Below are 72,089 nucleotides of genomic sequence, written 5' to 3' on the forward strand. Positions count from 1 at the left end.
CATTGGTTGCTGATCCTTTGAAGCACTCATAGGATCAATTAAATCTGACTAGGGGAATGGGATCAGTAACAGTGCTGGTGGGGAGGAGGGTCGAGATCAGTCGCAGAGCTAGTGGGGAGGAGGGATGGGATCAATGGCAGTGCTGGTAGGGAGGAATGCAGTATCACAGTATCTAATACAGCGTGTACACCAACACTTCAGTTGGTGTACACTGTATATAATACAGTGCAGCTGGTGTACAATTTCTAATACTGTCAGGTGCGTGTATGGAGATCGAGATGCTAAGAGGGCTCCCCTTGCGGCTAAGTGCAGCGCGTTCCTGAAGTTGGGAACTGGAAGCACGGTGCCCAAAGAAGCACGGATGGCCGGGTGCTTGCTTGCAGTTCGATGAGCTTTGCCACTAAGGGATGGCTGGAGCAGAACTTGCTGTGTTCAGGTGAATGGAGAAACCAGGAGCCAGGCCAGGGGTCATACACAGATAGATCAGTCCAGAGAATACACAGGGGTGAGCCAAGGTCAAACACAAGAAGGATCCACATACAAGCTGAAGGTCAAGCCAGGAGATCAGGAAGCATAAGCAGAGTCCAGGAGCAGGCCGAGGGTCAGGCTAGGAGATCAGGAAGCAAGGTCAAGGCAAGCCGGGTCACAACAGGTATCTCAGATCAGGAAGCAAGGTGAAGGTGCACAAGGGAGCTGAGGAGATAATCCAGCAATGTCCTGTGGTTACAGGCCGGCTTAAATACGGCCACTGGCACCAGCGTCAGTCGCAGTATTGCATGTGCGCGATGTGCACCGGAATGCGCCAATGCGCGCTGATGCGCACCTGTATGCACCAATGTGCACTGATGCGCACCGGCATGCGCCAATGTGCGCTGATGCATGGCGCCTGCTCGTGCACGTCTTGGAACCATCCGTGGGCATCCATGAGTGTTCTGGGCGGCATTGCCAGCAACGTGACAGCCATGTCCCTGACAAATACAGTGCAGGCGGTGTACACAGTATATAATAGAGTGTGTACAGTTTCTACTACACTTCAGGTGATGTACACAGTATATAACACAGTGCAGCCGGTATACAGTTTCTAATACAGTGCAGGCCGTGTACACAGTATATAATACAGTGTGTAAAGTAATACACTTCAGGTGGTGTACACAGTATATAATACAGTGTAGTGCGGTGTTAAAAGAAAAAATCCCATCATGTCCGGAAGGCCACCAAGGAGAGGCAAATGTTCATAGGCAGCCTCTGTGTCTACAGTGAACAGTGGTGGTCATATTATTGGGCCACAACATGCAGAAGAGTTGGTGGCGTGGATAACGAAGCCGTCCTCATCTTCTGTCACCCAGGCTAATACTAGTTTGCCTTCCAACACAGCTGCCAAAGCAGCCTATTCCATTGGTTCCTTGTCCACAGTTACTCCTTCCGTAGCCCCACCATCATGCACAGAGGAGTCACCATAATTATTCGACCATAGTGTCGGTTATATGCTGCTGGAGGATGCGCAGCAATTTGAAGGCTCTAATGTTGGTTCCCAGGTTGAGGAAGGGAGTAACGTAAGCCTAAAAAGAGGGAGTGCCCAAGAAGGACAAGAAATTGGCAGTCATCTTCCCCCAACTGCAGCATACTGCCAAGTTTGCTCCAGTGATGAGGAGGGAGAGAGTGATGAGGTCACTGACTGTACCTGGGTGCCTGAGAGAAGGGTAACCCTATGACATAATTAGGAAAAAAAAGGGCATGAGTCCCCCCTCAGTCCATAAAAGGCCATTTGGGTCTGGTTTTAAGGGGAATTCAACGTCAAAAAAAAAATGGCATCTGCCCCCCCCCAAAATCCATACCAGGCCCTTAGCCGAGCAAGCAGGGATAGGGAGGGGAAAAGAAAAAAGAAAAGTGTCCAGCAATGTCCATCCATCTTCAATTACGACGCTGACGAACCCTAAAAATACAAAAGCAAAACCCCCTCCGTCTCGATGGGAGGCGTCCTGCCGACTGCTGTCTTTTCCCTGTGGCAGCTGTTATATATGTGAGGGCGAGGCCACCCGGTGATGTAACCGAGTGACCCCGCCCCTTCTGACATCATGTGCCGTCATACATTGTATACCTATCCATTCACCCAAAAAAGTGGCAAAAAGTAAATACCAAAAAAGACAGTATTTGAGAAGTCCTTTATTAATAAAAAAAAAGTCCCTCGATGTCCATCCACCATCAATCACGGCACCGTCAGACCCAAAAAAAAAAAATACTTCGCCTCCATGGGAGGCGTTCCCGCCGGCTGCTGTCTTTTCACTGTGACAGCTCTTATATAGGCAAGCGTGGGGCCACCCGCTGACATAACCGTATTCTGTGTTTTTCTGTCGATATGGGGTGTTAATGAGGAAAAAAACGTACTTAAATGATTTTAGCAAATGGCTGCAATATAACAAACAGTGAAAAATGTAAGGAGGTCTGAATACTTTCTGTCCCCACTGTGTGTGTATGTGTATATATATATATATATATAGATAGATAGATAGATAGATATAGATATATGTAGATACATAGATAGATACACAAACACATATACACACACACACACACACACAGTACCTTGAAAGAGTGTTCATACCCCTTGAAATTTTCCACATTTTGTCATGTTACAACCCAATAAAAAAACATTTATGTTCTTGGATTGGACAAAGTGACACATATCTGTGAAGTGGAAAGAGAATGATAAATGTTTTTGCAATTTTTTTACAAATAAATCATAATAAATAATAAAAAGTGTGTTGTGCATTTGTATTCAGCCCCCTGTACTCTGATACCCCTAACTAAAATCTAGTGGAACCATTTGCCTTGAGAAGACACCTAATTAGTAAATAGAGTCCACCTGTGTGTAATTTAATCTCAGTATAAATATAATTGTTCTGTGAAGCCCTCGGAGGTTTGTTAGAGAATATTTGTGAATAAACAGCATCATGAAGGCCAAGAAAGATAGCACAGGTCAGGGAGAAGTTTAAAACAGGGTTAGGTTATAAAAAAAATATCCCAAGCTTTGAACATCAGCTGGAAACCTACCAAGGCATGGCCGTCCACCTAAATTGACAGGCTGGGCAAGGAGAGCATTAATCAGAGAAGCAGCCAAGCGGTCCATGTTAACTCTGGAGGAGCTGCAGAGATCCACAGCTGAGGTGGGAGAATCTGTCCACAGGACAACTATTAGTCGTACACTCCACAAATCTGTCCTATATGGACGAGTGGCAAGAAGAAAGCCATTGTTGAAAAAAAGCCATAAGAAGTTCTGTTTGCAGGTTGCGAGAAGCCATGTAGGGGACACAGCAAACATGTGGAAGAAGGTTCTCTGGTCAGATGAGACCAAAATGGTGGAAAACTAACACTGCATATCACCCTGACCACACCATCCCCACCGTGAAACATGGCGGTGGTAGCATCATGTTGTGGGGATGCTTTTCTTCAGCAGGGACAGGGAAGCTAGTCAGAGTTGATGGGAAGATGAATGGAGCCAAATACAGGGCAATCTTAAAGAAAATCTGTTAGAGTCTACAAAAGACTTGAGACTGGAGTGGAGGTTCACCTTCCAGCAAGGCAACAAACCTAATCATACAGCCAGAGCTACAATGGATTGGTTTAGATCAAATCATATTCATGTGTTGGCCCAGTCAAAGACCAGACCTAAATCCAATTGAGAATTTGTTGTAAGACTTAAAAATTGTTTTTCACAGACGCTCCCCATCCAATCTGACAGAACTTGAGCTATTTTGCAAAGAAGAATGGGCAAAAATGTCACTCTCTGGATGTGCAAAGCTGGTAGAGACGTCCCCAAAAAGAATTTGCAGCTGTAATTGCAGTGAAAGGTTCTACAAAGTATTGACTCGTATTGAATACAAATGCATGCCGCAATTTTCAGATATTTATTTGTAAAAAAAAATTGAAAAGCATTTATCATTTTCCTTCCACTTCACAATTAAGTGCCACTTTGTGTTGGTCTATCACATAAAAATCCCAATAAAATACATTTACCTTTTTGGTTGTAATATGACAAAATGTGAAAAATTTCAAGGTGTATGAATGCTTTTTCAAGGCACTGTGTGTGTATATATATCTATATAATATATACACATACACAGTATCTCACAAAAGTGAGTACACCCCTGACATTTTTGTAAATATTTTATTATATCTTTTCATGTGACAACACTGAAGAAATGACACTTTGCTGTAAAGTAAAGTAACTTTACTGTAAAGTAGAGAGTGTACAGCTTGTATAACAGTATAAATTTGCTGTCCCATCAAAATAACTCAACACACAGCCAATAATGTCTAAACCGCTGGCAACAAAAGTGAGTACACCCCTAAGTGAAAATGTCCAAATTGGTCCCAATTAGCCATTTTCCCTCCCCAGTGTCATGTGATTCGTTAGTGTTACAAGGTCTCAGGTGTGAATTTGGTGTTATCGCTCTCACTCTCACTGGAAGTACAACATGGCACCTCAAGTCAAAGAATTCTGAGGATCTGAAAAAAAGAATTGCTGCTCTACAAAAAGATGGCCTAGGCTATAAGAAGATTGCCAAGACCCTAAAACTGAGCTGCAGAACAGTGGCCAAGACCATACAGCGGTTTAACAGGACAGGTTCCACTCAGTACAGGCCTCACCATGGTCGACCAAAGAAGTTGAGTGCATGTGCTCAGCGTCATATACAGAGGTTGTCTTTGGGAAATAGACGTATGGGTGCTGCTAGCATTGCTGCAGAGATTGAAGGGGTGGGGGTCAGCCTGTCAGTGCTCAGACATACGCCGCACACTGCGTCACATTGGTCTACACAGCTGTCGTCTCAGAAGGAAGCCTCTTCTAAAGACAATGCACAAGAAAGCCCGCAGTTTGCTGAAGACAAGAAGTCTAAAGACATGGATTACTGGAACCATGTCCTGTGGTCTGATGATACCAAAATAAACGTATTTGGTTCAGATGGAGCCAAGCGTGTGTGGTGGCAACTGGGTGAAAAGTACAAAGACAAGTGTGTCTTGCCTACAGTCAAGCATGGTGGTGGGAGTGTCATGGTCTGGGGCTGCATGAGTGCTGCTGGCACTGAGGAGCTACAGTTCATTGAGGGAACCACGAATGCCAACATGTACTGTGACATACTGAAGCAGAGCATGATCTCCTCCCTTCAGAGCCTGGGCCGTAGGGCAGTATTCCAACATGATAATGACCCCAAACACACCTCCAAAAGGATCACTGCCCTGCTAAAGAAGCTGGTGGTAAAGGTGATGGACTGACCAAGCATGCCTCCAGACCTAAACCCTATTGAACATCTGTGGGGCAACAGAAGGTGGAGGAGTGCAAGGTCTCTGACAATCACCAGCTCCGTGATGTCATCATGGAGGAGTGGAAGATGATTCCAGTGGCAACCTGTGAAGCTCTGATGAACTCCATGCCCAAGAGGGTTAAGGCAGTGTTGGAAAATAATGGTGTCCACACAAAATATTGACACTTTGGGCCCAATTTGGACATTTTCACTTAGGGGTGTGCTCCCTTTTGTTGCCAGCGGTTTAGACATTAATGGCTGTGTGTTGAGTTATTTTGAGGGGTCAGCAAATTTACACTGTTATACAAGCTGTACACTCACTACTTTACATTGTAGCAAAGTGTAATTTCTTCAGTGTTGTCACATGACGAGATATAATAAAATATTTATTAAAAAAATGTGAGGGGTGTACTCATTATATATATATCTCACGCACACACACCAGGATATAAAATGCACCCTGTTAAAATGTCAGGTTTCTGTGATGTAAATAAAGGAGACAAAGATAAATGATTTCAGAACTTTTTCCACCTTTAATGTGACCTATAAATTGTACAACTCAGTTGAACAACAAACTGAAATCTTTTAGGTGGAGGGAGGTAAAAACTAAAATAATGTGGTTGCATAAGTGTGCACACCCTTAAACTAATACTTTTTTGAAGCACCTTTTGATTATTTTTTTTTACAGCACTCAGTCTTTTTGGGTATGAATCTATCAGTATGGCACATCTTGACTTGGCAATATTTGCCCACTCTTCTTTGCAAAAACATTCCAAATCTGTCAGATTGGGAGGTCATCTCCTGAGCACAGCCCTCTTCAGATCACCCCACAGATTTTCAATCGGATTCAGGTCTGGGTTCTGGCTGGGCCATTCCAAAACTTTAATCTTCTTCTGGTGAATCCATTCATTTGTTGATTTGGATGTAAGCTTTGGGTCGTTGTCATGCTAAAAGATAAAGTTCCTCTTCATGTTCAGCTTTCTAGCAAAAGCCTGAAGCTTTTTTACCAATATTGACTGGTATTTTGAACAGTTCATAATTCCTTCATCCTTGACTAAGGCCCCTGTTCCAGCTGAAGAAAAACAGCCCCAAAGCATGCTGTTCTTTAGGTGATGTGCAGTGTTGTTTTTGTGCCAAACATATTTTTTTGGAATTATGGCCAAAAAGTTCAACCTTGGTTTCATCATACCATAACACATTTTCCCACATGCTTTAGTGAGACTTCAGATTGTTTTTGCAAAATTTAGCCAGGCTTGGATGTTTTTCTTCATAGGAAAAGGCTTCCGTCTTGCCACTCTACCCCATAGCCCAGACATATGAAGAATACGGGAGATTGTTGTCACATGTACCACACAGCCAGTACTTGCCAGATATTCCTGCAGCTCCTTTAATGTTGCTGTAGGCCTCTTGGCAGCCTCCCGGACCAGTTTTCTTCTCGTCTTTTCATCAATTTTGGAGGGATGTCCAGTTCTTGGTAATGTCACTGTTGTGCCATATTTTCTCCACTTGATGATGACTGTCTTCTCTGTGTTCCATGCCATATCTAATGCCTTAGAAATTCTTTTGTACCCTTCTCCTGATACCTTTTAACAATGAGATCCCTCTGATGCTTTGGAAGCTCTCTGTGGACCGTGGCTTTTGCTGTAGGATGTGTCTAAGAAAATGCCAGGAAAGACCTACCATAACAGCGGAACTTTATTTGGGGTTAATCAGAGGCACTTTAAAATGATGACAGGTGTGTACTGAATCCTATTTAACATGAGTTTGAATGTGATTGCTTAGTTCTGAACACAGCTACATCCCCAGTTATAAAAGGGTGTGCACACTTATGCAACCACATTATTTATTTATTTTTGTTTTATTGTTACTTCCCCCCTAAAAGATAAAAAAAAATTTTTTCAATTGAGTTGTACAGTTTATAGGTCACATTAAGCCCAGGTTCACACCAGTGCGATCCCAGACATTGCATGTAATTCACACTTGCAGTGCCGATCACATGCGATGTCTGTGAGATGCGAGTTCAGCCATAGAGTTGTATGGCTGAATTCGCATATAAAAAAGTCCAGGAAAAAAGTCCAGGGGCTTGTTTTTCTCCACACTAGCATCGAATAGCATGGCTGTTCTCAACAATGAGATCCGATTCCTGCACGAAGTTCACCGTTCCCCCTTACAATCTGTGAACTGATCACCGGGTGTATTTAAAAATGTAATGACACCATCAGCGGTTAGCAGAAGGCAGTGTGAACTGCTTGCAGGAACCAGTGCTGTAATCGCACTGGTTCCCCCATCGTATCAATGTGAACCCAGGGTAAAAGGTGGAAAACGTTTGGAAATTATTTGCCTTTTTTTTTACATCACAGAAACCTGACATTTTAACAGGCGTGTGTATATATATTTATGATATATTAAAATGTATACATTTTTTTTTTTTTGGTAGAAATGATCACAATCTGTTCTTAACTGAATAAGAGGCTTAGAGAGGTGGGGGTGGAGAAAGAGCAGTTCAGCGATCTTCCCAGTGAATGGCTGTGCAGGGGGGCATTTCCAGACTAAATAATATACACCAATTAGTTGGGGGGGGGGTTCCACCAAAGAAGTGCAGCAGTATATATATTCTGGCCTAAATTTATGATGAAAGATTTAGTTGCAAAATTTTATAACAGAAAAGAAGAAAAACTTATTTTTTTTCAATATTTTCCATACTTTTTTGTTTATTAGCGCAAAAAAAATAAAAATAATAATAATAAGAAGAAACCCAGTAGTGATACCCACTTTAAGACTGGCCGCCGTCAAAACAGCAGCACAATGGCTCTACTGCGTAAATCCCCATAGGTTTACGGTGGCTCATGGATTGCGCACGCTCGCTCCCACTGCGGGAGCGTGCCTGCGGGTCGGGAGGACTCTGGCGGCCCGCAATTGCCTTGTACACAGGCAGAACGGGGAAATGTCTATGTAAATAAGGCATTTGCTTGTTCCGACAGGTGATATGACAGGGATCTACTGTTCCCAGTGGTCGGAAACCGTGATCTGTCATGTCTCAGTAAGCCCCCCACCCCTGTTAGAAACACAGTTAACTCCTTGATTGCCCCCTAGTATTAACCCCTTCCCTGCCAGCTACATTTACATGAGTGGCTCTTTTAGCTCTGATCGCTGTATAAATGTCAATGGTCCCAAAAAATTGGTCAGAAGTTTCTGATCTGTCCGCCACAATGTCACAATCCCGAAAAAAAAAAAAAAATAGAAAAATCATAGATCACCGCCATTACAAGTAAAATAAATAAAAAAGCCATAAATCTATCCCCTATTTTGTAGATGCTATAATTTTTGCACAAACCAATCAATATACGCTTATTGCGTTTTTTTTTTCTTTTACCAAAAGTATGTAGAAGAATACATATCGGCCTAAACTGATGAAAAAATTTGTTTTAAAAAAAATAAATGTGGGATATTTATTATAGCAAAAAATAAATAGTTGTTTTTTCAAAAAATAAAAACCGCAGAGGTGATTAAATACCCCCAAAAGAAAGTTCTATTTGTGGGAAGAAAAGAAAAGGACGTCAATTTTGTTTGGTAATTGCAAGGTCATGCAACGCTGTTCCTAGTTAAAACAACGCAGTGCCGAATCGCAAAAAATGCTCTGGTCATGGGGGGGGTAAAACCTTCCATGGCTGAAGTGGTTAAAGATCAACAAAAGAAAGCTCTAGTTGTGTGAAAAAAAAAAGATAAGAATTACAAAAAAAATGTTCATATGGGTACAGTGTTGCATGACCGTGCAATTGTCATTCAAAACGTGACAGCGCTGAAAGTTGAAAATTGGCCTGGGCAGGAAGGGGGTAAAAGTGCCGGGTATTGGCTTGCTTAAGTAAAGAATTAAAGTTCAGACGTAGACATCTGTTGCTGGGACATAGGTTGTCTGTTACACTGTTAACAGATAAAATGGAGCTTAGGAGTGTAAGATTTAAAAACAAAAATGATAGAACTGCTCCCATTTCCGATGTATGTGTTATTTTTGTGCAGAGCCCCATGACTGTATTTATAGGCAGCTATGCTATCAGTCCCTGCACACTGAAGCCAATGTCTATATAGTCAGTTCCCGGCTTCTCTTCCTACTTATGTTAAATGTCCCTGTGCATGAAATGACACAATGCCCATTTATTAGTTGTACACTGTACTCTACATTTGTTTCTATTGTAGTGCTAGAAAGCCCCTATGGCAAGCTCACTTTTTTTTAGTAAAGTTCTGCTTTTATGGAACCATAGCAGTAGTGGTCCTGGTATGCCAACAAACCCTTGACTGTTTTGTCGAGCATCTCACCCATACTTTGACTATTGGGATCTTTTGCGTTGTCAGTTTTGCCACGCCCATTCCAACGCTGGTGGTGGCTCAGAAGGCCTCCTAAGTAGGCATCCACACTTTCCTCAATCAAGGTGTTTACAGGAAAATAATTAGTGCTACATACAGAAATGCAGGAGGGGTGCAAAGTTCTACGCATTTCCAAATAATGTTCTACAAAGGATTCTGGGATCCATGATGTTTATTTGGCTCGACATCTTTTTTTCTATTAACCACTTGCTTACTGGGCACTTAAACCCCCCTCAGTCCCAGACCAATTTTCAGCTTTCAGCGCTGATGCACTTTGAATGACAATTGCGCGGGCATACAACACTGTACCCAAATGAAATTTTTATCATTTTTTCCCGCAAATAGAGCTTTATTTTGGTGGTATTTAATTACAGCTCGGAGTTTTATTTTTTGCTAAACAAACCAAAAAAGATGCAAAAAAAAAAAAAAAAAATCATGTTTTAATAGTTTGTTATAAAATTTTGCAAACGGATCATTTTTCTCCTTCATTGAAGTGCGCTGATTAGGCGGCACTGATGGGCTGCACTGGTGGGCACTGATAGGCATAGTTAAGGCGGCACCGATGGGCACAGATAAGGCGGCACTGATGGGCAAAGATGGGCACAGATAAGATGGCACGGATGGGCACTGATAGGTACCACTGATAGATGGGACTGATGGGCACTGATAGGTGGCACTGCTGGGCGGCACTGGGGTGCAGCACCTTTGAGGCAGATTGTGGGCAGTGCTGGGTGGCACTGTGGGCACTGCTGGGTGGCACTATGGGCACTGCTGGGTGGCACTGACGGGGGGCACTTTTAATAAGTGGGGCACTGCAGGGGGCAGGTGGTCGCTAGCAGGGCTGGCCGTGATCGGGACTGATGTCCCGATCACGGCCGCCGGTGATCGGCTTTTTTTTTTTTCTCCTCGCGCTGACAGCGCGAGGAGGAATAATAGCCGATTACCGGCTCCGTTATATCACATGATCAGCTGTCATTGGCTGACAGCTGATCACGTGATAAGGGGTCGTGATCGATCCCTTGCACGGATCGGTGATCAGGCGAGTCTCATGGACTCGCCGATCACAGAGCGCGCCGCGCGCACCCCTCGTACACGGGGACTACGTCAATAGACGTAGTCCCGGAAAAGGAGATCCGCGCTGTAGCCGTCAATTGACTATAGCGCGGATCTCAAGTGGTTAAAAGGGGTAGTAAACCTTTCAATATTTTTCACCTTAATGCATTCTATGCAGCAGCCCTCCTTTTACTTACCTGAGCCCGGTCTTCCCAGCAATGGAGATGAGCACACCAGCTCCAGCTGGAGTCTCGGATCCTCATTGGATAGATTGTTAACAGCAGGAAGCATTGGCTCCCGCTGCTGTCAATCAAATCCAGTGGCGCAGCAGCCATGGGGCAGAGGCCAGCTGTCTGTGTCAATGGACGCAGCAACAGGACACAAGAGCGCGCCTGCACGAGTGCCCACAGGGAAAGAGCTTCTCCGTGGGGGTTCTTGATGGGGGGGGGGGAGGGGTAGCCAGGAGTGCCACCTGGGCAGCCCAGAAGGTGGTGGGGGGGGGGGGGGTCAGGGCCACTCTGTGCAAAACCCTTGCTCAGAGGATGCAAGTATGACTATTTTTTTAAAATAACAAACACTCACTTTACTGCATATTTGCCCAATTAATTTGGATTATATGTTAATTAGGATTGCGCCGATGTTAGTCCCGGTACCAAGCATTTGCATGGGTATCAGTACTTGTGCAAATGCTCCGATACCTGTTGTACTGAACCAGGCATCCTCGGTGTAGCAGGAGGGGCAAGGCAGCTTCCCAAGTAACTGCCCCCACCGTTACCCCGATCACCCCCGAGTCCTCCTCCGGCTCCCCATCTGGCTTCAAATGTGATCCTCCTCTGGTCCCCATCCCCCTTCCCAACTCTGTCCACAGTCCACGCCCCATCAGTGCTGCATACTAGTGCCACTGTCACATGACATTAAAAAAAAGTGTTGGCGAGTACTTGGGGGGGGGGGGGGGGGTGGGGGTGTAGAGTATCGGTACTTGTACTCGGTCTTGAAAAAGTGATATCGGCGCAACCCTAATTTTAATGTTCCCAGGCGAGCAGCCTGGCTCCCCATTCAAACAGAGACAAAATATTCTTTATTGCATAGTTTTAGATCAGATTTTTTTTTCTTTATTATAAAAAAAAAAAAAAAAAGTCACATTCCAAAGCAGAGAATGATACACACAATGCAAATGTACAAATACTGTAAAAAGTACAAGTTTTGTTTCTGCAAACACTGATGTTATTAACACTTTATTCTAGGCAGTGAAATATTTCCAAGCAGTGAGTTCCAAAAAAGCACGATGGGTACACAAGCACGATGCCCTTTATTTCATTAAAGTGGTTCTAAAGGCTGAGGGTTTTTTTTTTTTACCTTAATGCATTCTCTGTATTAACCACTTCCGGACTGCCATCGTTTTACATCACTATTATGAAGAGGAATACAGTTGTTATGGTACCAGCTAGCTACCATAACACTGGTATCCTCTTCAAAAGCGGGCAGTCCGCTCAAGATAAAAGTGGTCTCTGTGGCGGATTCGCAGCAAGATTACTTTTATTGGTGGTGGGAGAGGAGCCCCCCTCTCACCGCTTTTCGGAGCCGCCGGTAGCGGCAGAGGCGATTGGATCCTCTCCTTAGCCTGACATGGAGACCAGTGAGGGGAAGATGGCCCCCATCCGTCTCCATATAATTGCAGGGGGGAAGTGACTTCCGCCCAATGCTCTTTAAAAAAAAAAAGGGACTTTTATTTTTTATTGCATTTTAGTGTAAATATGAGATCTGAGGTCTTTTTGACTCCAGATCTCATATTTAAGAGGTCCTGTCATGCTTTTTTTCCTATTACAAGGGATGTTTACATTCCTTGTAAACGAAGTGATTTTTTTTGAAAGAACAGTGTAAAAATAAAAAAAAACAGCAAATAAATAATAAATTATTATTTTTTTTTTTTTTTAAGCACGCCCCCGTCCCCGCCGAGCTTGCATGCAGAAGCGAACACATACGCAAGCAGCATCCGCATATGAAAACGGTGTTCAAACCACACATGTGAGGTATCACCATGATCGTTAGAGTGAGAGCAATAATTCTAGCCCTAGAACTCCTCTGTAACCTAAACATGCAACCTGTAGAAGTTTTTTAAACGCTGCATATGGAGATTTTTAAGGGTAAAAGTTTGTTGCCATTTCACAAGCGAGTGCAACTTTGAAGTGTGACAAATTGGGCTAACTGTACTGTTTATATATATATATATATACACACACATGCGATTCTCTCCCCCCCCCCCCCCCCCCCCCAAAAAAAAAGAAAAAAGTGCGCTTGTAAGACCACTGTGCAAATACGGTGTGACAAAAAGTATTGCAACGACTGCCATTTTATTCTCTAGGGTGTTTGAAAAATATATATATAATGTTTGGGGGTTCTAAGTAATTTTATAGCAAAAAAAATAAATTAAAAAAAATCATTTTTTTTAACTTGTAAATACCAAATCTCAGAAAGAGGCTTGGTCCTTAAGTGGTTAAGGTAAAAAAAATAAAAATAAAATCTGAGTGCAGAACCCCCCTTTATACTTACCCCGAGCCCAGTCTTGATTCAGTGGTGTGCATTTGATCAGCGGTTCTCCCTTGGCTCTCTTTGCTGTCAATCGCAGCCAGCGACAAGGGAATGTGGCAAAGCCATGCCAATATAATGCCATACACCCCAGGAGTCTTCATAGGAATTTTTTTCTTTCATCCAGAGGAGGGAATGATGTTTTTTCTCAGCTAAGAACACCCTTCTTCCTGCATGCCCGATCTAAGGGCAGATGGATTCCAGAAAGTAAATGCTAGAGAGAGTGTGGTTTCAAAGCGATATCTTAACAAATCACAGGGACAAGGGTGGATATGGGAGTTTGCTTTGGACTTGAAAATTTTATTAAAATTAAAACAGCAACATTTTCAATTTGTGGTGCTCAGGTACAGTTTAATTCCACTTTAAAAAGGATATTTGTAGATTTGACAAAGTAAAACGTTATGAGGTAGTTTAAATATTTATATTTAGCACAAATTAATTGTGAATTTATTGATTTACCTTTATTTCAGAGGTTTGATGGCCTAATTCTTGTAATTACATTATGTGAGTCACAAGTGCTGTCTATAACATTTCAGAGGTCATGTGGCACTTTGGGGAAAACAACCATGGACACCATTTCTTCTGGTTTCCATAAACCTGAATGTGTGCATTCTGTCCCTCGTGTTTATATCAACATTTACCCTTGGAAAAGATTACTTGCTTTATAGAACTCATTGAACAGAATAATATGGAGAAAAAAAAAAAACACACTCCATAAATGTGGTTTTCGATCTGGGGAGGTACTTTCCTCAACTGCTGTAATCCATCACATCTGCGGCATGCACAACAGTAGAGCTCACCACAGACTTGTTGGACCACTAAATGAATACTTACAATGCAGAGTGACAGTGAGCCACAGCTGGAAGCACGCTAGCAGTTTTTCAGTCGGAGGTATAATAAAAGCGATATTCTGACATTTACCCCCCAAGAGATCTATACATCAGATCGTCATGGAACTTTTTTTGGAAGTCCAACCATAGTCAAAACATTTTTTGAATACATTTATATAATGGGGGGGGGGGGTTTAGAATCTTTGTCAGGTTTTTAATGCCATGTCCCTGCTGGAGAGTTTCCACCTACATTCTTGTGCTGATGACCACATGGTGGGGACAAAAACTGCAAATACATTTTGGGTAACACATGACAATAAACACCGACGGGTTTTAACTCTTCACCACCGCTCTTTTGACTTGGAAAAAAGTTTTGGCTAAGGTCAGCTTTAAATACTTGTCTGCATGTGTAACAGTTTTAATAAGGTCGCTTAGACCCCTTTCACACCTAGGCATTTTCCACGTGCTACAGCGCTGAAAATAGCGCCTTAAAAAAGCCTCAGCTGCAAACGCAGTGTGAAAGCCCGAGTGTTTTCACACTGGGGCGCTGCGCTGGCAGGGCATCGCAAAAAGTCCTGCCAGCAGCTTCTTTGCAGCGGTGGGGGGGAGTGGTGAATACACTACTCCTCCACCGTTCCTGCCAGATTTAAGCCCTTTTCGGCCGCTAGCGTTTTTTTGGTGGTATGACAGCGCTGCCCTATTGTTTTCAACTGGCAGGAGCGGTGGAGGAGCAGTGTATTCACCGCTCCTCCACTGCTGCAAAGAAGCTGCTGGCAGGACTTTTTGCGAGGCCCTGCGAGCGCAGCGCCTCAGTGTGAAAGCACACTGGGTTTGCAGCTGAGGCTTTCTTAAGGCGCTATGCAGGCGCTATTTTTAGCGCCGCTAAAACTACGGTAAATCGGTGCTAAAAATAGCGCCACTTTACTGCTGATGCCCGGGGCGGCTCAGTGTGAAGGAGTCTTAAAATAAATATGGTATGAAAGCTTTCCTGTGAGCAGGAAAATTGTCAAACTTCTCATGATAGAATTCATGACATAAAATAGCAGCCAATGACTGGTTAAACAGCACAAACATAACCACCAGCCACCATGATGTATGACCCAATCCAAACAGAAGGGCGATAGATACATATATCAACAGCTCTGCAAAATAATGTGGACAGGACACCCTCTCAAACCAGTCTCCATTGGGCATAACGTGGTTCATGGTTACAACTTTTCCTGCAACAAAAACACACATACATTAGTAAATTGTGAGCTCATCTGCTGTAAACATCAAATTTGTCTTGAAGGAAGCAGAACATGAGGGCACATTTCTCTGCAGTCTTATAAAATAATAAGTGACCCCCCCCCCCCCCAAGATCAACCTCAGGAAACACCATCATATTCAGGTCTCTGTAGGTGGCTGTCAAAATACAACTGACACCAATCGATCATTAACCCTTTATCAGTATAGATCAGACCATGGTTCTGTGTATATACTCACAAGTGTAATTATTTATGTGGTAGGAAACAAGAACATTTGCCATCACTATGTAAGAATATCTTGCTTTAACCACTTCCAGACCAGGCCTTGTCTGGCACGGTGTTTAAATGTACAATCAATTTTTTGCTAGAAAATGATATATAACCCCCAAACATTACATATTTAACCACTTGCCCCCAAGCCAATGCTGGCATTTGGCATTTCTCTACTACAAAAATATATATATTTTTTTGCTAGAAAATTACCCCCAAGGTGTGGTCTGGTGCTACATGGAGTAGGACGCGTGGTGTAGGAGCTCCGCTCGAGGTCTATCCTTTTACCTGATCCTTTGAACCTTTTTGCCAGCTTTGGATGTCACATCAGCTCGGGGCAGCCCTGCCATCCACTATGTCACCCTCTAAGCGCTCAGGTGCCGCTGCTAAGCTGGATAAGTATTGCCGCGACGAGTGCGGCCCTCCCGAGGAAGATGGCGCCGGTCCGTGCCCTGAGGCAGACGACCACCCCGCCAGTGATACCGCTCGCGTGCTTGAGGCTCTCGCCCTCTGTCAATCGACCCTCACCTCCAGGATTGAAGAAGTGAAGGTCGACATATCCCTAATTAGACAGGATATGCACAAACTCCGGGAGCGGGTGTCGGAGACTGAGCGGCGGGTCGGCCAGGTGGAAGATGGCCTACACCCTCTCCAGGTCACCACTGAACAACTACAGTATCAGTTGAACGCTATCCTCTCCAAACAAGACGATATGGAGAATCGTCTCCGCAGGTGCAATCTCCGTTTCGTGGGTCTGCCTGAGCGATGTGAGGGTGCTGATCCCCCCACTTATCTGGAGAATCTCCTAATTCGGACCTATGGTCGTGAGGCGTTTTCCTCCTCATTTGTGGTGGAGCGTGCCCACCGCCTTGCTGCCAAGCCGCCTCCAGCGGGAGCCCCGCCTCGGACCCTCATCGGCAAGTTTCTTAATTACCGCGATCGCGACACCATCCTTAGGCTTACCCGGGAGCGGGGCAACATACCGATCGACAGTGGGACCGTGGCGGTATACCCGGATTTCTCTGCGGAAGTACAGAAAAAGAGGGCCAAGTTTATTGAGGCGAAGCGCCAACTCTGCGTGCTCCATCTGCCTTATGCTATGCTCTTTCCGGCCCGTCTCCGTGTGACCAGCTACGGCAAAGCACACTTCTTCGAAGACCCGCAGGCCGTCTTTTCCTGGCTGGAGCGCCGTGGGGGGGGGGGGGGCGGCCCGACTTGATCCCAGCTACATGCTATCCGGAGCGACTGTTTGTACCATCCTTGTTTGGCCCCTGGACTATGCACGCCACTTGGACATGTGAGTGAGCTACCTGTGCCCCCCTCTGTTGTCCCTGCCCTTCCTCTCCCGGTGCTCCTCCTGGCCTTATAGTGCCTCTGCACCCCTGTGCGGGTGCAGCATGCCCCAGCCTGACACTGCCTACCACAAGCCGTTTATGCATGCCTCGAGCGGCTCCTGCCTGCACGTCTGATGTGGGTCTGGTTGATCCCTCCAGTGACTGTTGTATGCTCTTCAGTTTGTTCGCCCCTTTTGCTGTGGCTGATTACAGGACACTGGCGTGTATGCCGCGATTGCCCAGCATCCCCAAGCTTCAGTTTCCCTGGCCGGCCTCTACCCCTCTGCCTTCGGAGGAGGTTGGAGAGTTGAACCTGCTTAGTCGGTCCAGAGTTATTGCAGTATTTTTTGTTTATTACTGTTATGTGCATTTTGCTGCCTTTCATTATCGTTTGCAACTGGTCTATTGTTATGTTATATATTGTACACTTATCCTCCCGACAGTGCTTACTCATGTCGCCAGGCGTGTCTGTGGCGATTGTGCTTTCCCCTGCTATGCGCCATGTTGACGCTAGATCCGGGCAGCTGGGGCCGGGTACGCACTGGATGGGACGGACTTCTCTAATGGCATGTGTGTTTATAGATTGGGGGGATGTGCCTGTTTTTACGATGTCTGCCTACGTTATGGCATCTCTTAAGCTTCTGACATGGAATGTCAGGGGTCTGGGTGACAGGGCTAAGAGGGCCGCAATTTTGTCCCATGTTAAGTCTCAAAGGGCGGATGTCTCGATCTTGGTGGAGACCCACCTGGCGGGACAGAAACAGTTGTGTCTCAAAAAACCATGGGTGGGCTGGCTGTACCAGGCTCTGCACACCACAAACTCCCGGGGGGTCGCGGTCTTGGTTGCCAAGACCGTTCAATTCCGACTGCATTACTTGCAGTCGGACCCCCAGGGACGCTTCTTATTTCTATATGTCACTATCGGGGGCCTGGAGCTTCTCATTCTCGCATTCTACATTCCCCCACCCTTTGCAGCACTACAGCAAGGTGTTGCATTTATGGCCCGCTACCCCCTGGTCCCGGCTGTCTGGGCGGGGGATTTTAACATGGTTGTGAATCCCTCACTTGATCGGCTGAGCCCAATTGCCTCCTCGTCCCCGCCATCGGGTATTACGAGGTTTGGGAGGTTTATTGCGGAGTTTGCCCTCACGGACACGTGGAGACATAGACACCCTGCACTGACCCACTTTTCCTGCTTCACACCCTCTAGATTGGCCATGTCCCGCATTGACCTCATACTACTCTCGCCCCCTCTCCTTCCCCACCTTCTTGACGTAGGATTTGAGGCTAGGGTACTGTCCGACCATTCCCCCTACTGGATTAAGCTACGGCTACCAACTCCCCCTGGACCTCGAGCCTGGAAGCTCAACCCTTTCTGGCTTAATGTCCTACCAGACTTGGATTCTATCCAGCGTGAGTGGGAACATTTCTTCCACGTAAACACTGGCTCTGCGTCATTTGGCTCCGTCTGGGAGGCCTTCAAGGTGCATGCCCGCATGATACTCACCATGCGCATATCAAGACATAAGGCTTCCTCTAGGTGCCTGCTAGAGCAGGCGGAGGAACGATTGCGTGCTCTTGAGGTGGCCTTTCAGGCTGACCCTTCGATGACTATCGCCTCTTTGTTAAAACTGCAGGCTAGGCTCACGGACCAACTTCATCATGAAAAGGCCAAGCAGGGTATCTTTTTCACCAAACAGCGCCTGTTTGAACATGGCGAACGTGCGGGCAAGTTATTGGCCTACATGGCCCATCTTGACCACCGGCCTCCAGTGGTGGTGTCCCTGAGAACTGTGTCTGGTGCAGAAATTGTAGACCCCGACCTGGTGGCGGAGGAGTTTGGGTCCTTTTATTCGGGCCTGTACTCCTCCGCTGCATGTTACACTCAGGACGAACTTGCAACTTTTCTTGGTGATGTCCCTTTCCCCTCCCTCACCCCTTCGCAAAAAGCCCGACTTTAAACTCCTATCACTACTGACTGTATTATGGAAGCCCTGTCGCAACTCCCCATGTCCAAGACCCCAGGCTCTGACGGTTTGCCCCTGGAGTTCTACACACAATTCAGCGAAATTTTAATCTCCCAATTGGCTAAGCTATACTCGCACATATTTGACACCGGCATCCTCCCCAGATCTATGGGTGAAGCCCGCATAGTTCTCATACCCAAACCCGGCAAAGACCCGCAATTACCCGAATCATACCGACCCATATCCCTACTCCAACTAGACGTAAAAATTTTGGCCAAAATTCTCGCCCTACGACTAAACAAAGTGATCCACTCCCTGATACACCCTGACCAGACCGGGTTCATGCCCCAAAGGAATAAGGCCTTTAATCTACGGCGGCTTCACATGAACCTCCAGGCCCAGCACACTGATATTGGATCCAGGGTTGTGGTCAGTCTGGACGCCGCTAAGGCGTTTGACTCTGTGGAGTGGCGTTACCTCTGGGAATGCCTCCGCAGATTCGGAATGGGCCCCAATTTCATTAAGTGGATCCAGCTCCTATATTACGCCCCCACGGCACGTATTCAAGTGAATGGTAGGACTTCCCCCTCTTTTGCCCTTTCCAGGGGGACCCGTCAGGGCTGCCCTATCTCTCCACTGCTGTACGCCCTGGCTGTGGAGCCCCTGGCTATAGCCCTTAGGTCTCACCCAGACATTAAGGGTCTTCGTTGTGGTGGTCTGCATGAGGTGATCAGCCTATATGCAGATGATATGCTGTTGTATCTAGCTGACGCTGGTCCCTCATTGCAGACAGCCCTGCGACTCATCACGGCCTTTGGAGCCTTCTCCGGGCTCCAGATTAACTGGTCCAAATCCCAAATACTCCCGCTGGACTTGGGGCCCCCCACTGCTGAACAGGCAGCGCTCCCACTTGCTAGATCTGACTCCATTAAGTATCTCGGCATACATATCTCTAGGTCCCTTTCCGACTATCTCGCCCTTAATGTTGAACCCCTATTTGACGTTCTAAAATCCAAAACTCAAGTCTGGTCCCGTCTCCCCCTTGGGGTGATGGGCCGAATAAATTTAGTTAAGATGATTATCCTTCCCAAGCTTCTTTATGTATTCTGGCAGGCAACACTATACCTCCCTCCCCGCTTATTTAAAGCTATGGAGTCTATCATCAACACATTCATTTGGGGCTCGTCCCGACACAAGCTACCGTGGCGGGTCCTGAAATGCCCGTCAACCCTGGGGGGAGCCGCCCTGCCTGACCTCCTACTCTATTACATAGCATCTCAACTATCCCATTTTTTTCACTTCAATCAAACGGATAGAGTCCGCTATACCACCCTAGTGTGTCCACAGGCCTCAGGTCCTTTGTTTCACCCTTTCCAGCTGTTGTTCTGTAACTCCCACCTCCCGCCCCTCCCTAAAGATGGACACCTCTTGCTCTTCCATCACTGTAGAATCTGGCGGCTTACTATGCGCCTGGGGCAGGCCCCTTCTCCCCACTCTCACACACCCCTGTGGAACAATTCCGAGCTACCGGAACTGGCCCTTATCCCGGATCCCGGGTTATGGGTGCATAGGGGTGTTGTTTATCTGTCACAAGTGGTCTCTAATGGGGTGGTCAGATCCTTCCAGGCCCTCAAGGATGCCTACGCCCTGCCCAATCACATGCTATTTCGCTATCTCCAACTCCGACATGCGCTCCAAGCCCAGGTTGCTGATCGTATTCCGAGGGTTGAGACGCCAGCAGTGGTTGATCTAGTGCTGGGTGGCGATCATCGGCAGCTGATCTCGTGGTTGTACGCGTATCTTCTATCCCCTACTGCCTTGACCGTGGCCTACCAGGTGCGCTCTCGGTGGGAGGGAGATCTGGGTGCAGTGTCGGATGCGGATTGGGATGAAGCCCTGGCGAACCACAGGCTTATGTCACCTAGGCTCCCGGACCGCCTTACCCACCACTACATCCTGCACAGGTCCTATCTTACACCTCACCGCATCGCTAAATACAGACCTGATTACGACCCCATTTGTCCCCGCTGTGATTCCCCGACTGCATTCTTTTATCACCTATTGTGGGCCTGCCCGATCATACAGGGATACTGGGCGCAGGTGGTCCGGTTTCTTCACGATCGCATGGGCTCCCCGGTGTCTCTGTCCCCTCAACAGTGTATACTGGGGCTCCTCTCTTTACCCGACAGTGAGAAGTACCTCAACATTTTTTTGCAGGAGACCTTGTTTTTGGCCAGGATGCAGATTGCTAGGACGTGGCTGAGGGGGCGCCCTCCCACGTTACAGCAATGGATTAGGGCGATTAATGACACGCTTCCCCTCAAGAAGCTGTTGTACACTCATAGGGGTTGTCCCCATAAATATAACAAAATATGGGACAGATGGTTGGAGAATGCTTCTACCTGCAATGCCGTGACTTAGCTGATTTTTACATTGGATGTCTATATGTTTTTTTCCAGGGACTATCCCCCCCACTTCATACCCTTTAGATTCTTTTGCTGACCGCTGCATCGCGCATTTCGTGTTGCAAAAAATTTTCGTATATTTATTGTACCTGTCTGTAAAATGCACAAGTTTGTTTGCGTAGTGCCTGTTGCACTGCGTTTTGGTGATAATATCCTGTTCATTATGCTCAATAAAGTAGTCTTTTTTTGAGAAAATTACCCCCAAAACATATATACATATGAAAATTAGAATATCGTCAAAAAGTTAATTTATTTCAGTAATTTAATTTAAAAAGTGACACCCATATTTTATATAGATGTGTTACACACATATTTCAAGACATTTCTTTTTACATTTTGAAGATTATGGCTTACAACTAGTGAAAAACTCAAAATTCTGTATCTCAGAAAATTTGAATATATTACAGAAGACCAAATAAAAAAAATTAAAATAAGTTTTTAATACAGAAATGTTAGCATACTGAAAAGTATGTTCATGTACAGTATAGTATGCGCAATACTTGGGGCTCCTTTTGCATGAATTGCTGCATCAATGCAATGTGGCATGGAGCGATCAGCCTATGGCACTGCTGAGGTGTTATGGAAGGCCAAATTTCTTTGATAGCTCATCTGCATTGTTGGGGCTGGTGTTTCATCTTCCTCTTGAAAATACCCCACAGATTCTCTATGGGGTTTATGTCAGAGGAGTTTTCCGGCCAATCAGGCACAGTGATACCATGATCATTAAACCAGGTATCACATAGTTGCAAACTGTCCCGAATTTCCCAGGACATTCCCGGGATTAGGACCCTTGTCCCGATTTAATTTTGTCCCGGGAAATGTCCCCTTTTTTTCGCTGCCGGCCGCTAGAGGTCTGCGGTTGGTGGAGACAATGTCTCCGCCAGCCGCCATTTTAAAGAAGACAAGAAGCTGGTCTACAATAGAGATGCTGCGGGCCGCCCACCCCCGCTGCCAGTGTCTGAAGTGTATGGAAGGTGGGCGGCGTCGCAGTTCAAACTCTTTCCATGCAGCAAAGACGGCGCCTGGAGGATGTCGCGGGCCAGTCTGGATAGAGTCGGCAGTCTGGATGTCAGAGGGGGGCTAGTATGGATGTTGGGGGCCAGTCTGGATGTCAGGAGGACTGATGGGGACATCAGATGTAAGGAGGGGCTCCGCTGATGGAGAGACAGATGTGAGGAAGGCTGCTCTGATGGGGCACCTGATGTAAGGAGGGACTCTGCTGGGGGCACCTGATGGCATCTGGCGGCAGGCAACGTGGCTAGTGACGCGCTCATGGCTCCCACCAATTCTGCATTATGGTGAGTTGAATGATTTCATAATACCATGACAAATCATGCCGCCGGGATAACTGAAGCGCTAACACCAGGTATTTGGAGTATCTTTATCCGCTGATTGTCAAACGCTAGAAAACACATATTGCTATTGTGGTGTTGGATCGGGGGCTGCTGTCTCCCCATCCCCCCCCTTTCCCTCTCCATCCGGCATTCATCTCAGACTCTAACCACACCCCGCTGAGCCACGCCCACGTAAGCCATGCCCACTGTTGTGCATAAACTATGCCCATATTTTGCCGCAGCGCTCCACATTTTCACCTTTTCCTATGCCACCCCTATAAACGCATACCCCACCCCTAATTAAAATACAACTCCGCCCACTGACAAAAAAAAGTGTCCCAAATTTTTTCTTTTACAATGTTGGCAACTTTGGTATCTGTACTTTTGGCAGTGTGGGCAGCTGCCAAGTCAGTATCTCCATAAAGCTGGTCAGCAGAGAGAAGCATGAAGTGCTCTATAATTTCCTGGTAGAGGCATGTGCTGCCTTTGGACTTGATAAAACAGTGGACTAGGACCGAAATAACTAATCGATAATGAAATGAATCGATTAAATCAGCCAGTAACATGAGGGAGGAGGGGGGAGGGGGGAGGAGGGGGGAGGAGGGGGGAGGAGGGAGGAGGGAGGAGGGGGGAGGGGGGAGGAGGGAGGAGGGGGGAGGAGGGAGGAGGGGGGAGGAGGGAGGAGGGAGGAGGGAGGAGGGAGGAGGGAGGAGGGAGGAGGGAGGAGGAGGAGGAGGAGGAGAAGGAGGAGGAGAAGGAGGAGGAGAAGGAGGAGAAGAGCAAACAATAGCTACTGTAAATATAAAAAAAAAAAGAACATAAATTTTGGTTGCAAAGTTGCATGACTGCGCAATTGTCAGTTAACACAATGCAGTGCTGAATCGCAAAAAGCACTTTGGTCAGGAAGGGGGGGTAAAATCTTTCTGGGCTGAAGTGGTTAATCTGCTCAACAAATTGTCCAAAAAAAAAAAAGGCATAAACAAAAACACGCAAATCACGCGCACAAAAATCTACATGCACAGGAAAAAGCATGGCATAAATTGATCAAAAGCAAACCGCATAGGTGTGTAACCGAGCCTTATGCTGGCCACACATAAATTTTCAGACGAGAATATTCATGCGAAAAATCTTTGTACATTCGCTGAATGAAAGAATGTTTGAAATTTTCACTTGCTTTTATACATTGTTTTAAAATGAATGTAATGCCTGAACGAAAACCACATACACTGTCTGAAAATTCCTTTGACCAAGAAGTTTTCTATTATTTCTAAATTTTCCCATCACTGTGGTTGAAAACAAACATCGATTTGACCCCACTAACGATTCAAAAATAGAACGAACGTTCTTAAAATTAATTGTTTTTTTTTTTTTTTTTTTTTGAAGGAAGACATTGTTTTTGTATGGCCGGCATATATATTACAGTTCTGTTGGAAAATCTGCAGAACAGTCTACCTTTTTTTTTTCTTTAAGTAAAAAAAGTCTGATGATATTTACCAGATTCAACCTCTAATAGTACATACAGTATATCTCTTCTGTCTGTTATTGTCGGAGTGGATTAAAGATTTTACTCCCTAACCATATAGTTGGTTATTTATATTTACCACTGCATAGAGATATTTAGAAATAAATTGCCTTTTCTTAAACTTCACATATTTATTTATTTTTTTTAAGGTTATTAACCGATTAATTGAAACAAATCGGCCAACTAATAGATTATGAAAATAATCATTAGTTGCAGTGTACCAAAACCAGCAGATGACGACATGGCTACCCAAAACATCATAGACTGGAACATTTTGCATTTCATTTGGAAATCAAGGTCCCGGAATCTGGAGGAAGAGTGACGATCCAAAATCCAAGTTGCATGAGGTCCAGTATGAAGTTTCCACATTCATTGATTATTTGGGGAGCCATGTCATCTGCTGGTGTTGGTCTACTGTGTTGTATCATCATGTCCAAAGTCAGCGCAGCCCTCTACCAGGAAATTTTAGAGCACTTCATTCTTCCCTCTGCTGACCAGTTTTATGGAGATGCAGATTTAATTTTCCAGCAGGAATTGGCACCTGCCCACACTACCAAAAGTACCCATACCTGGTTTAATGATCATGGTATCATTGTGCTTGATTGGCGCATATAGGCAACGTTTTAGAAATTTTTACAGGTTACCAGTTTAGAGTTGTATAGGAGGTCTAGCACTAGAAATTTTCCTCTCACTTTAACGAATGCAGCAATACCTTACATGCGTGGGTTGAAGGTTGTGTACATATGCGGGTGTGACCTATGTATACATTTACTTCTGCGTGCGAGCAATTATTTTTATCACTTTTCTTCCTATTACAAGGAATGTAAACATCCTTCTAATAGGAATAGGGCGTGACATATCCTCTTTATGGGAGAGATCTGGGGTCTACGAGTCCCCAGATCTCTCCTCTATGCTGGAAAGCCTGAGATCAAAACCAAAACTTGATCGCAGACTTTCCAGCAAAAAGTTGGCAGTGTTTACATCTGCCAGAGCCGGAAGTGACGTCACAACATCATTTTTGGCCTCCGAAGGTCAGAGATCGCCAGAGGACCATCTGGTCTCCAGCCAGCGCTATAGTAATCTGCTGCTACTGGCAGATTTATTCTTTGGATCCGCAATTGCACAGGAGAGACCATAGGGTGGGGCACTCTCAACGTACATTTTACCTTTCATAGGCAATGCTTTAAAAGCCTTTACAAGTCACCACTAGGGATGAGCTGAACACCCCCCGGTTCGGTTGGCACCAGAACGGACCGAAAATTTGTACGAACTTTAGAACCCCATTAAAGTCTATGGGACTCAAACGTTCGAAATCAGAAGTGCTAACTTTAGGACAATATCTTGCATATTAGCCTTTAAAAAGGGGTTGGGCATCCGACTCCTGTCCCAGGGGACATGGATCAATGCAAATTTAAAAAAATAAAAATAAAAAAATAAACGCCCATTTTTTCCAGAGCACTGATTTTAATGACGATTAAAGTGAAAAAAATAGTGAAATATTCCTTTAAATATTGTGCCTGGGGGGTGTCTATAGTATGTCTGAAGTGCCACGTGTTTCCTATGTTTAGAACAGTCCCTGAACAAAATGACATTTAACGGAGAAAAAAAGTAATTTAAAACTGCTTGCGGTTTTAATGTAATGTCTGGTTTCGGCAATATGGATGAAAATCATTGAGAAAAATGGCATGGGTAGCCCCCCCCCCCCTTGCCCATTACCAGCCCCTTTGGGCCTTGTACGGATATTAAAGGGGAACCCCATACCAAAAAAAAAAAAAAAAAAAAAGGAAAGGCGTGGGGCCCCCAGGCCCTATATAATCAGAACAGCAGTATACAGGCGGTGCAAACAAGACAGGGACTGTGTAGGTTTGTTGTGTTAAGTAGAATCTGTTTGTAATTTTGAACTGGTACATTTTTAAAGTGTAGCTCCTGTCAAATCTATTTTTAAGCTTTTTAGAAAACTTGGGAAGGGTTATCACACCTGTATAATTTTTTGGCCGTTTGTCTTTTTTTATCTCACTTCCTGTTGTCTCCTTCCGTTTGCAAGTAGGAGACGTTTGTAAGTTGGATGTTTGAAAGTAGGGGCCTGCCCTATATGCTTTGCAGATATTTGGCCCCAAGGCGTTGCCACAAGTTAACACTGTAAGCTCTCAAAGTGACTCTTGGAGGACACTGGAGGGCCCTGCTGTGAACCATTATATCAAGAATTGTAATTACGTGCCATTGTTGAACAGTGGTAGAAAAATTGGGCCTTTGGTGGTTGTGGTGGTGCTGGGCTGAAAAATTGGGCCTTAGGCACTGGTGCCACAACACTGCAACCTCTCCCAGATACTCTAGTTGGAGTGCAGGAATGAGCCCTGCTGCAAAGTATTACATCAAAAATTGTAATTACGCCCCTGTTAAATAGGGGCTGAAAAAAAAAATTGATATACATTATATATTGTAATGTTCGGGGGACCAGGTAGATCGCAGGACACAGGCTTTTCATACAACAAAGGGTTTATTAACTTAAATAGCTTTACAGCAGCCAAAAACAAAAGGAAAAAGGTTTGTAGTCTCACCGACTTGCAAAGTCCAGAACAGCTGTCCTTATCAAAACAGAGCTTGATCTTGATGGCAGGTAGCTTCCCCTGCCAGGAGCCTTCCAAACAGGACACTGCTGTCCACTTCAGTTGCTGCAGTCCAAAATAAACACCATCCACCATGTCTTCTCCACTCCTCCACACCCATCTACCACTTCCTGTCTTGTTTTTTTAAAGACACTTCCTTAACAGGTGGGTTAATCAATTTTTATTCCCTTAAAGAGACCACAACCCAAACAGAGGGGAAATATAGCGTCCTTCCAGGACCCAGCCACGGCGTCCTGTACATATCCCCCCCCCCTGTGCCCCAACGCCAAGGAGGTGGAGGCAACAGTGAAGCTCAAACAATGGACTCGGGAGAGGGCATCTGCATTTTGATGCAGTCTCCCGGGCCTATGCTCCACTACAAATTTAAATTCCTGGAGTGCCAGGAACCACCGGGTAACCCTGGCATTAGTCCCTTTTCCCTGCCTCAGCCATGTTAAAGGGGCATGGTCAGAAATTAACCTAAACGTCCTCCCCAAAAGGTAATATCTGAGGGATTCCAGAGCCCACTTAATGGCCAGACACTCTCGTTCAATTATGGCATAGTTTTTCTCCGCTGGTGTTAACTTCCTGCTGAGGAAGACTATTGGGTGTTCCTCGCCATGAATAACCTGTGACAACACCGCTCCCAATCCTACATCGGAAGCATCAGTCTGGACAACAAACTCCTTTGAAAAATTGGGTGCTACCAGGACAGGGTGTTGGCACAGCGCCGACTTGAGCTCCAAAAAAGCCTTCTCAGCGTCTGCATTCCACTCCACCATGACCGATTTCCGACCCTTAGTCAGATCGGTCAACGGAGCCGCCAACGTGGCAAAGTTGGGTACAAACCTCCTGTAGTATCCCACCATGCCCAGGAATGCACGTACCTGCTTTTTTGTGAGGGGGCGGGGCCCATTCTGTATAGCCTCTATCTTGTTGACCTGAGGTTTCACTACCCCTCTACCCACGATATAACCCAGGTATTTCACCTCCTCCATTCCCAAAGCACATTTTTCAGGGTTTATTGTAAACCCCTCCTTCCAAAGAGAGTCCAGCACTGCCTGCACTTTGGGCAAATGTGATTCCCAGTCTTTGCTGAAAATGACTATCCTCCAAGTACACTGAGGCATACTTCCGGTGAGGTCGTAAAATCCTATCCATTGCTCTCTGGAACGTGGCTGGAGCAGTTTGCAATCCAAAAGGCATCCTTTTGTACTGAAAACTCCCCTCTGGGGTAGAAAAAGCAGTTTTCTCTCTAGCGGCCTTAGTCAACGGTATTTGCCAATACCCCTTGGTAAGGTCTAACGTAGTGATATACCTGGCTGGACCTAGTCTCTCGATAAGCTCATCTACCCGGGGCATGGGGTAGGCATCAAACCGGGAAACTTCATTAAGTTTCCAGGAAATTATTGCAAAATCGCAGAGTCCCGTTGGGCTTCGGTACCAACACAATCGGGCTAGACCACTCACTCTGCGATTCCTCAATAATCCCTAGGTCTAACATCTTTTTAACTTCCTCTGAAACGGCCTTCCTTTGAGCCTCTGGGATGCGGTAGGGCCGGACAAAAACTTTGACTCCTGGTTCTGTGACAATATCATGCTCTATGACACTAGTGAGCCCTGGCAAGTCTGAAAATTTTTCTTTATTTCTCTGCAAGAACTCCTTTGCCTGCTGACTTTGGGTTTTAGACAGGGTATTTGCTACTTGGACACTCTCCACCCCAACCCGAGGCTCAAGTTTTGTACTAGCCAGGGAGGTCACTGGTTCCCTGTCTGTCCAGGGCTTTAACAAGTTTACATGATATATCTGGAAGGGTTTCCCTCTTGCCTGGCTGGTGGACTCTATAATTTACCTCTCCCACTTTTTCTACAACCTCGAAAGGGCCTTGCCATCTGGCCAAGAACTTACTTTCCACAGTGGGAATCAACACTGCTACTCGATCCCCCACTTGGAAGTTCCTAATTTTGGCTGCCCTATTATAGACCCGTCGTTGAGCCTCCTGGGCTTTTTGTAAATGTTCCTTAACTAGCGGCATCACAGTTCGGATCCTCTCCTGCATTTGAGAGACATATTCAAGAACACTTTTATGCTGAATTGGTTCACTTTCTCATTCTTCTTTAACAAAGTCCAGTAATCCACGAGGTCTCCGCCCATATACCAATTCAAAGGGCGAAAACACAGTGGAGGCCTGGGGCACTTCTCGGATAGCAAATAGGAGAGCTGGTAACAGGAAGTCCCAGTCTTTCCCATCCCTTTGTACCACTCTCTTGAGCATAGACTTAAGGGTCTTATTAAAACGTTCTACCAATCCATCTGTTTGGGGATGGTAGACCGATGTGTGCAGCTGTTTTATCCGGAACAGTTTGCATACATCAGCCATAACCTTCGACATAAACGGGGTGCCCTGGTCTGTGAGAATTTCCTTGGGAAAACCTGTCCGTGTAAACAACTGGAATAACTCCCGTGCAATAGCCTTAGAGGAGGTATTCCGCAGGGGTAGCGCCTCAGGATATCGAGTGGCATAGTCGAGGATCACCAGTATGTAAGAATGACCTCGAGCTGACTTTACCAAGGGACCCACTATATCCATGGCTATCCTCTCGAATGGGACCTCAATTATGGGCAGAGGGACCAACGGGCTCCGGAAATGGGTCGCCGGAGCGGTCAACTGACAGGTGGGACAAGAGGTACAGTATCTCCTTACCTCTGCTTTCAAGCCTGGCCAGTAAAACCGGTCAGCGATCCGTGCCTCCGTCTTTTCAACTCCCAGGTGTCCCCCTAAAACATCATCATGGGCCAGGTCCAGGACCTTGCATCTATACTGTTGGGGTACCAATAATTGTTCTACCACATTTTCTCTCACTTTAGTAACCCGATAAAGCAATTCATTACATATTGAAAAATGTGGCCACCGCTCATTAGCACCTGGCTCTTGGGGCTCCCCATTTATTACTACAACCTGTTCCCGTGCCCTGGCCAAAGTGGGGTCCTGCATCTGGGCAGTACCAAATGCCCCCTGGGGAACACCCAAATCTGGCAAGTCAGGGGTAGAGGCCATTTCCTCATCCTCTTCCCCCAGCATTACCTGAAGCGGGGAAGGTTCCCCCCCCTCAGTGTTCAGGTAGGTCTGAGAACCCCACAATTTGACATCCTTAACAGTATCAGCACTATTTTCATCATTATTAACCAAAGTCTTGGCGTTTTTATCAACTGGGTCTATATTACGAATATGTGGCATCTCAGGGTTATTACCCTCAACAACAGGAACAGAGGTACTAGTTTCTTCCCAGTCTCTGGATCTTTCAGATAGTTCTCCTTGTCTCCAAAGTTTTGCAAATAACGGACAGTCACGTCCTATGATAACGTCATGTACCAAGTTCTTTACCACCCCCACCTCTTGAGTACCAGTGCCACATGCTGTGGAGATGGACACCGAGATGAGAGGGTACTCTCTAGTGTCACCATGAATGCACACAACCCGCAAAATTTTGCTTACCGGACCGATCTTCCCAATTACTCTAGGGTGAACCAGGGTTACCATGCTTCCAGAGTCCAGCAAAGCCTGTGCAGGGTGGTGGTTCACTTGGACTTCACACTCAAACTTCCCCTCTCCAAGGTCAAGATGTGTTGTACACGCTTTATGGGCATAAAAAGACCCCCTCCGAAGAACCCCGCATTCCATGGGTTCTTCCTGCAATGGGCCCGGGTATGGCCCCATGCATGACATCGCCAACATTGTACATCCCCTCCTCTCCGATCAGGAACAGGTCGCTGAGGGGGTAACGGGTGTGACTCTTGGCCTTCCGGGGTGTTGGTTCCAGGGCTCCTGGGGACATCCTTTTGAAGGGCGGCAGTTGGTCGGAAAGGCCTTGGCAGACTGGGCCCTTGACGCTTGGCGGGGCCAAGCAGATCCTCCACCACTGTATATCGTTCCACCATCTCGACAAGGTGGTTTACGGTTTTGGGGTCTCCATGGCTGACCCACCGTTGAAGGTCGTCTGGCAGTGACCTTAAGTATCGGTCCAGCACGACCCGCTCCACTATTTGGGGGCCAGACAACACTTCGGGCTGCAGCCATTTTTTTACAAGTTGCACCAGGTCATGCATTTGAGATCGCGGTGGCCGGTTTGAACGATACTTCCATTGGTGCACTCGTTGGGCCCGAACAGCCGTAGTCACTCCCAACCGAGCCAGTATTTCTGCCTTTAGTTTTTGATAATCTTTAGCATGTTCTGGTGGTAGGTCAAAATAGGCTTTTTGAGGATCTCCAGTGAGGAAAGGAGCAATTAAGCCGGCCCACTGGTCCTGGGGCCACCCTTCTCTCTCTGCCGTCCTCTCAAATGTTGCCAGAAACGCCTCTACGTCATCACTCAGGGACAACTTCTGCAAGAAATGGCTTGCCCTTATGGTCACCTGGTTGCCAGGGGCAACGGTCACTTGTTCACGGCCCTGAGAAAGCTGCTGCACTGCTTCTTTTAAGGCAGTTATCTGAGCCTGCATCACCCCTTGTTGGGTCGCTTGCTGGGCTGCTAACTGGGCCACCAACAGGCGAGTATTTTCTTGCTGCAGAGCCAGCGCCTCATTGTGGTGCATTTTTTGTACCTCCAGCTGGGTTGCTAAGCGCTGATTAGCTTCCTCATGGCGAGTCTGCGCTTGCATATTAGCCAAGGACAGCTGTTTAATTAGCTCCTCCATTGTTTCAGCTTTCAACAGTTGTGCAGCTTTAACCCAGGACATAAATTCACTGTACTGTCCCTTTAAATGTCAGTTCAAATCCAATGCAAAAAAAAAAAAAAAATAGCAAACGCCTGTTACTTTGAAATATAGCGTCCTTCCAGGACCCAGCCACGGCGTCCTGTACAAATTATATATATATATATATATATATATATATATATATATATATATATCTATCCTTAGGCACTGTCCCAGTGGCAGAGGGAGTGCCGCTACACAGTAACCTTGTGCGGTCAAAAAATACCCCCTCTCCCACTCACAGAGCCTGCCTGAAGCTAAAACAAACAACGCTGCCATAATCCTGCAGCTGATGAGGATGCCCTGAGAACTTAAACACTGCCACCACAATGACCCCCACTGGGCTGGGTACACATGGGGAAAGTGAACAGGTCACCTCATATCCGTATAGAGGAGGGAACTATAGGCCAGAGAGGAAGGTACAAGGGAACAATCCCTAGATCTATCCCATGCAACATTCCTCACAGGAACCCAAGCAATGATCCCCTTCCTAAAACAGTTTAAAAGGCGTTTCCGCAAATGGCAATGCATCCCCTCAGGCCAGAGGGGAACACAAAAAAAAAAAAAAAAAAAAAACTGAAGATTGACTGGAGGACAGCCTTGCAAACCCTTTGGTGGCAATAGGTTTACTGTTTCTTGGGGGAGGAGCTCAATATCTCATGGGCTTGCCTGGAAGATGAGAAAATGTCGTCTGCTAGAATGTGCAATCATGGCGTCCCAGTAAGAGTCATGGGGACCCACATGCTTTCAATTCAACTTTAGCAGTGTTTAATGGAGTTGATTAAACCAACATGGATTTAAAACTTCTAGAGCATTAGTATACTCTGTGAATCCCTCTAAAGTTGGCCATAAATTAATCAAAATTTCACCAGTTCAGCAGGGACTAGACAAATTTCGATCAGTGTGTGGCCACCCCGTTCGACAGACGTTGATCATTAGAGCAAGGTCTGTTAAAACACACACTATATAAAAATTTTGTAGATCAGAGTCTGAAGCCAATCGGTGTATTCTGCCAGCGCACAATGCCCCAGAAGGAACCTGTACATTTTTTTCCCCAAAAAGCTAAAGGAAAAAATAAAGAAAAAAACCTACCCAATCTATGGCCAACTTTAGTATTTTACTTTACTGATCTCAGTTGTTTCAATCTTAATCCATAAACCAGATTTATGCTACTCAGTTTAAGAGGAAGTAAACTCTCCCCATAAATTATGCCCTTATCAATCATCACTACAAACAGTGAAAAGGGGGGGGGGGGGTTGGGACTTTAAATGAGGCACAATAAATATACCTCCATCCCTAATTCAGGTAAATAAGAAAGAAATGTAGGACTTTAAATAAAGGCAATTGACTTGTGGAGGTAGAGTGGTTGGTAAACATTGTTTATTAGTAACATTAGTATGAAACAAGATTTTATATTTTAGAGATTATATATATATATATATATATATATTAATAATAAATATTTATTTTACACACACACACACACACGGCATTAACATGGATACAAATATTTCAGCTTGGCAGCACAGAAGTATTGAATATTGATAAAAAAAAAAAAAAAAAAAAAAAAAAAGGTATAAATACAAATATGTAACATGTCATAGAAACGGCATTTGGCAATAAGGTGAGAAATATCAATCTTGAGCATGATTTATTGTAGATATAATACTGGATATTTCCTATTAACAGGCATTGGTACACCATATGCAACTGAGCCGTTATAAAAACAAATATACACATAGTTACATGATACTCAATGAATTTGTATGTATGAAAGGTATGTATGGGCCAGTAACTAGATCATGAGCCAGACTTGACTGAGCACCCCATGGAAACAACGCGCTTCGCGGCTATATGCCATTCATCAGGCGTTGAGTACAGAAATAAAAGGTCAGCTAAAGCACTGTGTTGGGCTAGCATCAAGAGAGATGGGACCCCAAAATGGTTGTCTGTTCCGGAGCTGAGGCAAGGGACGCCGCCCTAGCCAAGAAAACATCCACATAGTATACTCGATCGCCGCAACACATTCCACATGTGTGAGGATGATTGCAAATGTAGTGTTGTGTGTGTACCCAGTGAATGAGCTGTGTGTGCGCTACCTCCCTGGTGTAAAACACATAGTGAAAAATATCCTGTATTATATCTACAATTAATCATGCTCAAGATTGATATTTCTCACCTTATTGGCAAATGCCGTTTCTATGACATTTTACATAGATAGTTATAAGCTTTCTGGAGAGAGGTATAAAACATTGGCTGATTGAGTGAATGATGAAGTGAATACAGGATTTATTGCACATAAAAACAATTAAAGCAGAACTCTGGGATTTTCAAAAAAATCCCCCATTAGTGCACCCCCCCCCTCCCACACACACAAACACACACACACACACACAACACACACACTAAACCGCTATTACATTTGTGAAATTTCTTACCGTTTGAGAGATAAGACCGATTGAATTTTTAGGAAGTCAGATTTGCAATTAAATCTGTATTCTGGCAGGTAGGTGGTGTTAGAACCGTGATTGCATCATATCCTCTTCTCTCTCTAACTGTAATCAGACTACACTTCCCATGAATACTTGGGATGGGAGTGAATGTGGGAGGTACACTAGGCTTGTACATGTAAATGTGAACTCACCCACTTAAACATTAATCACACCCCCTCATTCTGCAGCCAGCAAGCCATACATAACAAACGGTATGATATGACGTACCACCAGGCAGGGGGAGGAGGAGGAGGAAGGAGGAGGAGGGAGGAGCAGGAAGGAAGTAAGGGAGAGAGGGAGGGTGACAACTTCTCCATGGGTGGCACAGACCGGGGGCTGGGACACCCCCTCTGCCCACTACCAGAGATAGAACTCCCTACTCGGCTTTCAGAGGACTACAAGGGGGAGTGCCAGACCACTGGCTGAGCGGAGGAGAAGGATAGCAGCCATCGGTCTTACAAACAGGATGTCAGCAGGCAATAACGTTTTTTCAGCAAGTTCAGCAGCAAATTACAGAGGAACTACAGAGTTCAGAAGAACATGGATGGCAAATTTGGTGAAGGTAGGCAATCAGCAACAAAAAAACTTTGTTTCTGCTTTAAAAATATATGAAGTTACGGTTTTGTGGAAACTCCACTGGGAAAATACACAGAAGAGTATACGTTTTTGGCTGCTTAGGATGTAAATGTTTTCATAAATAATACTCACCAGATTTATCTTTCCTTAGATTGGCAAGAATAACATGACATCTGTGCTGATGTACTGATGCCCAGATATATAGCGTCAATCCAGCGATATGGTACCAATGAACTTGAAAGGCAAGGTCCGAAACAGTGACTAGAAGAGGGGGAAAAATAAAAATATATAATTTATTAATATAATTTTATTTCATACATCTTATATATTATAGAAATTATATATATTTATATAATTATTATATTTGAATGGACCACTAGCCTTGCGGGTGGTTCTACTTCCGCAGCTCTATAAGCTTTGTGGATAGCCATTCAAAGCCACTTTCCAATCATGCTTTTAGAAGCTCCGTAACCCTTACGAGACCCCGTAAACAGAATAAACAGAGAATTGGACTTTCTAAATGCTTTTGTTACCTCCATATAGCATAAAACACATATCTTTACGTCCAGACTATGAAATTCTCTCTCTCCCTCTCTAGGGCATGTTGGAGATGGACAGAACGTTGGTAACGCTATCACTTGGGATTTGTGAGAAAGTGAAGCGATCGTCGGCAAAAACCACAGGCCTGTCCTCAGTACTACCCGGTCCAAAAAAACGGTCATGAAAGACTCAATGATAGACAATGCCTGCAGTTCACTGACCCTTCTAGCAGAGGTAACTTAGCAGTGTAAGTTTTAATGACCAAAATTTAATTGCGGCTTCCTCTGGTGGTTCGACAGGTCTTCTAGTGAGACTTTGCAAAACCACTGTTAAATCCCATTTGGGGAAAAGCTTAAAACAGAACAGGCCTAGCCCTAGCTAGTGCCTTAAAAATCTTATGAACAAAGGATCTAGCGATAACCGTCTGCCAAATCCTTCTCCATTCCGTCCTGGAGAAATTCCAGAACGGAAAATGTCCTCCTGTGTAGAGTAATTTTTTGAAATACACCAGGAGTTAAAGCGCTTCCACGTTTTAAAATAAAATGGCCCTTGTGACTGTCTTCCTGCTTTTTAGCAGGGTACAAATTAAACCTTTGCACAATCCCTTTCTCCTCAGTAGCATTGCCAGCCCGAGATGACCTACAGTTCCTTGCAAAAAGTATTCACCTCTCTTGGCTTTACACCTATTTTGTTACATTACAGCCTGTAGTTCAATGTTTTTTTTTTTTATAATCTGAATTATATGTGATGGATCAGAACATAATAGTCTAAGTTGGTGAAGTAAAATTAGAAAACTATATACATAAAACAAATTTTTCATGTGCGTATGTATACACCCACTTTGTTATGAAGCCCATAAAAATCTCTGGTGCCACCAATTACCTTCAGAAGTCACATAATTAGTGAATTGATGTCCACCTGTGTGCAATCTAAGTGTCACATGATCTGTCATTACTTATTCCCCCAACTTTTTTGAAAGGCCCCAGAGGCTGCAACACCCAAGCAAGAGGCACCACTAACCAAACACTGCCACAAAGAGCAAGGAACTCTCCAAACAAGTACGAGACAATGTTGTTGAGAAGTACAAGTCAGGGTTAGGTTTTGAAAAAATAAAAATAAATCAAAATCTTTGATCATCCCTAGGAGCACCATCAAATCTATCATAACCAAATGGAAAGAACATGGCACAACAGCAAACCTGCCAAGAGATGGCCGCACACCAAAACTCACAGACCAGGCAAGGAAGGCATTGATCAGAGGCAGCACAGAGACTCAAGATAACCCTGGAGGAGCGGCAGAGTTCCACAGCAGAGACTGGAGTATCTGTACATAGGATGACAATAAGCCGAACGCTCCATAGAGTTGGGTTTTATGGCAGAGCGGCCAAAAGAAAGCCATTACTTTCAGCAAAAAACAAAATGGAACGTTTTGAGTTGGTGAAAAGGCATGTGGGAGACTCTCAAAATGTATGGAGGGAGGTGCTCTGGTCTGATGAAACTAAAATTTAACTTTTTGACCATCAAAGAAAACTATGTCTGGCACAAACCCAACACATCACCCAAAGAACACCATCCCCATGTTTTTCAGCAGTCGGGGCTGGGAAATTGGTCAAAGTTGTCCTGAAAGATGAGGTGACAAAGTCCCTAAGACACCACCTACCATTTCAGAACCAGCTACTATAGCAGTGCTGCTGACCACAGATGGGCCACCTTGCAGCACCACTAGCTGTGCAATTCCATTTTCCACACGCTCCATCCACACAAGGTGGATGGAGAATCCTCGCTGCTATGCTACTGTATTTTAACAGCAGGCACTTAAAATTTGTCCACAGTCCCTTTGAGAGGAGTCAATTAGATCAATTCCTTTTGAACTGAAACATGGATTGAAATGTGTGCAGTCCCTGCTGATCCGGCCATATTTCGATCAATCTATGGCCAGCTTTACCAGTTACAGTGCCTGGAAAAAGTATTCACACCCCTTGAAAATTTCCAGATTTTGTCATGTTACAACCAAAAACGTAAATGTATTTTATTGGGATTTTATGTGATAGACCAACACAAGCTGGCGCATAATTTTGAAGTGGAAGGAAAATGATAAATACTTTTCACATTTTTTTTTTTTACAAATATCTGAAAAGTTTGGTCTGCATTTGTATTCAGCCCCCTTCACTCTGATACCCCTAACTAAAATCTAGTAATACCAATTGCCGTCAGAAGTCACCTAATTAGGAGATAGATTATCTAGATTATAGATATAGATATAAATATAGATATAGAGCGAGAGAAGCCAAGAGGTCCATAGTAACTCTGGAGGAACTGCAGAAATCAGCAGCTCAGGTGGGAGAATCTGTCCACGGGACAACGATTAGTCATACACACCACAAATCTGGCCTTTAGGGAAGAGTGGCAAGAAGAAAGCCATTGTTGAAAGAAAGCTATAAAAAGTCCTGTTTGCGAGAAGCCATGTGGGAGACACAGCAAACATGTGAAAGAAGGTGCTCTGGTCAGATGAGACCATAATGGAACTTTTTGGCCTAAAAGCAAAAATGCTATGTGTGGCCGAAAACACTGGGCATCACCCTGAAACCTGAAACATGGTGGTGGCAGCATCATGCTGTGGGGGACGTTTTTTTTCAGCACAGACAGGGAAGCTGGTCAGAGTTGATGGGAAGATGGATGGAGCCAAATACAGGGCAATCCTAGAAGAAAACCTGTTAGAGTATACAAAAGACTTTAGACTGGGGCGGAGGTTCACCTTCCAGCAGGACAATGACCCTAAACATACAGCCAGAACTACGAAGGAATTATTTACATCAAAGCATATTCATGTGTTAGAATGGCCCGGTGGCGTCAATGTCCGTGACGTCACCGGATCTCTGACAGAACTCCCTGAAGACCTGGAAGCTGGCGGAGAGGAGTACCGATCAAAAGAATTTTCATCGATCAAAATAATTAACGATTAATCAAGGAATTAATCTTTAAATTTTCCCAGCCTTAATTTATATATCACATACACATATATAAGTTGAAGGGAGAAACCCTTGTCTGCCTATGTTTTTACACATCCAAGACATTCACACTTGTAGAAAAAGGTCACCACTCCAAGCCTGTACAAAAATCCCTTGCCCTTGGAACTCTAGGCGTTTCTCAAAAGGAAGCCCACCCGTGCATCACAAACTCAGCAGGAAAGCAGAAGTGGCACATCGATGTTAGATCACATCGAACTTCAATAAAGCAGGACAAGCTCCACCTAGGTCCCCCCTTAAAAAAGGGGGGGGTCCTAGGAGTTGGAGGTGAATGAGATCTGACATATTCTGGGTATGTCTGACTGCTTTCCAATTGTTTGGTTTCATTCTGTACATCAATACTTGTGTGCGCAACTGAAAAGTCACAATATCTGGAAACATTAGCAAAATGTTGCATTTGTTGATGGAAATGTATGCTCCAAAGCGCAATGCCTTGCAAATCCACCCATTCCCTTGCACACTTACCGTTTTTTGGATCCAAGTTGGCATAATCAAGTAATGTTATCCCAATAAGAAAATAGTAGGCAACTCCAAGACCATATTGAGCCACGTGAATAACCCCACTGGAATAGATGCTGACATACAGGCACTCTTCTAGTCTTCTCAGGCTGTGCAGCCATATCAAGGATAGAGCCAAAATAGTGGAAACCTCTCCACCTAGATTTTAATACATAAAATTGCATTCAGAAGGACAATGCTACAGATACAACTTAAATATAAAAAGATGTCATAGTCTACTGTAATCAGGAGTGAACCAAATAGAGAATTACGAAATTTAGCAGATGCTTTTAAATAAGAAGAGACTGAAAATGTAACACACCAGCTGTACTGCTTGAGGCACATCATCCATCTGGCTCTTCCATGGTTCTCACAATACTGTACATGTAATTAATACAATGTTATTTAAACCAGAGGTCCATCCACCTATGAAACATGGACTTGTGAAACAAGCATAATGTATAGGCTACACTTTCACCATCGTTATTATTATAATACAGGTTTTATATAGCGCCAACAGTTTGCGCAGAGCTTTACAACATGAGGGCAGACATTACAATTTGGTACAAGAGGAATCAGAGGACCCTGCTCGTTAGAGCTTACAATCTAAAAAGGGACAATTGATACTTTTTTTTTTTTTTTTTTTTTTTTTGTAATAGCTGTGGGGGGGATGAGCTGATGAACCAAAAATAGTGTTACTTAGAAGCAGGATAGGCTTCTTTGAAGAGAAAGGTTTTCAGAGATCGCCTAAAGATGGTTAGATCAGGGGACAGTCAGACAGATTGGGGTAGGGAGTTCCAAAGGATGGGAGAAGCTCTGGAGAAATCCTGGAGGCGAGCATGGGAGGAGGTGACAAGGGTGCTAGAGAGCAGGAGGTCTTGGGATGACCAAAGAGCGGCTTGGTTGGTATTTTGGGACTAGGTTAGTGATGTAACTAGGGGCAGAGTTATGGATGGCTTTGTAAATTATTGTTAGTACTTTGAATTTTATTTGTTGGGTGAGTGGAAGCCAGTGGAGGGATTGGCAGAGAGGGGTGGAGGACACTGAATGGTTGGTAAGGTGGACGAGTCTGGCAGCGGCATTCATTATGTACTGAAGGGGGGATAGTCTATGTAAAGGTAATCCAATGAGGAGGGAGTTGCAGTAGTCGAGAGATGACCAGGGAGTGAATTAGAAGCTTGGTGGTGTCATTAGTTAAAAAGGGGTGTATTCTGGAAATGTTGCGGAGGCTAAGGTGGCATGATTTGGAAAGGGCTTGTATGTGGGCCTGAAAGGACAGTTCGGAGATCATGTGACTAATGCTCCTCTTTAAGGTACTGGTGGAGGATCTACAGCTTCCTGTTTTCACATCCCTCTAGCAGTCAGATTTCTCTATAGACTTTAGAGCCAATACATTTTGAGACAAGAAAATGTAGCACAGGCCACAGAACCAGTAGATGAGACCCATCAAGTAGAATAAAATGACTAACTTACACAGAGGGGAAAGGTACATTTTCTCTAATTAGTTCATTGGATTGGAGAATTTCTTTTAACCCTTGCAGTGTTCATTTCAGCACTAAAAATATTTTTATTATAGTTTATCAGCTGCAAAACTAAACAAAAACAAAATTAGAATGAAGTCATTTGATGAAAACTGTGACGAAAATCTATTTCAGTTTTCATTGAGTCAACTAAAATTGAATGGGTTTAGTTAAATTGCAATGCATTTTTTTTCAAGTGGAATTTCATTCTCTCAAACAACATTGGCTATTGTTAATCCTTATACTGCAATCATTAGTAAATAGATCGGAAAGTATATCAGATTTACTTGTTTTAAACTTTTTTTTGCATTTCTTCAGTTACCGTATATACTCGAGTATAAGCCGAGATTTTCAGCCCTTTTTTTAGGCTGAAAGTGCCCCCCTCGGCTTATACTCCAGTCACCGCCGTCTGCCTACCTGATCAGGCATGTCATGTAGACAGACGGTGGCCAGCGTGTCATAAAAACATACAGCGGCCATTCCAGTATTTAAAAGCCGCGCCTCCTCCTCGTCTGATAGGCAGAACACTCAATTTCCCAGCAGTCAGTTTTCAGCCTATCACGGACATCCCCTCATCCTCATACCTCAGACGAGGATGAGGGGATGTCCGTGATAGGCTGAAAACTGACTGCTGGGAAATTGAGTGTTCTGCCTATCACAGACGAAGAGAAGGCGCGGCTTTTGAATACTGGAATGGCCGCCGTATGTTTTTATGACACGCTGATCGGTGGCTGCAGATGGGCACACGGAGGCATGCACAGGACACAAAGGATGAAGATTAGCACAGGTAGGCTGCAATGGACACAGGGAGGCATACACAGGACACAGTGAGGTAGGCAGATCTGCACAGGACACAGGGAGGCATACACAGGACACAGTGAGGTAGGCAGATCTGCACAGGACACAGGGAGGTATACACAGGACACAGTGAGGTAGGCAGATCTGCACGGGACACAGGGAGGCATACACAGGACACAGAGAGGTAGGCAGATCTGCACAGGACACAGAGAGGTAGGCAGATCTGCACAGGACACAGGGGAGGTAGGCAGATCTGCACAGGACACAGGGGAGGTAGGCAGATCTGCACAGGACACAGGGGAGGTAGGCAGATCTGCACAGGACACAGGGGAGGTAGGCAGATCTGCACAGGACACAGGGAGGTAGGCAGATCTGCACAGGACACAGGGAGGTAGGCAGATCTGCACAGGACACAGGGAGGTAGGCAGATCTGCACAGGACACAGGGAGGTAGGCAGATCTGCACAGGACACAGGGAGGCATGCAATAGACACAGTGAGACATGCAGCTGCAGATGGGCATTGTTGACCCTCTTTGCCACTTACAGTAGCTGCTGCATTTCCCACCCCCGGCTTATACTCGAGTCAATAAGTTTTCCCAGTTTTTTGTGGTAAATTAGGGGCCTCGGCTTATATTCGGATCGACCTATACTCGAGTATATACGGTACATCCTGGTCTCCAGGCCTAGGCCAATTTGTTTTACATCCCAAGAGTCTTTGGGAAGGAAGGAGGGGATTTCTTAGCCAATCAGATCCTCCTCTCTGCATGCCTGAGCTTAGGGCAGATGGATTCCAGGAAGTAATTGCTACATGAATCATTTGCCATTACTCAAGAGGGCCACAGCCAGAAATGCTGGGAGGGGTTTTCCAAAGTGATTTCTCAACAAAATAAAGCATGGAGACATGGATGGATGGGGTAGTTTGCTTTGAAAAATGAATTAAATTGTGTTTTTTTTGGTTTGTGGTGCTCAGGTGCAGTGTAGGTCTGCTTTAAGCATTTTTCTAGAAACTCATTATATACTCCTGGGGTAAAAATGTAATCACATTTATGGGAGTTAAAGGCAGAAGTTTTTTTGTTTTGTTTTTTTATCTTAATGCATTCTATGCATTAAGATTAAAAAAAGCCTTCTGTGTGTAGCAGACAACCCAGCACCCCCTAATTGCTTACCTGAGCCCCTTTCTCCAGCAATATCCACGAATGCCTAAGCCATCCGGGACACTCCTTGATTGGCTGAGACGCAGCAGCAGCACCAGGGGAGAAAGGGGGCAGGGCCAGGTCAGGGCTCCATGTTTGAATGGATACATGGAGCTCTGACTCTGCTCGAATGCCCCCATAGAAAGCTGCTGGCTGAGGGAGCACTCAATCAGATGGAGGGGCCAGGAGCAGAAAAGAGGGACCCGAGAAGAGGAGGATCCATTCTGCTCTGTGCAAAACCAACTACACAGAGGAGGGAAGTAGAACATGTTTTTTTATTAGGGTTTGCACCCATACGAATATCGGTGCTGATACGGAGCATTTGCCCGAGTAATTGTACTCGGGCAAAAGCTTTGATGCTTGATCCGATACCTGGACAGTCAGAGGAGTGGGGGAGTTACAAGCACCGATCTCCCTGTATAGATTTCAATAAAGCAGCCGACAGCCGCTTCTCCTCCTCTCCCTCCTGCAGGTTTCATCTGCTTTATTGAAATTTATACAGGGGGCTCGGTGCTTGTAACTCCCACAACCACCGCACCGGTCACCCGATTGTCCCCGTATCCTCCTCCAGTCCCCCTCTGTGTCCTCCTCTGTGCTCTGCTCCGGTGTAGTGTCACAGTTTGCTGCCTATCACAGGATGGTGCGGAAGTGACGTTGTTGCGTACTGCGCATGCGCGATGCGTTCCAAACGCTCGCGCCGTGCGTTCCAACATAGTTTCGGCAATACAGTTCAGCGAAACCATCACATAATGTTACGGAAGTGATGTTACACACAACACAAACACGGGCCACGTTGTTGCGTACTGCGCATGCGCGATGCGTTCCAAACACTTGCGCCGTGCGTTCCAACATAGTTTCGGCAATACAGTTCAGCGAAACCATCACATAATGTTACGGAAGTGAAGTTACACACAACACAAACACTGGGCCGTTCGTTACAACACTAATACTTCCCTTGTTACCTAGTAGGTTTTGCATTGCTGGGACTTGTAGTGCCTATCCTGAGCTACATGCTTCAATGTTCAGTGTCCTCATCCCTATCCCCATGCTTCAATGTTCAGTGTCCTCATCCCTATCCCCGAGCTTCAATGTTCAGTGTCCTCATCCCTATCCCCCTGCTTCAATGTTCAGTGTCCTCATCCTTATCCCCGAGCTTCAATGTTCAGTGTCCTCATCCCTATCCCCCTGCTTCAATGTTCAGTGTCCTCATCCCTATCCCCGAGCTTCAATGTTCAGTGTCCATCCTTATCCCTGTGCTTCAATGTTCAGTGTCCTCATCCCTATCCGCAAGCTTCAATGTTCAGTGTCCTCATCCTTATCCCCATGCTTCGATGTTCAGTGTCCTCATCGAAGCAGGGGGATAAGGATGAGGACACTGAACATTGAAGCTCGCGGATAGGGATGAGGACACTGAACATTGAAGCAGGGGGATAGGGATGAGGACACTGAACATTGAAGCAGGGGGATAGGGATGAGGACACTGAACATTGAAGCTCGGGGATAAGGATGAGGACCCTGAACATTGAAGCAGGGGGATAAGGATGAGGACACTGAACATTGAAGCAGGGGGATAGGGATGAGGACACTGAACATTGAAGCAGGGGGATAGGGATGAGGACACTGAACATTGAAGCAGGGGGATAGGGATGAGGACACTGAACATTGAAGCTCAGGGATAAGGATGAGGACACTGAACATTGAAGCACAGGGATAAGGATGAGGACACTGAACATTTAAAGCTTGCGGATAGGGATGAGGACACTGAACATTGAAGCACAGGGATAAGGATGAGGACACTGAACATTTAAAGCTTGCGGATAGGGATGAGGACACTGAACATTGAAGCAGGGGGATAAGGATGAGGACACTGAACATTGAAGCTTGCGGATAGGGATGAGGACACTGAACATTGAAGCATGGGGATAGGGATGAGGACACTGAACATTGAAGCACAGGGATAAGGATGAGGACACTGAACATTGAAGCTCGCGGATAGGGATGAGGACACTGAACATTGAAGCATGGGGATAGGGATGAGGACACTGAACATTGAAGCACAGGGATAAGGATGAGGACACTGAACATTGAAGCTCGCGGATAGGGATGAGGACACTGAACATTGAAGCACGGGGATAAGGATGGACACTGAACATTGAAGCACGGGGATAAGGATGGACACTGAACATTGAAGCATGTAGCTCAGGATAGGCACTACAAGTCCCAGCAATGCAAAACCTACTAGGTAACAAGGGAAGTATTAGTGTTGTAACGAACACTTCCGTAACATTATGTGATGGTTACGCTGAACTGTATTGCCGAAACTATGTTGGAACGCACGGCGCAAGTGTTTGGAACGCATCGCGCATGCGCAGTACGCAACAACGTGGCCCGTGTTTGTGTTGTGTGTAACATCACTTCCGTAACATTATGTGATGGTTTCGCTGAACTGTATTGCCGAAACTATGTTGGAACGCACGGCGCGAGCGTTTGGAACGCATCGCGCATGCGCAGTACGCAACAACGTCACTTCCGCACCATCCTGTGATAGGCAGCAAACTGTGACACTACACCGGGTCCCTTTGTCCTTGATCTGTCAGGATGGAGAGTGGAGGAAGGATCCGGTAAATCTGTCATTTACCGGCTCGTTCCTTATCCAAATGAACAGAGTCAGTGATCACTGCCTCTGTCCCTTTATAACTGAGCATTGTAAAGCAGAGCATTGTGTTTACGATGCTCAAGATTATGAATGGAGAGGGGCCTCTGTCTCCTGTCCATTCATCTCCAGTGCAGCTGAGGCTGCAGAGAAAGGGACTGGGGAATCTGTGTCCTCAGTCCCTTTCCCTGTCTCAAAAGGGAGATGTCAGGGGTCTGCTAAGACCCCCCCCCCCCCCCCCCCCCGATATCTCAGCAGAGCCCCCAAACAGGGTCGATTAAAAAAAAAAATGTAATTGTACAAAATAAAATATAACTACTGACAGTCCACACGTCATCAGTGCTGCATATAAGTGCCACTGTCACATGAAATTAAAAAGAAGCATCGGTACTTGCTTGTACTCGGTCTTAAAAACAAGACTTAACAATCACTTTAAAAGTTTGAACATGCATTACATACACAGGTTTAGCCATTGTTATATACAACGTCTTTTTATATAAACACCAAAATTTCATAAAACAAAAATATTTGCTTTTTTGACAAATGGAAGTGCGACTTTAAAAAATAAATAAAAAATTATGTAAACTCTATTGGCTGTTATGCCAGTCTGCAAGTGGAGGTGGGGGAAGTAAATGGGAGTGAGGGCACAGGGTAGAGAACTGGATGGTCTGGGGAGGCTGCCATTTTACACAGTGCTAAGCACTGCTACCTTGCTGGGAGGGGAAACGCTCACCCCGTCACATCCAGACATGAATCCAACAGAGGAGTTCCTCTTTTGTGGTTTGCAGGACATTGCGTTAGAACTCCTAGGCAGCAGGCAGACAGCAGGAGCCTGCATCTGTCAGCCAATACAGCTTGCCAATAGTCAGGTGGCTGGGACTGGGGCTTTAACAGACAGGTGGAGTTCTGAGAAAAAACGGAAGTTCAGCTGTGTTATTGGAGGAGATTTTAGTCCACTAAAATGCAAGGGTTAATAGCCAATTTTTTCTAGGGAAGAGGAGAAACCATTTTACTTAACTGATCCTTTGCTCCCCCACAATATAGAAGTGGGCTCTTCCTTTGAGTTCTCAAGTCCAGTGTGGGGCTATGGACCTTGTTCTTGTCTTGATGACATCAAGACCCTAAGACCGTGGGGGTGCAGCAGCTGCTGGGATCAGTCTAACTAAGGGGAGGAGTGAAGGATCAGGAAAATGCATCTCCTTTAAATTTTTCCCTAAACATAAATGAACAATTAACCCTTGCAGTGCGGGCACAACTCCACTGCAAAGGATAATTTTTTTATTTGCCCGGAGTTGGGCTTTAAAGGCAAGTTGGAATGTTTAATGCCACTCAGGATGAACTCTGAGCTGACTATGCACATAGTTATCATTGCAGAGTTTTTCTTTTTATAGACAGTACATAGCAAGTTACAAATTTAAAAGATTGGACTATAGGATAGCCCTGGAGCCCCATGCACAATTTACACGGTCCTTTTGTATTGTGTGGGAATTTTATTGCTCACCTGATATTTTTTGTTGTGGCTCCTTGTTGAAGAAATGAAGTAGTGACTGCAGCCACTGTGGTATTTCTACTCCAAACAGCTGTGACTGCACAACTAACCAAAGCAGTGCCCCGTTCCAGAAAACAGACAAATAATAAAAGTGTGAGAACCACCTGTGGGGAGAAAAAAAAAAAAAAAAGGGGGGAGGGGGGGCAAACATTAATACATAGATGATTAACCTGGGTATACAGGAGATGAAGTGATTTGATTCCACAGGAAATACCCAAAATACATCTGCTAGCATATGCTGTGTCACCTCTTGTTGGTCCCTTAACCAGAGCATTTCTACTCCAGGGACTCTTCCTTTTATTGTGAGTTCATTATTAGTGGGACTGCTTTAGCAGTCCCACTATTGTTATTTTTTTATTAATCATCATCATCATCTTTTTAATTTCATCATTCCGTACGTTTTTTGGCTCTGCGTAACTTCTGCATACTTTCAGCTATTAAAGCCATTCAACTTTTAAAATGTTCAGCACTTTCAGCTGATGAAGGGACATCTTCAACTTTTTTCCCACTATTTATACATGTTGCCATGGTTACCAAAGCTTCTTATACACAGTGATGGGCGGTGGGGGACAGCACAGACACACCATGTACTGATTTATAATAGAGGAATTTGATGGGGCAATTCTGATGGTGGCAATATGATGGGGCAAATTTGATGGGGGCAAGTTTTGACGCTATTCAGCATTTCCACGCATTTTCTCCAGGAAATGCATTTGCTAGTATCAAAGCTGAACTCTGGGCACAAAAAAAAAACCCACATTTAAAATGGATTCCTCAACAGCTAAAAGGGATATAAATCCACCTTGTGTGCACCAAATGTATTTCTAAACCCAGATGTTACCTTGTAAAAAGTAACATAGGCATCATCACTGTGCTATACATAGCCTGTGCAGACAGCAGAGTTTTGGGAGGTACCCAGCAGGTCCACCAACTACAGGCTGTCTGCAGAAAAATAAAAGAAGAGGGGCGGAGATAAGACCAGTCATCCTGTGCAAGGAGAGAGAGACCAGTAGTGACTGGTCTTATTACAGGAAATCTCAGCAAAAAGGCAAAGCACAAGAATTTGATGCTGGATTACTGCACAGATCTGGAAGAAATACACAAAGTACACCAAGATTAAAAGGAAGAATACGCATGACTCTTGTATTTAGATATTTATTTAGTCAGAATAAGTTCACCTTTTAAGGCAAATTATATTGGGGCAATATACAACAAGAGTTACTGAATGAAGCCCCAAAATTGTGGGGATTAGGTATCTATTTATATATGTGGTAGCAGTTTTATTATATTAATACTGAGAAATATGGGTAATGGAGGACGTCAGTCTGTTAGTAGTGCAAATCATATTATTCCCAGTGATTTTTATTCTATACTCTAGGGGTCCCTGTTGAGTTCATTTTCCCTTGTCCCCATGTTCATTTCTGGCACACATCTGGTGGATGGAGCCTCTACAGGGTTTTATGGTTAATTAATTTTCTCATGTGTGTGCCCTCTGGTTAGGACTCTCCTTTCAGTGGTAATTATTATGGTGATCTTGAATAGCACGTCAGCTTACCATATGGGTTTAAACTCTTTAATATGGCAGTAACTGGGGATTAGATTAAGAATATATTAATTTGGGTGGCTGTCCTTATGATAGTGGGTAGGCAACACTGTTTGCCAGAATTTATCCTGGTATATTCCCATTTTTTATTTTTTTACTTTTTCAATACAAAGTATATCCATTTCCTTTACAATACTGGCAATTCTGTCTCCTATATGGAGATATAAGATCCGCCACCTGAGACATATATAGAGGCTTGGTTCTTCCTGTGTATTACATAACGCGACAATTCAGTGCATCGCCTGTGCCCCAGGACGTAAGCTTGTGACGAAACGTGCATCGGGATGAGTGGCGTGCCTGCTCCCGGGAGGATGTGTGTTCGCTAACTGGCCAGCTTTTTTTTTTCAAATTGATGCTACATTTTATGCTTCCAATGTAAGTGCAGCCTTTTAATCTTAATAAAACCTATATGTTTTGATTTACACAGTGGTAAGTTCTTTCCTTTTTGGGTAAGCCTGCCCGGCTCATGTTCATGGTAACTGGATCATCCAGTCTCCTTGGTGTGATTGGTCGGTATCCTGCCCATTATATGCAAGGAATCCATTTGTGAGCTGATATCCCATGGATAAAAGCCCTGGCTGTGTTGATAGCCACAAGCGTATTTAGCTTCCCTTCCAATAAGCACACACCATGTGATGGAGGTTCACAAGTCTGTAGCAGTGTTTGAGTTGTTTCACGACATATGAACTGTGCATAACCTTGAATATTCACTTGTGGTTGATGGACTTATGTACAATTTATAATTCGAGTATATATTCATTTATTAGTCTCCTTCAATTGTTAATCATTCACTATTTGTTATAATATCACTAAGTGTGGTAGTTACATATTTCTAAAGAAAGCCTGTAAACATTGGAGAAAGTTGCTACCATGATAGAGGTAAGTAAGCAGTTGGAGTGGGATTAGGGAGGTTTACATAGATTGTTAGAAGGTCTTGGGGGAGGGGTTAAAGAGTAACTCCATATTTGTTGAGAAATAAAACAACATTTCCCTTTGGGTGATCTATATACATTTTCTGTGTTAATGTACGAAATGAATGTGAATGGGAGCGATTTCAGAATTATTTGTCAGCTGCTGCACTTGCAGGGCTCTAATGGGGAAAGCTGCAGGGTCTGCATCCTTTTAGATGTGATTTCCCTTTGGAAGTACCTCACCCAAAATTCAATTTTTTGTTGCAATGTCCAAAATCAGACTTCTGTAAAAAATCATAAATCCAGCCAAAAAGCAGGAAATGACATTTCTGGGGGGCAGTCTGTATACCATCTGTGTAGACGGCCACCAGGTAGCCATATTGCATTTTACAGAAAATGACAGAGCTGCAGATTAAAAATTACCTTTCCTTTTCAATAACATTCAATTACAATAGGACTTGTGTAGTAATTGTATAAGCTGTACTATTGATTGATTTTTTATTATTTTTTTACCCATGAAAGTGGAGTTACCCTTTAATGTTTGTTTATAAAGATAGTTCTGTACTTTTAAAGGGAATCTGCCATTAAGGTAAATACTTGCGCAACACACACAATGCATTCCAGGATAGTGAAACAATTGCTTTCTATGCGCCCTAGGGGCGACTGACGTTCTTCCAGTGCAGAAAGACACCAGTCTCCACACTATGTTAACCAACCCCTAAAGTGGTATTCAAGACTAAATCTAACTAACTAAGCTTAAAGTGGTAGTAAACTCCACTTTTGAACTTGTACCTACAGGTAAACCTATAAGGCGGCTTACCTGTAGGTACAGTACACATCTCCTGAACTTGCACTGTTAGGAGATATTCACACGACATACAGCTGGAGCGTGCAAACCCAGAAAGATGGAAGCGCCAGGGAGCCGTGACAGCAATGCACTGGAGGGCTCCTCGGACAGGCAAGTCCGTCATAATGTGCTAGTATGCAGAGCATACCAGTACATTATGACTTAAACTTGCCAGGGGGCTCAATTTTTTTTATTTTTCTGCCGTTTACTACAGCTTAAAGGTGGGTTTCATAGTGCTTCACTGCAGTTTAGCTGCGGTGTCCCATAGACTTTCTATTATGTACCACATTGCCGACGTGTTTTCTGAAAGCACACCAAAGATGCAGCAAAAAATAGAAAATGCAGGCCATAATTGAAAGTTTATGGGAAACTGCAGCTAACCCACATGAGAACTGCGGGTACACCTGCGCTGCGGCCAAATTGCAACACAACAGTATGAAACAGCCCTAAAACAGCTCCCACCTCCCCCCTAACCTCCTATAACAACTACCCTGTAAAAAAGGAACATGCATATACTTGCTTACCTATTCTGAAAGCGCTGTGGTCCAGTTACATGATCTTCCAGCCAACTTCAAGGGAAAGGGAGGGCCAACAAAGAAATGTCTGAACAGTGACATCACCAATAGAGTTAATATGGGGCACCTGTTGTCGGCTTTCCCTCTTTTCCTCTAAAGCTGCTTGCCAGTGTTCTGGCATATGGCGTCCGTCCATCGGATAGTGTCCGTCCCGTACTGCGCAGGCGCAGCGCTTGCGCAGTACGGAGCAGAAGGAAATTCTGAAAATCTCCGAAGATGAATGGCGCCTGCGCCGTAAGTGGAGGTGCTAGCCCCAATATCCAAGTGGACATAGGGCTGAAAATATTAGAGGGCCCCTCACCACGCTTCGGGCATGGACTCGCTGCGCTCGGCTCTTTTTATTCCAACTCTATGTCCACTTGGATGGTGGGGCTAGAACCTGGACTCACGGCGCAGGCGCCGTTCATCTTCGGCTATTTTCAGAATTTGTGTGTCCTGCGCATGCACAGTGCACAGCGGACACTATCCGATCGGTCCTATCACAATGTGATAGGACACTGGGAGCTGATCACTGGAGCTATGGGAAAAGAAGAATATGCATCTTACTTCTACAGGGTAATTAGTGTAGGACTAAGGAGATAGGCCGGAGCTTCGTTAAATCTAGGTTGGAATTCCACTTGCATCAAATATAGATTCACATTGATAAAAGAGAAAATTGAAAACAGCAGTGTGATTATCAATGCAACAATCACTATGTACAGCAGCTATATCAGGTTTGTGGTAGCTTTGCATTTTTTACAGTTGATAATTACAAAAACAGGGAACTCAATTCAGATATGAATAAGAGGGTGGAGGGAGTGGGGTTTGGTATTCTCTCACATCTCCTGAATTGCTTCCTCATCGGAAAAAGGAAATAATTTCTCAACACAACCGATTACAACAGATGTCATTTTCCCATCTCACATAGGGCCGGTGTAGTGTCATATTTTGCTCCCCATCGTAGAATGCTTCGGAAGTGACGTTGCGGCCAGAAATTTCACACTGCGCATGTGCGATGCATTCCCAACACTTGCGCCATACGCTCCAAAGGATTTGCGACAATGCAGACCAGTGAAACTGTCAGATAATGTCACGGAAGTGAGGGGAGGTAATCCCCTCCCCAAGCCACGGTTACCCGCCACTCTCCGCTCTGTCTAAAGTTAACGTCACTCTCTCTAAAGTTAGCATCATGATTACCTCCCTCACTTCCATGACATTGTCTGACGGTTTCACTGAACTACATTGTCACAAATCCTCTGGAACGCATGCGCAAGGGTTTGGAACACATTGCGCATGTGCAGTGCGACATTTCTGGCCACAACGTCCCTTCCGGAGCATTCTAAGATGGGGAGCAAAATATGACACTACACCGGTTCACACCAGCATTTGGGGTGTCATTAGGAAAATAATGACACTTGCAGCAGATTGCACACCCAGTGTGTTTTGAAGACGCTGCGGGAAACGTGAATGGAATGCAGGTCTCCCGCACCGTGTTCTGGTGTGAATGCAACTGTACATGTCTGAGCTAAAGTGGAGAGTCTTCCCAATCTGTACTTTGCCAAAGCAGGTTTTGTTTTTTTCCCTGGACACTTTTACTCCTGGCGGGAAAAAAAGCAACTAAAAAGGAAAAAAAAAGAAGAAAAAAAAAAAATACACCTCACCCGCAGACTTCGGAATGTTTTTTGTGTTTGGTATTTGCATTTCTGTCATGGTTGTTTTGGACACCAAGCGTCCAATATTTTCTAATAATGTCGTTTCTGTTGGACTCTTATATACGATCTCTGGGTATACCCTTTATTATACATAATGATTTTATTGTGCCTTTTACAATACGTTTTGTTGTCTACCAGTGACACTTTTTCTGTATTTTGACTATTTCTGCAAATAAACTACTTGGGGGGAGAAAAAAAAAAAAAAAAAAAAGAGAGAAAATGCCCCTAAAGTGCCATCTGGACCACATTTTTAGGCGTTCGTTGATGCCACTGGCCAGAATATTAACTAATTCCGGCCACTGAAATAAATGCTCATAGGCTAAATGCTTGGGTTGCCACCTCATCCCTTGCCGAACAGCCGCTGCAGTTTTACTGTGGCAGAATGGCACAGCTGGGCGAAACGACATTACCGATTCGGTATTTACACGCCTTGCATAGAGTGGTGCACTGACGCACCTTGCACATGTGACGACCCCATCTGGGGAGTGTATTTCATTCGCTTAAACCTAATTTTTTAAACTATATCACATCATCGAGTTTCTCTCTCATATATCCCTGCATTGGAAACCCGGGATCCAGTAACCAGCACAGAACCCTGGGGCGGTTCAAACACGTGTTTTGACTATACGTAACAGCCGAGTCACACGCTCTAAGGTGAGCACACATTACCTAGGGGGTCACCGGATTGCACCAATGCATGATCTGCAGCACGAATGGATATAGAAGCATGCCAATAATAGCACAACTGGATATCACACATATGCACTTCAATACGTTCTGTCAACAGGATTTTCATAAACTACTTACAGGATTATTTTTTTTTTTTATTAGAACTGTTTCAATAAGAACTGTGTGGCACAGAAGCACTCTTTTGGAATTCATGCATATGCACTTCTTTTCAATAAGATTGTCACATTATTCTTTATTAATTGTTTGTCACAGAAGCACTTTTTATGGAAATTACTTATAAGGGGATTTTTTTATACACCTATTGGACAGTACCAGTAACACAGATCACTCAGGGTTACAGGAGCACTTTATTATAAATTCTGATGTGTTTACACAGTGTTATTATCAGTTACATTATATTTAAAAAAACTTTTTTAATTATGTATTTTTATTATTTACACGTGTCTGTAGGTTTATACGAGTTTGATAGACTATGGTACAAGCTTACATGGTGTAGCACGCTTTAGCGCAGCGTAGAATTTATTGTGGCAGCTATAGCAGGCTTGCTTTGCCGGGAAGGCTTCTACTGACATTCTCCCATGATTGCGGCTAAGGATAAGCTCCAGCGTGTTTGCATGCTCCATGTGCAGAGCCCGCCAGGAAGTCGGCGCAGTGCTGCGCTAATCACAGGCAGGGAGACATTGCCCTGATGCGCAGCTGCAGAGATCGGGCAATGTGTCACTGCCTGTGATTAGCGCAGCGCCAACTTCCTGGCGGGCTCTGCACATGGAGCATGCAAACACGCCGGAGCTCATCCCTAATTGTGGGACTCCGCTGCTTACAGATTGGGATAAAGAGCCAATCACAGCGGCCCTTTACCACGTGATCAGTTGTGTCCAATAACAGCTGATTACGGATGTAAACACAAGGTGCTTATCGGCTCTCCTTTCCTTGCGTTGACAGCTCGAGGAAAGGAGAAGAGAGCTGGTAACCGGCTTGTGTTAAAGGGATACAAATTCCATATGGGTACAGTGTTGCATGATAGCGCAATTGTAATTCAGCAGGAAGGGGGTGAAAGTGCCCGTTATTGAAGTGCTTTAACTCACTTAGTGGCTTATTGGCATTAAATTAGCCCCAGAACCTGTGTAATTAATATATTACAGATGAGGCGGAAACCCTACTAAACACGCCTAGCATTCACACGTGTTTAGGCCCTTTCAGACTTTTTTTCCTGCCCAAGCGCTCCTCTTATTTCTTATTTTGCTCTGCCTGGACAGACACACATGCTAAAACAGAGGGGTGTATAGAGGCAGAGGACTAAACCCGCTATATGCCTCCAACAACAGCATAGTATGCATGAGAGCTAAAGCAGCAGTTTTCTAACTACAGCACATAGTAGCCGGGAGAAAGGCGCCCCCAGCGGTAATGGAGAGTCAGCACACATATAGAACTACAAGTGTGCAGCACAATGACATCAATGGATCAGCTTGTAGAAGTACCAACAAGGGAGGGTCTTCCCGTCCATCCCCACCAATCAGAATCCTAGACTCCGCCCAGAAGCCTAGATCGCCATCTGGTTGCTACGGACAATCCCTAGTGTGCCGGTCATGTGACCCCGCTCACCTCTTCGGCAGATCGAAGCAGTGCAGCCATGCGGGCCGTCCAATCTTAGTCTTCCCATAGCGGATGAGATCCTGGAAGATGGCGCACAATGGGGAGCTCCGGCGGGCACAGTCCCCCAGCACATGGAAGAACAGAGCTATGAGGAAGGCGAAATCTAACAGGAGCCACAAAGCAGCGATGACACTCACTCCTGTGCCAGAGAGGAGCAACATGGCCGCCGCCGCCTCACTTACACCCAGCTGCTTGTTTCCAAACTACATGGACATATAGAACGACTTCCCGATATTGCCCGGGACACTTCCACTTATTAGACTCCTCCTCCCCCTCCACATCTGCAGCTCATAACCTTCGTTCATATCGGAACTAGTTAGCCGTTTCATGTTCTTCCGGTGTTTCATAAGATTTGGCGACCCGTCAGAATATGTAACGGAAGTGACGTTACGCCGCCGACATCATGCTACACCCCGCACTGCTCCATAGTAAGGATAGAGTGATAAGGGGGCAAGCGGACATCTTGTTACACCCACCGCAGTTTTGCATTTTACATTTATCTTTAAAGCGGTAGTAAACCCGCACATTTTTTTTTTTAAACCTGCAAAGCAAAAGGCATAATGAGCTAGTATGCACTGCATACTAGCTCATTATGAAATACTTACCTTAGAACGAGGCCCCCGATCCACGCCGAGGGAGCTGACATGCTCCCTTGGCATTTCTTCCGGGTATCGCGGCTCCGGCGCTGTGAGTGGCCAGAGCCGCGATATCCATGCGCGGGAGATTTCATTCCGGCCAGCCGGCCACTGCCGGATTTTCAGGCCGAGAATCCCCTTGTGCGCATGCGCCGCTGCAGTCAGCGGCGCATACCGAGGGGAATATCTCCTAAACCGTACAGGTTTAGGAGATATTTTTTTTACCTACAGGTAAGCCTTATTATAGATTCTGCAGAAGGTACGCCCCTTTCCGAAAGTCCCCCGCTGCCTGCTGGGAAACACACGGATCCCAGAGACAGTGGGACCAACCTTATTGCGCAGCGCGACTCACGCATGCGCAGTAGGGAACTGGGAAATAAAGCCGAAAGGCTCCACTTCCTGATTCCCATACCCAAGATGGCGGCGGTAGCACCCGAGAGACGATCGAGAGATCGGCTTCGGGTGCCGACATCGCGGGCGCGCTGAGCGGGTAAGTGTCACTATTTTAAAAGTCAGCAGCTGCAGTATTTGTAGCTGTTGGCTTTAAAAAAAAAAAAAAACGGAGTCCCGCAAATTATTATTTTTTTAAAGTCAGCAGCTGCAAATACTGCAGCTGCTGACTTTTAAAATAAGGATACTCACCTGTTCCAGGAATTTTGGCACCCGAAGCCGTGCCGTTCCTCAGATGCTGCCGCCACCATCTTCCGTAAGGGAATCAAGAATTGAAGCCTTGTGGCTTCACTTCCCGGTTCCCTACTGCGCATGCGCAAGTCGCGCAGCGCAATCCGAACCATCCGCAAGTCGCGCAGCGCAATCCGAACCATCCCGCTGTCTCTGGGACCCGTGTGTGTCCCAGCAGACAGTGCGGTGGGACAGGAAGGGGCATAGACTCCCGTAGGGGTCTATGCCTGGAAGTGGGTGCACATACCTGTATTAGTGGTTGTGCACATATAGGCACCCCCTCTCCCCTGAAAGGTGCCAAATGTGACCGTAGGGGGGAGGGTTCTGAAAAGCGGAGGTTCAATTTTTGTGTGAACCTCTGCTTTAAAGCCACAAGTGCTTTTTTAATCACTACTATTCCTTTATATTGGCGTTTGGAATTTAGAAATGCAACCATTTAGAAATCAGATGAAAGGTTTAGTGCTGGAAAACACTTTTTGAAAGCTAAAAAATGCATTTTATATACAACTATATAGATCAGACCAAAATCAAGAGGAACGAGGGGCATTGCTCTAAATCAGTGACAGTTGGGTGCTATGGTAAACTGACGTTATATAGTGAAATACAGTACTGAGAACCAGTTTGACTGTTTAGATGTTTAATTTTAAAAGCAGCAGCAACCCTGCTCATCTCATAGGTTTGCTAATCTGACAGAAGTTTGTCAGACGGAGTTCTCAGTACTGTATTTCAGTATATAATCTTCGTTTACAGTTGAAAATAAGTGTAAAATGCAAAACTCTGATGGGTGTAACAAGATGTCCGCTTGCCCCCTTCTCAGTGTATCCTTACTATTGAACTTTTTGGAAAACAGCGCTGTCCAAACAATAACTAAATTAATCAAACCAAGGCCTAAGCCGGTGAAAACAAACTCTAAAAGTGATAATATAAATAATAACAGTATAAATTCCTGCTGCAACCCAATGTGAGATACCCACACTAGACACAAACCCAAAAAATAAGGCTGCGCTAAAACTTATACATTACAGTATTAACAATGTGACGTGTTAAATTCTAGTATTAAACAATGTATACTATCAAGAAAAATTGTGTATAAAAACATCAAACTTGAAGCACATAAAAAGTCCAAAGAGAGGGAAGTACGAAGGTATGGAATAAGTCCCTTGAAGTGACTCTTTACAAACACCCTTCAGATGTATAGCAGGTGCGCCCAAAGAGGAAGTTCTATCCACCACCTATTTCAATGAGGCTTACCAGCTGCCAAGATCTCTTTTTAGGGAGATCATACAGGCATGAAGAAAAAACGATCGTTCCTGGTCTCTCCGATGGGTTCTGCTGGCGTCTCCACCTCTTATATCTCTTTCTTACAACGTCTCACATTCCACCGAATTTTTTAGATAAGACATACAGAAGGTCCAGCTTCAAAGAGGTGACAGGTGTCCCGTTTTCTTTCAGCCTCTCCAAGGTTACATGAGCTCTTCTCGGTGCCTCGGTACCCGATATGATCTATGTCCTCTCTATCCAGGGAAATCTTGCGAGACTGATGCCCTCTCCTCATGTGTTGATAGTATACATTGTTTAATACTAGAATTTAACACGTCACATTGTTAATACTGTAATGTATAAGTTTTAGCGCAGCCTTATTTTTTGGGTTTATCCTTACTATTGGGGTGTAACAAGATGGCCGGCGACAGACCGCCACTTCCATTACAAATTCTGACGTCGCCCAATCTGATGAAACACCGGAAATATCACTACGTCCCAAACACTTTTTATGACAATAACTTGCATATAAACCTTCAAAATGAGTACTTTTGATTTTTCATGTTCATGGTCCCATAGACTTTAACGGTGTTCCGAGAGCTTTTGAATTTCCCCCGAACACCGCATACTGTTCGGGTTTATCCGAACAACCAAAGTTCGGCCCAAACTTATGCTCGGGCCTAACCGTTTTCCCATCCCTAGTGAGATGTTCAAAGCTTGGGATATTATTTTATAACCTAACCCTGCTTTAAACTTCGCCAGAACTTTATCCCTGACCTGTCTGGTGTGTTCCTTGGTCTTCATGATACTGTTTATTCACGAAGGTTCTCTAACAAACCTCTGAGGGCTTCACAGAACAGCTGTATTTATACTGAGATTAAATTTCACATAAGTGGACTCTATTTACCAATTAGATGAATTCTGAAGGCAATTGGTTCCACTAGATTTTAGTTATTGGTATCAGAGTATCATTTTCCCTCCACTTCATAATTATGTGCCACTTTGTGTTGTTCTATCACATAAAATCCCAATAAAAAACATATTTACGTTTTTGGTTGTAACATGACAAAATTTGGAAAATGTCAAGGGGTATGAATACTTTTTCCAGGCACTGTATATGATTTTAAATTATTCACTCACCGTTTGTTGGTATCTATGATGCTTAATGGAGTTTAGATTTTAGATTACTGATTCTGAGTAGGGATGAGCCGAACACCCCCCGGTTCGGTTCGCACCAGAACTTGCGAACGACCCCCGCGTTCGGTACGAACGTTAGAACCCCATTGAAGTCTATGGGACTCGAACGTTCGAATTGGAAAGTGCTCATTTTAACGGCTAATATGCAAGATAGTGTCCTAAAAAGGGTTTGGCGACCTGCCTCCTGCCTCAGGGGACATGGGTCACTGCAAAAAAAAGTTTTAAAAACTACCGTTTTGGCGGGAGCACTGATTTTAATGACGATTAAAGTGAAAAAAAAAAAGTGAAATATTCCTTTAAATATGGTGCCTGCGGGGTGTCTGTAGTATGCCTGTGAAGTGCCACGTGTTTCCCGTGTTTAGAACAGTCCCTGCACAAAATTACATTAAACGGAAATAACACCATTTAAAACTGCTTGCGGTTTTAATGTTATATCTGGTTCCTGCAATATGGTTGAAAATCATTGAGAAACATGGCATGGGTAGCCCTCCCTGCCCATTACCAGCCTATTTGGGTCTTGTACGCATATTAAGGGGAACCCCGTACCCATATTAAAAAAAGGAAATGCGTGTGGCCCCCAGGCCCTATATACTCAGAACAGCAGTATACAGGCGGTGCAAACAAGACAGGGACTGTGTAGGTTTGTTGTGTTAAGTTGAATCTGTTTGTCATTTTCAACCGGTACATTTTTAAAGTGTAGCTCCAGTCAAAAAAACTATCTTTAAGCTTTTTGGAAAACATAGGGAAGGGTTATCACCCCTGTATAATTTGTTTTGTCGTCCATCTTTTTTCATCTCACTTGCTGCTGTCTCCTTGCGTTTGCAAGTAGGAGATGTTTGTAAGTTGGATGTTTGAAAGTAGGGGCCTGCCCTATATTATAGCGGTATGTACTGGGTACAGAGCACGCAGACAGCACGCACTATCTCCTAACACTACTGACTGCAAGCTCTATTATTAACCACTTGTTAGCCCAATGTTTGCATAAAGTGAAAGATGAAGTTATGCTGAGTAAATAGATATCAAACATGTCACTCTTCAAAATTGCACATGCCCGTGGAATGGCGCCAAACGTCGCTACTTAAAAAATCCCCATAGGCGACGCTTTAAATATTTTTTTACTGGTTACATGTTTTGAGTTGCAGAGGAGGTCTAGGACTAGAATTATTGCTCTCGCTCTAACATTCTCGGCGATACCTCACATGTGTGGCACATGCGAGCACATGGGGACATGGGCGCTTTAATTTTTATTTTATTTTTTTATTGTTCATTTTACTTTATTTATTTTAGTTTGACATTTTTTTTCCCAAAAATATATTTTTGATCACTTTTATTCCTATTACAAGAAATGTAAACATCCCTTGTAATAGGAATATGGGGTGACAGGTCCTCTTTACAGTGAAATCTGGGGGGTCAATATGACCCCACATCTCACCTCTAGGCTGGGAAGCCTGAAATAAAAAATAAAAAAAAGATTCTGGCTTTGATCGTACTGGCGAGTTGGTAGAAGCACCGGAGGGCGGTGAGGGGTGGGGGGCGTCTATGGCTGGGTATTTCAGGGTATCACCGAGTATGGCTGGGTATCTCTGAGTATGGCTGGGTATGGCAATTTATGGCAGGGTATTACAGAGTATTGGCGGGGTATTGGCGTGGTACTACAGAGTAATAGCAGGGTACTGCAGAGTATTGGGGGTACTGCAGAGTAATGGCGGGTACTGCAGAGTATTGGGGGGTACTGCAGAGTAATGGGGGTTACTGCAGAGTAATGGGGGGTACTGCAGAGTAATGGCAGGGTACTGCACTGCAGAGTAATGGCGGGGTACTGCACTGCAGAGTAATGGCGGGGTACTGCAGAGTAATGGCGGGGTACTGCAGAGTAATGGCAGGGTACTGCACTGCAGAGTAATGGCAGGGTACTGCACTGCAGAGTAATGGCGGGGTACTGCACTGCAGAGTAATGGCGGGGTACTGCACTGCAGAGTAATGGCGGGGTACTGCAGAGTAATGGCAGGGTACTGCACTGCAGAGTAATGGCAGGGTACTGCACTGCAGAGTAATGGCGGGGTACTGCACTGCAGAGTAATGGTGGGGTACTGCAGAGTAATGGCGGGGTACTGCAGAGTAATGGCAGGGTACTGCAGAGTATGCACTGGTATTGCAGAGTATTGGCAGGGAATTGAGGGGTTAAATTCGGTGAGCGGCGATGTGGGCACTGCAGATGCAGCCCACATCGCTGCTGACACCGATCTCTTTCCCCTCCGCTGTACCGATCGGTACAGAAAGGGGAGGGAGGAACAGGCGTCATAACATGACGCCGGTTTGTTTCCAAGTGATCACTCCGTCATTTGACGGAGCAATCACGTGGTAAACGGCCGCTATGAGCGGCCGTTTACCGTGATGCGCCGGGTCCTATGGACCCGGCGGTCACGGATGCTCTCGAGTGCGCACACCTCGGGGCACGCGAGAGCAGAATTCTGGGAGGCCGTTAATTAACGGCCTCTCTGAGTTAAACAACCGCCCTGAAGCCGTTAATCGGCAATGGGCAGTTGTTAAGTGGTTAAAGCTAGATCACTAGCTATATAGGTGAGGTGAATATAGTGGTGTATACTGCAGTCAGGGCACAGACAACAACCACTACACAGCAGCAAGACAGGAAATCAGCCAAAAACGATTGGTGTGTACTGTGTTGAAGGTACACAGAACACCCACTGCTTCAGATGCAAAGTAACACACTACAGGAGGCCGCCTTAAAGGCGGCCTTATATAGTGTGGGGCGTGCACTACACAGCCTGAGCTATGATTGACCACAGGCAGGATGCCTGTGGCCAATCATGGCTCTCCTCGCTGCCGGCGCTGCGATTGGCCAAGCATGCGGGGTCACAGTGCATGCTTGGCCAACGCAGTGCATTGTGGTCCGCGCACGCGTCACTCGAATTTTGACGCGAACGGCCAAAACGTTCGGAATTCGCCGAACAGCCAATGTTCGAGTCGAACGTACGTTCGACTCGAACACGAAGCTCATCCCTAATTCTGAGTTTAGATTACTAATTCTGAGCTCAGTTGTCCACTGTGGAGTCTCCAATCCTTGCTTCTTTTTAAGCTGACCTTACCCTAGTAGAATTTTTGTCAAAATTTTTAGTTTTAAGAATGTTCGTTTTTTTATTTTTTTTAATCATTAGTGGAGTCAAATCTACGCACTTTTTTTTATTTTGTCGTAGTGACAAGAAAATGTTAAGGAGCAGGATGACATTTTTTTTCTCAAATAAGCTACCGTATATACTCGAGTGGTCCTTGTCATTGCATTGGGATGCTGAGTGGGCCAGGAAAATAACTCCTCAATGACTGTTGATAAGTGTTAAGTTTTGTTTGTCTCAATAAATTTAGTATTTGTTTGACTTTTTTTTGTGTTATTGAAAAATGGTAAATGTGCTGAAAATGTATAAATTATATTGTACATGTAAACAAATATCTGTGTTCTTGAATATACATTCTAAACCGGTACACGCGATCAGATTTTATGCAAACAAAACCTCAGACTTTTGTCCGAAGGCGTTGTCTTGTATACCAATGGTACACAATTGTCGGCCAACAAAAATAAACTTATTGAAGTACTAGACATACTACGAGCTGAAAAAGAGGACGTTCAGTTGTCAGGCACCACCCTTTGTGCTATTTCTGCTAATTTGGTGTTAGTAAAAGTTTGGTGAGTGTTAATTTGCACTTTTCATTTCCCACTTTTCAGTTTGTTTCTGAACGGCCGTTCGTCAAACAGGCATGTTGCAGGAATCGGAGGAGATAACGTGTTATTTATTATTGGCCTTGGAGTTATTGCTTTGACCTAAGTCCAGTCCAGGAACAGGAGGAGGAGGAGGATTTCTTGGACCAAAAATTGGTTGCTTTTTTATTTGTGACCAATTATGTCATACGCCTTTGCTGCGGTAGCTGCAGGAGAATAATCCAGATGATTTTTGGAATTATCTCCGGATGACAGACCCCTGCTTTCACCAACTCTTGGTATTGTTGACCCCCTATATTAAGAAGGAGGACACATGCATAGGACTTTTATTTTATTTTTTGGTTGAATAATGATTTAATTTGGTATATTTTTGGATGCATAGAATGCACTTTTTGGTTAAGTTCCGTTGGCAGATATCATATCTAATTTTATTTGTTTTCTTTTTTTTAATTCACAATAAAAAAATTGTGGAGAATAATACTTGGCTATGAGTTTTACCTCAAATGACAATTTGGGAGAAGGCAGTTACATTTAAAAAAAATACTATGTAAAATTAACAAGGGATCTTTGATCTTAAAAAATATAGGATATTGGTGTTGTGATAGCCTTTGAAAATGTGTTTGCAATAACTCCATCAGTATCACCAGAAAAGCAGATTCATTATTACCCCATTAAAGATGAAGAGAATGTGCGCTGCATTTCAAGATTTCAGATTTTGCCACGTCATAAATTTTAATTCTGCATTACGAGCAGTAGTTTACAATACCGACCGCTTCTGGCTCGTCCTTGCTTCCAAGCATGCGTGTTTGTACTTTGGACTTTTGTCCAAAGGACTTGTGTACACATGCTCGGAAAATCCGACATTAGACATTTGTCCGTGGAATAATTTAAAGCCTGCCATCCAACATTTGATCGCGGAAAATCAGACAACAATTGACTGATGAAGTGTACAAACAGTCATATTTTCCATCAACAGCCTGTCATCACACATTTCCCATCGGAAAATCCGATCGTGTGATATGCAGCTTAACACTAAAATCTCAAAATCTACAGACATCCATGATCTAAGACTAACCCTGTAAAGACTAAATCAGTATACATACCTTTTTTGAAGCGGTGGCTTTTTTGCGAAGGTGGGTGCAGAGGAGGCAGCTGATAACAGAAGCTCCATAGTAAGTCTATGGGTGATGTCACCTCCCATTCGTTTTATAGCCATTGTCGGCTGTGTCCTCTGCAGAGCTTCTGTCGCTGGAGATGGGACCGGATCGGCTTAAAAAAAGCTATGTATACTGATTTCTTGTTTACAGGGCTAGATAGGTTAGTATTAGATCATGGATGTTTGTATATGTAGAGATTTTAGTGTTAAGGTGGACTTCTCCTTTAACATTTTACATTTGCCTAGGCTAAAGCTGATCTCCAGGATAAGAAAATATTGTCTGAATACAAGAGCTATAGTGTATGTATTCTGCCTTGAATCTTTGTGTTCTTCCAGATCTGTGTAGTAATCCAGTGTGAGACGTTCCCTCTGTGTAGGATCTTTAATAAAGACTAGTCACTGCTGCTCTCTGTACTTCTGCAGGGTGACTGGTCTTGTCGCCGCCCCTTCCTTTAGTTTTCTGCAGGTAGCCTGTAGTGGGTGGGGCCTGCTGGGTACTGTGATCTCTCTAAGGAGTAAGCAATACTTGGAGGAGGTACACTGACTCATTACTTAGCATTTAACCATCTAACATAACCACTTGACCTCTGAAAGATTTACCCCACTTCATGACCAGACCATTTTATGCTATACGGCACTGCGTTACTTTAACTGACAACTGTGCTGTCATGCAACACTGTACATACATTAAATGTGTGTCATTTTTTCCCTACAAAGAGCTTTCTTTTGGTGGTATTTTATCACCACTGGGTTTTTTGTGCTATAAACAAAAACGACAGGAAAAAAATATTTTTTACGTTCTGCTAAAAAACATATGCAATAGAAAATGTAAAAAGCCAAATTTCGTCATGAATTTAGGCCAAATGTATTCTGCTACATGTTATTGATAAAAAAAAGAAATCCCAATAAGTGTATATTGATTGTTTTGCAAAAAAGTTATAGCATTTAGAAACTATGGGATATATACTGGAATTTTCATTTCATTTTTTTTTACTAGTAATTGTGATCAACAACTTATAGCGGGACTGCGATATTGCATCGGACAATCTGACACTTTTTGGGAACCAATTACACTAATACTCAGATCAGCGCTAAAAATATACCACTGTCACTGTACTAATGACAGGGGCTAGAAAGGGGTTAAACATCTAAGATGATCAAAGGGTTAAATGTGTACAGTGCCTTGCAAAAGTATTCACCCCCTTGGCTTTTTACCTATTTTGTTACATTACAGCCTTTAGTTCAATGTTTTTTTTTAATCTGAATTATATGTGACTGATCAGAACACAATAGTCTAAGTTGGTGAAGTAAAATTTGAAATATATATATATAAAACTATTTTTCAGAAATAAAAAAACTCATAATTGGCATTTGCATATGTATTCACCCTCTTTGTTATGAAGCCCATAAAAAGCTCTGGTGCAACCCATTACCTTCAAAAGTCACATAATTAGTGAAATGATGTCCACCTGTGTGCAATTTAAGTGTCACATGATCTGTCATTACATACAGGTCCTTCTCAAAAAATTAGCATATTGTGATAAAGTTCATTATTTTCTGTAATGTACTGATAAACATTAGGCCGCGTACACACGGGCGGACTGTTCGCCCAACCTTGTCCGCTGAACAGTGTTTGGGCGGACAGTCCGCTCGTGTGTAGGCTTTCAGCGGACAGTTTCAGCGGACAGTTGGACGGACACGGTCTTTCGGAAATTCCGAAAAACTGTCCGCTGAAACTGTGTTTGAGCGAACAGTCTGCCCGTGTGTGGGCCTGTCCGCTGTACTTTCGAAATGAGCGGACTGTTCCCGCTCGGAAAGTCCGCCCATTTCGAGCGCGTGTACAGGTAGGCGGGGCCCGCAAAGGAGACGTCGCGGGCTCCGCCGCCTGGAATGGGCTTAAAGGGGACCCCAACGCCGAAAAAAATCGGCGTGGGGGTTCCCCCCAAGTCCACACCAGACCCTTGTCCGAGCACGCTACCCGGCCGGCCAGGAAAGGGGGGCGAGCGAGCGCGCCCCCCCTCCTGAGCCGTACCAGGCCGCGTGCCCTCAACATGGGGGGGTGCCTTGGGGAAGAGGGGGGCCGTTGATGAGGACAAGGGCCTCTTCCCGACAACCCTGGCCGTTGGTTGTCGGGGTCTGCGGGCGGGGGGCTTATCGGAATCCGGGAGCCCCCTTTAAGAAGGGGGCCCCCGGATACCGGTCCCCCACCCTATGTGAATGAGTATGGGGTACAATGTACCCCTACCCATTCACCTGTGAAATAAAGTACAAATAAAAACACAACACAGGGGGAAAAAATATTTTATTGCACAGCCGGGGGTCTTCCGTCTTCGGGGGTCTTCTCGCCGGACTCCTCCGCTATGTGTGTGTAGCTCTTTTGCTAGCGGAGGAGTCCGGCTTTCTTCCTCCATGCCGCCGGCCTCTTCTCCCGACTTCGGGGGTCTTGTCCCCCTCTTCGGTTCTTCTGCCGGGCCACCGCGCCTGGTCCGGTGGCCCGGTCTTCTGTCGCCGTCTTCCGTTCTTCTGTCGCCGCCTTCGGTTCTTCTGCCGGGCCACCGCGCCTTCTTGTAGCTCTTTTACAGGCGGTGGCCCGGTCTTCTGTCGCCGCTGTCGCCGCCGACTTCCGTTCGTGTTCTTCTTCTTGTTCTTCTCCAGGAGATGTTGACACGTCGCTCCCTCCGGCCGGAATGCCAGAGCCGCCCTGCGCTGTCACTTATATAGTGACAATGGGGCGGTGTCACATGGTATATGTCACATGGGTTGGTCACATGGTGACCCCGCCCCCTTACGATGTCATAGTCCCCATGTGACATCAACCCATGTGACCAACCCATGTGACATATACCATGTGACACCGCCCCATTGTCACTATATAAGTGACCGCAGAGCGCGTCCCTGGCATTCCGGCCGGAGAGCTCGTCGAGTCAACATCTCCAGGAGAAGAAGAAGAAGAACAAGAAGAAGAACGGAAGGCGACAGCGGCGACAGAAGACCGGGCCACCGCCTGTAAAAGAGCTACAAGAAGGCGCGGTGGCCCGGCAGAAGAACCGAAGGCGGCGACAGAAGAACGGAAGACGGCGACAGAAGACCGGGCCACCGGACCAGGCGCGGTGGCCCGGCAGAAGAACCGAAGAGGGGGACAAGACCCCCGAAGTCGGGAGAAGAGGCCGGCGGCGGGGAGGAAGAAAGCCGGACTCCTCCGCTAGCAAAAGAGCTACACACACATAGCGGAGGAGTCCGGCGAGAAGACCCCCGAAGACGGAAGACCCCCGGCTGTGCAATAAAATATTTTTTTCCCCTGTGTTGTGTTTTTATTTGTACTTTATTTCACAGGTGAATGGGTAGGGGTACATTGTACCCCATACTCATTCACATAGGGTGGGGGGCCGGTATCCGGGGGCCCCCTTCTTAAAGGGGGCTCCCGGATTCCGATAAGCCCCCCGCCCGCAGACCCCGACAACCAACGGCCAGGGTTGTCGGGAAGAGGCCCTTGTCCTCATCAACATGGGGACAAGGTGCTTTGGGGTGGGGGGGCCGCGCGGCCCCCCTCTTCCCCAAGGCACCCCCCCATGTTGAGGGCACGCGGCCTGGTACGGCTCAGGAGGGGGGGCGCGCTCGCTCGCCCCCCTTTCCTGGCCGGCCGGGTAGCGTGCTCGGACAAGGGTCTGGTGTGGACTTGGGGGGAACCCCCACGCCGATTTTTTTCGGCGTTGGGGTTCCCCTTTAAGCCCATTCCAGGCGGCGGAGCCCGCGACGTCTCCTTCGCGGGCCCCGCCTACCTGTACACGCGCTCGAAATGGGCGGACTTGCCTCCTCCTTACGTGGGCGAGTCCGTTCATTTCAAAAGTCGAGCGAACTGTTTGCCCAACCTTGTTCGTCAAACAGTCCGCTCGTGTGTGGGCAAGTCCGCTCATGCAAATTTTGAGCGGACTGTTTGCCCAAACTGTTTGACGAACAAGGTTGGGCGAACAGTCCGCGCGTGTGTACGCGGCCTTAGACTTTCATATATTTTAGATTCATTACACACAACTGAAGTAGTTCAAGCCTTTTCTTGTTTTAATATTGATGATTTTGGCATACAGCTCCTGAAAACCCCAAAATCCTATCTCAAAAAATTAGCATATTTCATCCGACCAATAAAAGAAAAGTGTTTTTAATACAAAAAAAGTCAACCTTCAAATAATTATGTTCAGTTATGCACTCAATACTTGGTCGGGAATCCTTTTGCAGAAATGACTGCTTCAATGCGGCGTGGCATGGAGGCAACCAGCCTGTGGCACTGCTGAGGTGTTATGGAGGCCCAGGATGCTTCGATAGCGGCCTTAAGCTCATCCAGAGTGTTGGGTCTTGCGTCTCTCAACTTTCTCTTCCCAATATCCCACAGATTCTCTATGGGGTTCAGGTCAGGAGAGTTGGCAGGCCAATTGAGCACAGTAATACCATGGTCAGTAAACCATTTACCAGTGGTTTTGGCACTGTGAGCAGGTGCCAGGTCGTGCTGAAAAATGAAATCTTCATCTCCATAAAGCTTTTCAGCAGATGGAAGCATGAAGTGCTCCAAAATCTCCTGATAGCTAGCTGCATTGACCCTGCCCTTGATAAAACACAGAGGACCAACACCAGCAGCTGACATGGCACCCCAGACCATCACTGACTGTGGGTACTTGACACTGGACCTCAGGCATTTTGGCATTTCCCTCTCCCCAGTCTTCCTCCAGACTCTGGCACCTTGATTTCCGAATGACATGCAAAATTAGCTTTCATCCAAAAAAAGTACTTTGGACCACTGAGCAACAGTCCAGTGCTGCTTCTCTGTAGCCCAGGTCAGGCGCTTCTGCCGCTGTTTCTGGTTCAAAAGTGACTTGACCTGGGGAATGCGGCACCTGTAGCCCATTTCCTGCACACGCCTGTTCACGGTGGCTCTGGATGTTTCTACTCCAGACTCAGTCCACTGCTTCCGCAGGTCCTCCAAGGTCTAGAATCGGTCCTTCTCCACAATCTTCTTCAGGGTCCGGTCACCTCTTCTTGTTGTACAGCGTTTTCTGCCACACTTTTTCCTTCCCACAGACTTCCCACTGAGGTGCCTTGATACAGCACTCTGGGAACAGCCTATTCGTTCAGAAATTTCTTTCTGTGTCTTACCCTCTTGCTTGAGGGTGTCAATGATGGCCTTCTGGACAGCAGTCAGGTCGGCAGTCTTACCCATGATTGCGGTTTTGAGTAATGAACCAGGCTGGGAGTTTTTAAAAGCCTCAGGAATCTTTTGCAGGTGTTTAGAGTTAATTAGTTGATTCAGATGATTAGGTTAATAGCTTGTTTAGAGAACCTTTTCATGATATGCTAATTTTTTGAGATAGGAATTTGGGGTTTTCATGAGCTGTATGCCAAAATCATCAATATTAAAACAAGAAAAGGCTTGAACTACTTCAGTTGTGTGTAATGAATCTAAAATATATGAAAGTCTAATGTTTATCAGTACATTACAGAAAATAATGAACTTTATCACAATATGCTAATTTTTTGAGAAGGACCTGTATATACACCTTTTTGAAAGGCCCCAGAGGCTGCAACACCTAAGCAAGAGGCACCACTAACCAAACACTGCCATGAACACCAAGTAACTCTCCAAACAAGTAAGGGACAATGTTGTTAAGTACAGATCAGGGTTAGGTTTAAAAAAAAAAATATCCAAATCTTTGATGATCCCTAGGAGCACTATCAAATCTATCAAAACTAAATGTAAAGAACATGGCACAACAGCAAACCTGCCAAGAGATGACCGCATACCAAAACTCACAGACTGGGCAAGGAGGGCATTACTCAGAGAGGCAGCACAGAGACCTAAGGTAACCCTGGAGGAGCTGCAGAGTTCCACAACAGAGACTGGAGTATCTGTACATAGGATGACAATAAGCCATACGCTCCATAGAGTTGGGCTTTATGGCAGAGTAGTGAGAAGAAAGCCATTACTTTCAGCAAAAAACAAAATAGAACGTTTTGAGTTTGTGAAAATTCATGTGGGAGACTCCCAAAATGTATGGAGGAAGGTGCTTTAGTCTCATCTGGTCTGATGAGACTAAAATTTAACCTTCTGGCCATCAAAGAAAATGCTATGTCTGGTGCAAACCCAACACATAACATCACCCAAAGAACACCATCCCCACAGTGAAGCAAGCTCTGGGGATATTTTTCAGCAGTTGGGACTGGGAAACTGATCAGAGTTGAGAGAAGATGGATGGTGCTAAATACAGGGATATTCTTGAGTAAAACCTGTACCACTCTATGTGTAATTTGAGTCTAGGATGGAGGTTCACCTTCCAGCAGGACAATGACCCCAAACACACCGCTAAAGCAACACTTGAGTGGTTTAAGGAGAAACATGTAAATGTGTTGGAATGGCCTACTTAAAGCCCAGACCTCAATCCAATATAAAATCTGTGGTAAGACTTAAAGATTGCTGTTTACAACCACAAATCATGCAGCTTGAAGGAGCTGGAGCAGTTTTGCAAGGAGGAATGGGCAAAAATCCCAGTGGTAAGATGTGGCAAGCTCATAGAGATTTATCCAAAGCGACTTGGGGCTGCGATAGCTGCAAAAAGTGGTCGTACAAAGTAGTATTAACTTCAGGGGGGTGAATAGTTATGCACATTGACTTTTTCTGTTATTTTGTCCTATTTGTTTGCTTCGCAATAAAAAAAAAATCTTCAAAGTTGTGGGCATGTTTTGTAAATTAAATGATGCAAATGCTCAAACAATCCATGTTAATTCCAGGTTGTGAGACAACAAAGTGAATACTTTTGCAAGGCACTGTATGTGTGTACTGTAAGGTGCTTTTACTAAGGGATGTACTGTGTCATGGTTATGCAGTGATCTTCCAGTGTTTGCTTACCTCCCCTCATGTCTTCAGACTAAGAGGCCAGCCACTTCCACCTGGTGGTTTTTATAACCTCTCCTCTAAGCATGGCTCCACCCCAGGCCCTATCAGGGAGCCCTATATTAACCTGTGCACTGCAGACCATCAGTGCTGATCAACCATTGTGTATTCCTTTGTGTGTTAGCTTCCTGTTTCCTGCCGTGTGCTCTGCTACTGGTTTTCGTTACTGACTTTGGCGTGTCTTGACTATCCCTGTTTGCCTGTGATCCTGACCTTTTTGCGTGTACCCGACTATTCTTGTCTGCTTGTGGCCCGACCTTGGCTTTGTCCCTCACCATCCCTATCCTCCTGTTGCCTACTGTGGGTGTGAGCTGGGGGACCCTGGGGGTCGCGACCTGGAGCCAGTTGCAGCCAAGTCCATCCTCACCACCAGAGGCGCTGGTGAACACCTGCTGGCTCTTAGACTCCGCGTCCCAGGAAATCTTACGCTCTAACCCCAGTGGGATCTGTCCCCCGTCAGCAGCAGTCAGCCGTAGGGTCCACAACCTTGCGGTGCACTCCTGTTCCTACGGTGTGTACCTGTCACCTTGCCTCAAGGTGACCTGACATGCTGGTTTTTGATTCCCTGCTAGCAGCACAGAGCTATGCTTGTTTACATGTTCTGTTCTTTCGAATGCCTCGCCGATCTGAGGAACGGCTTGTGCTGTGACTAATCACAGTAAAAGCGGTGCGTCGGCGCCCCCCTACCCGAAAGAACAGAATCACGTATATATGCAAGATTTTGTGCAGCTGACCTGCCCTGTTGTAGTAGATGTATAGTGCGTGGTCGACAAAACTATCGGAAACTAGGGCAACTTTAATCATGACTGTGCAGGCTTACATGTAAAAGACGTTTAGTTGTATTTAACTTTTCTTACTTTAATTATGCTTTGTCTTCTTGAGTCAAAGGGTTATCGTTTGCCACCTAATATACCAGCAGTCTATCAGGAACCACAATATCTTCTAACCCCTGGTTCTTATGCCCCATAGACACGGTCGGACATTCCGACCACAAAATCCGTTGGATTTTTTTCTGATGGAGTTTGGCCGAAATTTGTCTTGCATACACACGGTCACACAAAGTTGTCGGAAAATCCGACCGTTTGGAATGATGTGACGTTATGCACATACAGCGGGACTATGTAGAGGCTTTCGTCTCCAAATAGTTTCTGAGCATGCGCTGCACTTTGTGCGTCGGATTTCACTACACACGATCGTAAAAAGTCAGATCGGATTTTGTTGGAAAATTTTAGATCTAGCGCTCAAACTTTTTCCGTCGTAAATTCCGACGGAAAATGTCAGATGGAGCCCACACACGATTGGATTTTCCAACAAGATAATCCAATCTGACTTTTTCCGTCGGAATTTCCGACCGTGTGTATGGGGCATTAGATCTGAGGTTAAGGAAAATAAATTTTTCTCTTATAGACTTTAGTCACATCACTTGCCTGTAATGAAGTATGTTCCAAATTGTCCTAAGCAACTGGATCTTGTAGAAATCTGTGCCCAGTCCTCTTCCTGGCACTGAACTTCTGGCACAGGCAAAGGTTAATGGATTCAGACTGAACTCAAAAGAAAAAGGCTTCAACAGGAACCTGCCACCACCTCCCCTCTCACCCTTTGAGAAAATCCAATATAACACAGGTAACAAGATCTGTGAATGGGGGAGAGTGATGAATGTCAGGATTCACTTCCCCATTCAGAGATCTTGTTAGATGCAGTGTAAATTATGCAAAGGTTTTTCTCAATGAATAAGAGGGGGTGGCGGGGGTCCATGTAGGATCTTTTTCACTGTAGCTCACAGAAGCCCCAAAAGTATTAAAGGATAAGTTCACCTTTCTTAACCACTTAACCCCTGGAAGGGATTTGCCCCCTTCCTGACCAGAGCACTTTTTGCGATACGGCACTGCGTCGGTTTAACTGACAATTGCGCACCCAAACAAAATTGATGTCATTTTTTCCCCACAAACAGAGCTTTCTTTTGGTGGTATTTGATTTGGGAACACTGGTTGACCCTGCAGTATCTGCAGCTCCTTGTCACACTGACCATAAAGATGACTGCTACAGG

The 72,089-nt window shown here is 45.0% G+C and overlaps 1 protein-coding gene across 1 annotated transcript; it reads right to left on the reverse strand.

Moving 5' to 3' along the window:
- Positions 1-11,937: 11,937 nt before the first annotated feature.
- SRD5A3 (steroid 5 alpha-reductase 3) lies at positions 11,938-54,796 on the reverse strand. Its single transcript, XM_077477471.1, has 5 exons — positions 54,396-54,796; positions 46,429-46,580; positions 38,731-38,922; positions 34,833-34,961; positions 11,938-15,351 (listed from the first exon to the last, which is right to left on the reverse strand). Exons 1-5 carry the CDS (start codon positions 54,605-54,607, stop codon positions 15,092-15,094), a joined length of 945 nt encoding a protein of 314 aa, XP_077333597.1. The 5' UTR covers positions 54,608-54,796; the 3' UTR covers positions 11,938-15,091.
- Between the last annotated feature and the right edge of the window lie 17,293 nt (positions 54,797-72,089).

This window comes from Lithobates pipiens, unplaced genomic scaffold, assembly GCF_037356315.1.
Source record: "Lithobates pipiens isolate NorthernLeopardFrog02 unplaced genomic scaffold, aLitPip1_a1.2 Scaffold_13, whole genome shotgun sequence".
NCBI lineage: Eukaryota > Metazoa > Chordata > Amphibia > Anura > Ranidae > Lithobates > Lithobates pipiens.

Excerpts from the sequence above, each read along its gene's own strand:
- SRD5A3 (XM_077477471.1), bottom strand. The coding sequence starts at position 54,607 with ATGTTGCTCCTCTCTGGCACAGGAGTGAGTGTCATCGCTGCTTTGTGG. Across the intron at positions 38,923-46,428 it reads GCCACAACAAAAAATATCAG|GTGGAGAGGTTTCCACTATT; the intron begins GTGAGCAATAAA and ends ATTAAAATCTAG. Across the intron at positions 15,352-34,832 it reads TCTAAGGAAAGATAAATCTG|GAAAAGTTGTAACCATGAAC; the intron begins GTGAGTATTATT and ends TTTTTGTTGCAG.